This window comes from Marmota flaviventris, chromosome 7 (assembly GCF_047511675.1).
Source record: "Marmota flaviventris isolate mMarFla1 chromosome 7, mMarFla1.hap1, whole genome shotgun sequence".
NCBI lineage: Eukaryota > Metazoa > Chordata > Mammalia > Rodentia > Sciuridae > Marmota > Marmota flaviventris.
Genome location: NC_092504.1, coordinates 93,725,297 through 93,797,385, shown reverse-complemented (window position 1 = coordinate 93,797,385; position 72,089 = coordinate 93,725,297). Strand labels below are relative to the sequence as shown.

At 36.7% G+C, this 72,089-nt stretch overlaps 1 pseudogene; it reads right to left on the bottom strand.

Moving 5' to 3' along the window:
* Nucleotides 1-18,276: 18,276 nt before the first annotated feature.
* LOC114092835 (heat shock protein HSP 90-beta pseudogene) lies at nt 18,277-63,913 on the bottom strand (annotated as a pseudogene).
* Between the last annotated feature and the right edge of the window lie 8,176 nt (nt 63,914-72,089).

The window sequence follows — 72,089 nt, the reverse complement described above, 5'->3', positions numbered from 1 at the left end:
TGTTATTATGCCAGCAACACACCCCGGAGGACTTAGCTCATAGATGTCTGCTGAAATGTGAAAGAACTACTTCTGTGAAAGCTCAGCCAGAGACTGAAGTCTGAAAGAGGGAGGGGAAGAAAGAGGTCGAAGAAGAGAAAAGGGGAGCAGTCAGGCTTCTGCATTCTGGTTTTGTTTTCTGGGTCTTTGCTTTCTAAGGTATGGTGCAGGTCACAGGCATCCTAGATAAATAAGTGGGATGAAGAGAACAGGGCTTTTGAACTTTTTCTCCTATTCGTAGTCTGACAATCCCATTTATTACCTAGAGTGCAACATTTTTGAGAATGAAAGAAATCATACATGGCCAATTGGAAGAATCCAGATTTGCTGGACAAACTGAGGCATGTGATTAACCTTCTCCATCCCAAGAATGTATAAACAAATCACTTTAGAGGACAATGGTGCTGTCTGATGCGGTGAGTGCCTGTTTGGCCCTCCTGTGTGTCATGAGCTCTGAAAAGAGAACCTAATAGCTTGGCATCAGGAAGATGGCAGGGAGGTTAGGTGACCCCGCAGCAGGCAGGTGGAAAATTCCAGGTCAGGAGGCTGGCTGAATGGAGTAAATATTAAGTGCCAGTGACCTATGAAGAAATCATAAGACCCAGAGCCAGCCATGAAGTCTTCAGGAGGCTCCTGGCTTACCAAAAACCGTTAGAACAGTAGTGACCAGAAGGCAAAGGGCATTGCTCCCAGCGACACTGACTGCACTGAATAAGGGAGGTCTTGGGTGTTATTCCCTAAGGATGTGTAAGCCGTTCATTCCTCCCCTTTTATTTCTAGGTGTCAAATTCAAAAAGGGAGATTGGGGATGGAGCGACTATATTGGGGACGAGATATTTTTTATTAATAAAAATATTCATAGAAGTTTCATTTCCTTTCAAATTATTGGATTGGACTGACATTGCATAAAAATGCAGTATAGTTTATATTTCATAAACAAATTAATGATGAACAAAAGGTGCCATATTTCTGCAAATACAAGTTGTACTAAAATTTATGTGACTCTCTGTTGAATTTAAAAGACTATATATATATTTACTGATAGAGGGCAGAGGTCCTTTCCCTCTTAAAGTCATCTTCAAAATTTTAGTAACATCACTATTTTATTGTCATTCCCTGAGATCGATACTTAATATGAACTATCAAATCTGAACAATTCCAAGAAATGTTTAAAATAGGCATTATCATCCTATAATATTGGTAAGTTTCCAAAGCTAGGAGAAATTGGAGGGCGTAAGTTCTTCTAGCTCATAAGTGATAAAACTTGGATCTAGACAAAAGTAAAACATCCATTTGTCTAACATTTTACTTTTCATTCCAAACTGCCTAATTTTATCACTAGTAGATTGAAATGAATGCAATCAGACTGTTAATTTCCAGACTTCTAAACTTAATTACTAAACTGTTTACATGCTTACATTTTTCAGATTCCAGATCCTTTATTGACTTTTTTCTTGATTATACCATGTCTGTGTTTCTTGCATCATTGTCTCTAGATATATCTATTCATTGAATAAGTATTTACTGAGTCCCTGTTCTATGTCAGGAAGTGTTTTAAGTGTCTGAGTTGTTTCAATCAACAAAATCAGTAATAATCCTTACCCCTTTTGGAACTTATCTTCTGTTGGCAGAGACAAAAATAATAATAAAATGAGTATATGTAAGCTATAGCAAAAGGTATTAAGGGCAATGCACAAAAAAGTAAAACAAGATTAAGTGGAATTGGGAATGGACATGGTTGGCTATTTGAAAGAATGTAAGAATAGGTCTACTGGAAAAATTCCATTCTGAGAAAAATCTGAGGTGGGGACCATGCACATACCTAGAAGAGCAATTCATGCATAGGGAAGCAGGCAGAGCAAGGGCCATAAGGTCCATCTGCCCAGGGCAGAATCAGTGAGATAAACTTAGAGAGAACAGGCTCTCTGGGGTCTATGTGAATCAATCTTATAGGAACTTGAAAGTCACTGCAAGAAATTTGACAGGATTACAATAAGATTTTTAAATAATTGTATTCCTTCTACACACTCAGTATGGTTGCAAGCATGTACTTCAAAACTTCCTTCCTGGCAGGCACTGACATCTGAATACATTATGTTGACATTTTTATTGATGTATCACAATCTACTGTACATTCCCCCATGAGAAGGTTATTGGTTTATCTACACACAGAAAGTGATTTTTAGTTACTAAACTACCAGGAGTCATGGTTTATTCCTACCATTTTGTTAATCGGTATGCTTTCTTTTCTTTCTTTTTTAAGTCACCTCCAGATCTGGTAATGCCATGGGCATATTGAATTTCAAGCCTTGTGTTTTTTTTTTTCTCTTTCCTACTCTTAAAATTGTATTATATTACATAATAAGAAGTTAAGAAAGCTTTAATCTCATCAATTAGATCTCAGGGTAAAAAGACTAGTGATATTTTCTTTTCTTTCCTTTTTTTTTTTTTTTTTTTTTTTTTTTTGTGGTGCTGGGGATTGAGCCCAGGGCCTTATGCCTGTGAGGCAAGCACTCTACTAACTGAGCTATATCCCCAACCAAAGACTAGTGATATTTGGTAGTAGGAAAAACCTATCTCTAGAGTGCCCTTGGTCTCATACCCAGGCCAAGCACTTACGGAAGCAAACAAAGCTGCAATTATGCGCTTGGATCCTTTGAAAATGTCTCCCAAATCATGGATTCTTCGGAGTCTCCCCTGAAGACCTCATACATTCTTGGCCAGAAGGGCATGCCTGACCCAGCAAGGAAGGACTTGAGGAGTCACCCTTGATAACCCAGGCATTTCTCTGCTTCTCTGATCTTTTTATTTGATACTATTTAGTAGAGTATGATACTGGCTAAAATCTCTGATTCATGTTAGCCTCATCTGACAATCTAATTCTATGAGCTCAATGACAGGAAGGGGATTTTCAGAAAATATTATTTCTAAGAAAGAATGAAAATTTTCACAGAATCATAGATTCTTTGTAAATGCAGAGACCCAGACATCTTCTGAATAACATTATTTTGAGAAAATTTCACTCTAAATATTTTAAGCAGAGTCTGAAGATGAATGGCATGTTACTAAGCACTAAGAAAATTAAATAAAAACTAAGTATTAGCCAATGGAAAAAAGCATATGTGTTATTTTCAGATTCAATAGTCAGGAAAATTAGTTCATCCAACTAATTCTTCTATTGTTGGAAGCTCCGGAAATTCTTTCCTAAGGTTTGTTTTGGAAAATGCATATTTTAAACATATCTTTGAATATGTCATATCTTTTTTCTTTGGTGATGCATTTCAATTCTGTAAATACTTAGAAGTTACTCAGAAAGAAAAATAAGGTAGATATCTATGGATTTAAACAAATGTGTGAATATATAGCAATGTGACTTTTTCTTGAACAGTTTATGAACTAATTATTAAGATAATACCCAATGAAATATAAAACTATCTGATCAAAAATAGCTTCAGTAGAATAAAATTATACCTTCTCCAAATGATTGCTTTGAAGAAAAAAATTCATTTGCATGTTTCCTGATTACCTATGTTGATCATCTTATTTGTAATACCTATTTTGATCACTCCATTTAAAATATATATTTTTTAATAAAGATCTGTGTTCAATGCATGATTCTCTTATGTCATGCTTAATAATTGTTATTTATGGACAACAGAACATCCTAATGTTTTTTAGTTTTCTCATAACAGGCTTCTCAGAGAACAAAGTACAAATTTCACACCTCGGACCTATGGGAATAAATGTTAGCTTCTTTTATTAGGAGCCTAACGAAAATCTATTGCAATGTGTGTGTGTGTGTGTAGACAAATATTCTTCTACAAATATCTAGTGATTACAAAAAATAACCCTCCAAAGATTTTCTTCTGTGTAAAGAATTTGCTGATTTTGCTATCTTTCTCTATATCTGTGCACTATAATCTAGATTCTGTTGAAGTGATATAATTCTCTCTTACCAAAAATAAAAGAGTAATAAATTTAGGAGCAACTTACGTAAAGGTTAAGATGAGCTATATAGTTCTGAAAACTGAGAAGTACTAATTCTGCATCATGCTGTACATGAGATAACTAAAATTAAATGTGTATGCTATCTGTGTGTGTTTGTGGACATATATATTCTGCAAATGCTATTTTAACTCAAATATTATAGAGGAAAACATAAAATATTGATGTGTGCATCAATTGGAAATCCTCTGAAGAGAAGATACTGAGAGACAATTACCAGTTCAAGAAGTTAGTTACATTAGTCCGTGAAGGATAAATGGAGGAGGAAGCATATTTGACATCTAGAAAAGCAAAGTGCGGAGGGTGAGCCAAAGTGGGTAGGAAGAACCTCAGACTGTGGTGAAGATGTGACTGAATGTTGGACAAACCAACAGGGAGCTCTGTATCAAAGACACCTGATAGTGGAGTGTGGTGGTAGGCACAAAGGACTAGTTCTCAGTGTGCACACTCAGTGTGCAGCACACACGTATGAGGCTGAGAGCTACTCAAAAGTAAGGTGAATGCTGAATCACTAATAGCTGGAGGCTGCCAGTGGCTGCATTCCTGGAGGCTCAGTGATGAATTGAAGATAGATAATGCCTAACACATCTCCGTGGCTGCCACAGTGTGTGTGTGTGTGTGTGTATGTGTGTGTGTGTGTGTACACAATTATGATCAAATTAGAGTTGAAACAAGAAAATGATCTATCATTGAGAGTCTACTGTTTTGTGATATTTGCAACTCATATATACAGATGATATGGCTTTCTTGGAGAAAACTGCATGTAGTTGGCTTGATTTGGACCACTTTGTAGAATTTATATTATTGAAAATTCCTATTGTCCTGACCAATGGCAACAATTCTTGCTGTTAGGACTAAGTAGACTTGATGACCAGAAGACTGTGAATGGGTATCCTGGAGTCAAGTGACACACCACAGAGCAAGTATAATCATGCCTTCTACATTCATTTTCCTCTTCATATTTGGAGTAGAAGACATGAAGAAGGTAAAATGAGAGGGAGTTAGCTGAGGATTTGATGGGCAGGCCCCAAATGGCTATAGTTAGGTTCCCTCATAAAGGCATCTTGGTGAGCTATATTTTCAGTGTGTAGTCAAGGTCAAAAACACTCTGATTCAGCATTTGTTCTCAAGGTCATAAACATTTGCTTGTGAGCATGTGCCCACTGATGTAACCTGTTGGCAGCATGCCTTCGTTTTCTGGCCTGCATATAAAAAAGGCCTATGGAAAGGACTTGGGGCAAAATGGTACTTTCTGGGGGCTTAAATGGAACTGATTGGGGCAAAATAAAGCTGGAACTGGAGGCTGGAGACTGTTACCACATCTGAATGCAGCATGTCTACTGTCCCAACTGCATCTTGCATCTTCTTTCATCTGGAATCAAATGACACAGATACCAAATCTATTTCCCAGGGTCTGAGCTGCCGTACAACAAGGATACTCTGTAACTGACTGTCTATCTTTGTCCAGAAGTAGGAAAATAAAAAGGCCCTGTCTGAAACAAGAACTGGATTGTGATGTTATTTATTTTCCTTTTTATTAACGTAACCTATACCAACTGTGTCTAACAAATGGAATCAACCTATAAGAAAGCCTATATTAATTAGTAAGCTCTCTCCTGTTAGTATTTGTTATTTTAATTTTATTAGTAGTTTATAAAAAAATTTAGCATGTTGTAGACTTTGTGGTACCAAGAACAGTAAAAAGTCTGGGTTGGCATATCAAGTAGGCGGGTGTACTGGTGGAGAGTTTTGTAAGTCAGAAAATATTTTTAGCTGATTTTCATATTCTAGTATTGGATTTGTTTGTGCCCATGAAAAGAAAAAAAACACAGAAACATATTGAATTTACAGATTATTTTTCTTTTAGAAAATTAGCCTGCTGTTTATCATTAAAAGTATGTTGATATAATTTTATGTATAAAATTTTGAAATGAACTGTAAGTATTTAGATAGACAGATATTCCATGCTGTGGTTTATGAAGCTACAATGTTCAAAACATTCTCTCAATTAATTAGCAGATAGATATTTATTTGGTGCCCAATATATGATACAGACCTTAGAATCACTAAGTTGATTGTGTGGCACAATTAAAACAAATAATATGTAGTCTCTAATGAACATCTAATCTATTTGGTCAGATGTAAGTTGGACATTGAAAAATGGGCAGGTTTTGCATAGATGCCAAAGAAGAAATGGCAAAAGTGAGTAAGTACAATTACAGACGTCAATTGGCGTCATCGTAGTATACAGACATTAAGAGACTGATCTCATTTGGTTAGGTATTGAGAGAGGAAAGTGAAAGTAATATGAAATAATTTGATCCTGGGAGTCTAAGTTATGAAAGTATCATTGTGGTAATAAAATGTACTTAGGGGCAGGTTTTACTATTATCAACCCAAGCATAATTGTCCACATTTTCCCTATTATTCTACCTCTTCTCTGAGGGTTCAACTCTTCATTTTGGAAAGATTATAAATGTTCTGAACTGTTGAGAAAGGTTAGTCTTCATCAGAGAGTTCAGATGAGGCCCAGCAAATCCCTAGGTACAGGAGAGCATCCTTTCTGCTGGTGCTTCTGTGGGAGACCGGAAGGTTTCTGTCAATGGAAGACCCCACTAGGAATCTGCACAGGCAAACTTGATAGAACTTCACCTCACAGGATTGTACAGTAGGATTGCCTTGGCTCCTTTCCCCCCGACCCTGTTGCTGGTCTGGATCATGCTGGCTGGCTCTAGGTGCAATTTTACTCTTCTTCCTAAAATCCCCAGGTCCTGTCGTCAGCATTTCGGTTGAGTCTCCACAGATGCCCTACCGAATTAATTCCATGAAATTCTCCTTCCTCCTGGGTCTACCTGATTTTCATTTAGCCTTGCCTGAGTAGGACAGCCAAGACTTCCCTTGTCTCTTTTGAATCTGCTTTTAGGCACAAACTGTGCTTTGTTTCTTTCTAAGTCTTCCTTTCTGATTCTCAAGATTCTTTTTTTCCCTCTATAATCTTGGTTCCTGCAATTAAAAAAAAATAAGCTTTCTGTTTTTTGAGTTTAAGAGCCCATTTTAAGTCAGCATCAACAAGAACAAAAATTGAACACTGAGAGTTTCTTGTGATTCTTATTCCTGCTTCACAGTCTAATCTCAGGCAAGGTAGATTGGAGTATTACATATAGAAAATAATATAAAAGAGTACTATTTCAACCTATTATCTTATTATGTACTAATAATAGTCAGCTTTATGGACACTTAGTCTTATGGCAGAACATGGGACAAAACTTACAAATTAGCTCATTTAACCCATTTCCCCCACATCATCCCAGGTATGGAACACTTAAAAAAACTTAAATTGAGTAACAAATATTCCACTTATGGTAACTTTGAAAAAGCAAATATTTATTATGTATAAAGATTAAAAACTTAGGACTTAACAGGGTAAGCATCTGTACCGTTTTAAGGTAGGGTGTGTCCATTTTTGGCAGGTAGAGATAGATGAACTCTGAGAGGTTAACATCTTGCCAAGTTCACAGAGGTAGTAAGTCAGTGAAGAAGTTCAGACTCAGACACAGGGAGCCACCCCATAGCCTGTGCTCTTGCTGGCTGTGCTCTCCAATATTTTCTTTATCAAGGAATTAACATAATTATAGAAGTGTTTTTGGAAGATTGGTCTGACATCTGCATGAGAACCTAGAGAGAGGATTGTTAATTTGGAGGTTATTTTAGTCTTTCAAAATGTCAAGTGCTGCGGGCCTAAGCTAACGTGGAGATCTAGGTGTTCAGTCTAGCGGACCAGGGTAGGTAGTGTGAGCAACGTGAAGAGACAAAGAAATAGAAAATAGCAATTTAAGACATTAATAGGAAAACATACAGTATACTCTAGAAGTGTTTTCCAAACTTCCTTGACCATGAAATCACCTGCAATACTTGTTAAAAGTATAGAATCCCGAGTCTGACCTAACTAGTCTATTCAGAAATAGGTTTCCTTTTATCTTTTTAAAATAAGCAACATGTCCTTTATTCGGTGTATAAACTGTGGCTTATGTCACTGATAACCCTTCATCATTAGTATTAATATGTAACAACACTTAGCAATAAGAAGAAATGAATATGTCATACTTACAACAACTTGTATGTATTTTTAGGTATCATTGAGTTAAAAAAAGAATTTAAGTTGGTTATATACTGTTTGATTCTATTTACATGGCAATCTGAAAATGAGAAAATTATAGAGATATAAAACAGAGTGGTTTTCTAAAGGCCTCTCCATTTTTAATGAAGGTCCCAGATGATTCTTGTCAGGTGAATTGCAATATATATATATATATTAGAATATCTCTTATTTTTCCTCTATAGAAGCTATACCTTGCTTTATTACAGTGTTTTTTTTTAACTCACTGGCACAACTTACTTTTTTACAATTAATGTCTGATGTGAAGATTGAGGAACATATCAGACCAAGACTATTTAAGGCTTTCAGTCTGACTAGTAAACTGAGTAATTTGAAATTTTATTGTCATTGCATTGTTTTTCAGAGTAGCAACTATATTGATTTTGTGTTATGAGGAACATGGTGCCAAGTCACATGCTATCATTAATACTTTATATTGATGAACAGAAAAATGACATGGGTCTCCTGACTCAGACATTTAATCAGCCAAGTCATCCAATTTTAAAGTAGAGCAGGTAATTACTGAGATAGTTTCTGTTGTTGATCAGTGGAGTTAAGATTTATAAGTTCAGTTTTAGAATTTAAATTGTTAAGTTGTGCTCAGGTTTTAAGCAATAAATATTCTAGGCTGAAAAGGATTTTTTAGTGTTTTGTATGTCCTGGGGAAATAAATGTAATAAGCCAGTTTGATAGTAAATAATAGCAGAATACACTTTTTGCATACTAATTCTTTCACTAAGTTTATAGATAATAGATACTAAGCTCTTGGGAATATAGACTTCAGGTTCAGAATTTGATAAATGAATTATTTGGTGTAGTCAAGGTAGCCCATTAAAAGTGAAGAGTCTTGTTTTCCCATACACTTATAAGCCCAGAGTTAGTGTTTTCTGTTTATTTCTCAGATCTTTTCAGTAATCTTCAATTTCTTAGAGAGTTCTGCAGGGAGGTAACAAGAACTTTTATCCTTTCTGTAAAGAACAAAGTTCTTTCCCCAAAACAGCACATGTTGCTCCTCAAGAAGCTAATACTACATCTAATGCAGGTCTATTTTGAACCACAGATGTCTAATTTCACAAGCTTCTTGGTTGAGATGTTCTCTAACCTTAGTGCCCTGGTCTAATTGTCTGCTATTCTCACTACCGGACCTTGTGGAATTCACCTTATTTTCAAGTTTCTCCTTGTGTTAGTGTTTTAGTTTTTTTTCATTGTTATGACTAAAATGCAAAAACAACTTAGAGGAGGAAAAGTTTATTTTGGCTCACAGTTTCAGACGTGCTAGCCAACTCCATGTTTCTGAGCCCAAGGTGAGGCAGAACATCATAGTGTAAGGGAATGGAAGCAGAGGAAAGCAGCTCCAGACATAACAACAAAGAAGGAGATAGAGATAGAGATAGAGACAGAGATAGAGATAGAGACAGAGATAGAGATAGAGACAGAGAGACAGAGATAGAGATAGAGATAGCTAGATAGGGAGAGAAAGAGAGAGAGAGAAAGAAAGAGAGAGAAAGTGAGCTGCTCATCAGGGACAAAATATATACCCCAAATGCACACCCTTAGTGGCCTACCTCCTCAAACCTACAGTTACACCCAGTTAAGCCATATTAGTGGATTAATCCATTGATTTGGTTACAACTTTCTTACTCTAATAATTTCACCTCTGAAATTTCTTTCATTGTCTCACACATGAACTTTTGAGTGGTACCTGATATCTAAAACATGGTGACCAAAATACCCGACAAGGACAATTTAGAGGATGAAACATTTATTTTGGTCTCAGTTTCAGAAGTTCAGTTCATGGTCAGCTGACTCCATTGCTCTGGGTCTGAGGTGAGGAAGGGAATCATGGCAGAAGGTGTAACAGAGGAAAGTTGCTCAGCTTGTGGCATCTGGTGGGTGGTGGTGGGGTGGAGGGAGTGGAGAGAGAAAGAGAAGAAGGGGCCATGGACTGATATATACAGGCCATGTTCCCAGTATCCTAGTGACCTACTTCTTCTAAGCAAACCTTACTTGCCTACAGTTACCACCCAGTAGGACATTGAAATTAATAATCTATCAAGTGGATTAATCCACTGATAAGTTTATACCTCTTAATTTAATCATTTCACCTCTGAACTTTACTATGTTTTCTAATACATGAACTCTTTGAGGGGCATTTTTAGATTCAAACCATAATATTCATTATTGAACATAATGGATCTCTTTTTTCCAAGAGGACAAATAGGCCAAAATGGACACTGGGAGTTTTAGTTAGCCTTTTGCCACTGTGACCAAAAGACCTGGCAATAACAGTTTTAGAGGAGAAAAAGTTTATTTGATGCTCATGGTTTCAGAATTCTTAAACCAAAGAAGGCCAACTCCATTCCTCAGGCCCAAGGTGAAGCAGAACATCATGGTGGAAGGGTGTGGTGGAAGAAAGAAGCTCAGGACATGGTACCAAGAAGCAGAGAGAAACTCCACTCAACAAGGACAAAATATATGCCCCCGAAGACATGACCCCAATGACCTACCTCCTCTAACCACATATCCTCTGCCTACAGTCACCACCTAGTTAATCCATTCAAGTGGAACAATGTACTGATTAGGTGAAGACTTTCAAAACTCAACTATTTTACCTCTTCCTGCATTGTTTACCCATGAACTTTTGGGGGACACCTCATATCTTAACTATAACACTGAGTGATGTCAAAGACGATACTAAAAGCGAGCTTTATTTGCCAAAGGTAACTAGCTCCTTTTCAGTTTGTGGGTAATAATTAGTAGACTTTTTTTGTACCACAGATACTGTACCAATTATTGGAGGGCAAACTGGGATCTGTTTTTGGCCCAAATACCCACCCAATGAGATCATCTCTTCTTTATTTATTCATTTATTCAGTCATTTACTTAATTCAGCATAGAACTCATGGATAAAACATAGTTTGGGTTATAATCCAGTGTTACATTGTTTATTCCTACAGTTGTTCCAACTTTAGTAATTGGAAGTTCTTTCAGAGTAGCTCCTGTGTTTTTTTGATATGTCTTATCATTTTGGTTTTTGAAAATTGCTTTTTTTCCTGGTGCTACAAGATGCTATAGTTTCATTTTGTATATTCATTGCCCAAACTAACTTTAGATCAGCCATTATGCTTAGAGCCCTAGCTCCTTTTATTAGAGAATTGCCCTTAGAAACCAAGAACTGGGCACCAGATACTTTTTAGATTTTGAAATACTAGTAATGCAGCAATGAGAAGCTGTATTTGTTGCAGATAATCTTTGTATTTGTGCTGATAACATTTATTAGTTAATGTTTGTGATGATAAGAGATATAGTAACATGGAAAAATCTAAATAATAGTCAAAAGAGAAATCATACAAACATTATTTGATGTAAAAAAATTTACTGATAGGTGTTCCTTGGACTATTGAAACATTTATTGCTCAACAAAAGGAAACTGTAAATTTAAGAGCTGGCTTTGGCTATGAGAAGATATAATCCAGTGGGGGTGCATTCTCTTAAAATTAGAAGTCATCAGCAAGTAGGTGTTAATTGAAGCTATGGGAATGTGGGCAGGTGTGAATTATAAAAAGTAGTGTTGAAGATGGAGTCTTGGCTATGTCACAATTTAAAGAATTGTTCCAATAGTGAGACTCAGTGGAGAAATCATGGAAATAATCAATTAAGATGGTGTGATAGAAACAAACATAGATGATGATTTCAAGAAATAAGGGAGAAAATTAATATAAATTAAATGGTCTTTAGTGATTACTTCAGGGAAGCTTTATGAAATTCTAGGAAATACTTTAGTCAGCGATACATAAGTAATTTCATTGTAGTGTAAGAGAATTTTGGTGTCTCACAATATTGTGATTTCATCAGAAGACTCTAAGAAAGAAATTTGACTGGTTTGATGTTAAAGGAGAGATATTAAAGAGTTAACTACTTAAAATTCAGGCTATGAAACAGAAAACAATGATTTCTGCAAGATGCACCATGGTATATGCAACAATTCTTTTTATGATCAAGGAAATGGACTGGGAAGAAGAATATTTCCAAAAGGTTATAGAAGGGTGGGCTGCTGTGAGATGGACAATGCCCCTTGGACTCTGAGTCCATAACTTGTCTTGGGATTTCTCGTGATTACCCACAAATTCTGCCACTTTGCTAGGAGGTACATTTCCACTTTAAAATATGCCCAGGACTGAGGTTGTAGCTCAGTGGTAGAGCATTTTCCTAGCACAGGTGAGGCAGATTGAAGCCTCAGCACCACATAAAACTAACTAAATAAATAAATAATATGCCTAAGTGTAGGAAAATGTTACTTGTTTTAATATATTGGAACACAGAAGTACTTAAGTAGAGGAATACAGAAAATTCTAGGGATCTCAGTAATTTGATCATGAAGATTCTGCTCTGGGATCTTCAAATTCTAGTTGACAAGTTCATGAATTATCACCCTCTCACCACAGGACTGATGCCACTTTGGATACTTCCCCAATGCTTATAGCTCTGTGTTTAAAATATGGTCTGGAGCACAGTAAATATTCAAAATCTATTTGGAAAATAATAAATATTCAAAAACTATTTGTTGAATGATTGAGTGAACTCATGCATTAGTGGATTGTTTCTAATCTTTTGATACTTTGGAAAGATGACATCTAATATGGTTTGCATATGGTTTGTGTGTCACCCAAGGGTCCATGTATTAAAGATTTGGTCCCAGGGGTTGGTGTTGGGAAGCAGTGAAACCTTCAAGAGGTGGAGCCTAGTGGGAAGTCCTTAAGTCATTAGGAGCATGCTCTTGAAAGGGATTAAGATAATTCTATGTAATCCATTTGTAGTTCTCATGAGAAGGTGATTATTAAAGGAATAAGACTGGCCTATCCTTCTCTCTGTGGCCTGGTTTGAGATATAATGCTTCTTCCTGCATGTGGTATGCAATCTGACATCAGGAACTCACTAGAACCTTCACTGTGCTGTTTGAACTTTCCACATCCAGAGCTGTGAGCTGAGTAAACCTCTTCACTTATGAAGTTAGTCTGTGTTAGATATTTCATTACAGTGATGAAAGTCTGACTGATACAACATTCAATATTATTAGCATCCTTGACTTTGTTTACCACATTATATATAGTTCTTGGGGTTTTAGAGTTTTGGTTTTTTATTTTCCTAGCACTTTCTTTTTTTGGTTGGGGGGTACTGGGGGTTGAACTCAGGGGCACTTGACCACTGAGCCACATCTCCAGCCCCATTTTGTATTTTATTTAGAGACAGGGTCTCACTGAGTTGCTTAGTGCCTTGCATTTGCTGAGGCTGGCTTTGAACTTGCGATCCTCCTGCCTCAGCCACCTGGGCTGTTGGGATTACAGGTGTGTGCCACCATGCCTGGCTTCCTAGCACTCTTTCTTTTCCCTTTTGCCCTCCCCTCCCCCATTTTGTATGCCTCTGTTGCTTTTCATGTTGCTCTTCATGTCCTACATTTCTTTTCCTTGTCCTTTCTTTTTTATTACAGCATAATAGTTGTACACAGTAGTTGGGTTCTGTCCTATATTTCTTTGTAAAATATTTGGCAAAAATATTCATGCTTTCTATACATCTCTAACTTTAAAAATTCCCCTTAACTCTTTTTATTTTCTTGCCAGCCTCTTTTTAAACTGGTATTTGTGTGATAAAATTTTAAATTTTGGGGGAAGCAATTCCTTTCCACTATAACAAGGAATACAAAAACTTAAACCTGTTACAATTTTTTTATCATGAATCGTGTTTTGCTTGTTAAATTTAATTTAAAAACCAAGCCATTGTTCTATTAACTTGAAGCGAGTTGTTAATTCAAATGAGGAAATTGACTCTGATTATTGGGAAAATCTATAGTGAATCTTCAATAATTTTTTCTTGTGCTTCGTCTGAGGTTTTCTAGCAAATATTTGTGACTGACTTGACTTCACATGACTTTCCTTGAGTCTCATAAGCATTTTCCTTCCTCTTGAATAGACTTAGATTCCCTAAACACATGGTGAATGTCTACTATAAACCAAATATATATTATATGTTAAGATATTTATTTAATCAGTAAAAAGTAATCCAGTGGCAATGACCTCTGAACTTCTTGGTAATTATATTTCATAGTCAGTGACGGATTAGAATTCATCTCTTTGGACTCCAAGACCAGAGCTTTTCTCATCATATACACAGTGTGCTTTATGTATTAGATAGTTTTCACTGTCCTTGGAAATCCTCCTGGCTTCATGGTTCTTTCCAGCTTTTCTTGTCTCTCAGCTTGAAATCACTAATAGATCTCAAAAGATACATTTTGATAATTATGAATTCCAAACCTGAAATTGTGGTTTTCTGAGAGCAGAGTTTTCAGATAATCATATCTCTATATGTCTAGGGTAAGTTATTTAAAATCCTAATATTTTGAATAAAAATTAAAGGTAAGGAAATTAAGGTCCAATAGCATTTTAAATAAGCTTTAATTTGGATTTCATTATTTAGAAATATTTTAATCATAACCTCCATGAATAAAATGTACATACTGAGCATATTATTAAACCATCAAAAATCAGAGAGCAGCCAGGCACAGTGGCCCATACCTGTAATCCCAGGGGCTCAAGAGGCTGAGACAGGAGGATCACAACTTCATAGCCAGTTTCAGCAACTTAGCAAGGCCTTAAGCAGCTTAGCAAGACCCTGTCTCAAAATAAAAAATAAAAAGGGCTGGGGATGTGTAGGAATGTGACTTAGTGGTTGAGCACTGCTGGGTTTAATTCCCAGTAACTGCCCCACCCCTGTGGCGCCCCCGCCCCCCCCCCCCCCAAAAGCAGAGAACATTGCTTTCATGACAAACTTAGGAGAAACATGAAAAGTTTTATTGAAGTTAAAGATTTCAAATTAAAAAGTGACCAAAATACCTGACAAGAACAACCTAGAGGAGGAAAAGTTTATCTTGGGCTCAAGTTTTCAGAGTTTCAGTCCAGAGTCAGCTGGTTCCAGGTAAGGGACAACATCATGGTGGAAGGCTATGGTGGAAGGTTATGGCAAAGGCAGAGGAAAGCTGCTCTCTCTCCCACCTCATATATATATATATATATATATATATATATATATATATATATATATATATATGATATATGATATATCCCATATATAGGGGATATATGGGAGGGTAAGGGGAGAGGGAGGGTGGGAGGGTAAGGGGAGAGGGAGGGTGGGGGGGAGAGAGAGAGAGAGAGAGCGAGCGAGAGAGAGAGCGCTTTCTCTTTTAGTATGTACTCTTTTTGTAGGATGTATCCTTTTATATGCTAACACAATAATAGTCATTTCTCTTTCAGTTTGGGCATAAGATACCCTCATTCATTTTTGGGAAGCTTGTCTGATGATCATAACATCCCTTAGGGTTTGTTTTTATTAGAAGGTCTTTATTTCTTCTTTGATATGAAGGATAGCCTTGCTGGGTATATTAATCTTGGTTTGCTGTCATTTTCTTTCAGGACTTAAAATATATCATTCCATGCCCTTCTGGCCTATAGGACTTCTTCAGAGAAATCTGCTGGTAGTATAATGTGGTTGCTCTTAAATGCTATTTGTGATTTATTTTCCAGATTTTAAATTTTTTTCTTTGTCTTGTACCTTTGACAGTTTGACTATAATAATGTTGTGGTAAGGATCTTTCTGGCATCTTAATTTGTCATTCCTGTACCTGGATGTCCATGTCTTTCCCAATATTAGGGAAGTTTTTTGATATAATTTCATTGAATATGTATTGTATGGTCTTAAATTGTATTTCTTTTTCTTCATATATGCCAGTGATGTGGATATTTCATCTTTTAATGGTGTTCCAAAGATCTTGTATGCTTTCTTTATTCTTTCTTACTTTGTTTCTGTCTGAATGTGATATGTTCAAACACTTGTTGTCAAGATCTGATATTATTTCTTTTGTTTAGTCTATTATTGAGATTTTAAATTGAATTTTGCATCTGATGTATAGAGCTCTTCATTTCAAATATTTCCTATTGGTTCCTTTTTTTTTTTAGAGAGAGAGAGGATTTTTTTTTTAACATTTATTTTTTAGTTTTCGGTGGACACAACATCTTTGTTTGTATGTGGTGCTGAGGATTGAACCCGGGCCGCATGCATGCCAGGCGAGTGCGATACCGCTTGAGCCACATCCCCAGCCTCCCATTGGTTCCTTTTTAAAGTCTTTCTCTGCTGAATTTTTCCATTAACATTTTGCATTGTCTTTCTAATTTTATTTAACTATCTATCTGTATTCTCTTGGATGTCATTGACTTTAAAAGAAAAATATGTATATATATATGCATATATATATGCATATATATATATATATATATATATATATATTTAGTTGTAGATGGACACAATATCTTTATTTATTCATTTTTTAAGTGGTGTTGAGGCTTGAACCCAGCACACATGTGTGAGGCAGGTGCTCTACCACTGAGCTATAGCCCCAGCCTGGATGTCATTGACTTTTTAAAAAAAAATCATTCTTTTGTATTTTTTTTTTAAATCAGGGATTTCATCTACTTTAGTATCTTTAGAATTTGTTATACAGAGTGATGGACTTTAAGAAATGTAATATTATCTTATTTTTACACATTCATTTGTCCATTTAGTGAAATGGATATTGCAACTACTTTTATATGATGGCTTTCTTCTAAAAATGTGTCTTTGCGTATTGTTTATTATGCAGTGTCGAGTTTATTTTCAGCTTTGTACCATCATGCAATTTCCCTGTAGCTTTTTTGACAGTGGATAGTTAGTTTGGATTGAGTAGGAGTGGGTCATGGCTGGAGGTAGATAAAATTTATCTCAGCTGAAGTGCTCTTAGGAGTGAAGGTGAGTGGAATTCAGCAATCACTATGCAGAGTTTCTCTCTACACCTTCTCTGGCTGTTACCAAAGGGCTACAGCAGCATTATTGGAACTTCCCTGGCATACCTTGTGTGTAGAAATTCAGAGTTCTTTCACTGCCTTGTTAACAACAGGTGCCTGTGCATAGTGCATGCTGGGAGAGAGGTGGCATGAACCACTTGGGCCACCATCCTCATTCCTGGTTCCCATATGAAACCACATATTACAGGCCATACCCCCAATCTCTGAGGGCAGGCTTCCCAATTCCCTAGTTCTTATGGATCCATTTCCCCTCGTATTCCAATACCTGTTCCTCACTATATAGCACTTTCAGCAGGCTTGTGTCTGAGTCACTCCACTGAGCCAAGTCTGGTTAATGGGGCAGCCACTCACATGCCAGAGCAGTGGCATGTCTGTGGGGCTACAGAGGTGGAAATATGCAGAGGAATCAAACTATAAAGTAGTCCAAATTCAGATAATAGTTCCCTGTCAAGATGGCTCCTGGTTATAGCACCCTGGGGGATTTCTGGGAGAAGAAGTCAATTCCTTTTCTAAGGCAGATTTATGTAAAAATTTCAAGCCACTTCTGTAAGCAAGTTCCATGAAACTTTCCAGTAGCTAGGACTGTCAGAATCTGTGCTGATAGAGTTTGTTGAGAGTCTCACTTTCACCTTTACTCCATGCAAAGGGGAGACTCCCTGAGCTATGGGGCCAGGGCAGCAGATGAGGGATATTTTGTTTCTCTTGCTATCCTGCTATCCCAGTTCTCTGGGTTTTGTAGGGTTTCCATTTCTTTACTGTTGAATTCTGGTGTTCCCCTGTGGTCATTCATCTCAATATGCAGTTGTCTACCTGTTGTTTTTGTTTCTTTTTCGTGGAAGAGCAGGTGGTTTCTGGGTGCCTCCATTTAACTGTCTGACCTTTTCCTAAGTGAAAAACCTTTCTAAATAATTTTAATATAATTAAGTGAACTATGAATTTTCTTTTTACAAAAATTTGCATAATTTCAGAACAAAACAAACAACAAAAAACAATACATAATTCAATCTTTCTGTCAAATTATGAGGCTTGAGGCTCTTGTTTCCTGCCTTAAATGCAAGGATAGGAGAGAGAAAACCACTAGACTATCTATCAGTAGAGGAAGCCAGGTGGGAGAGGATCATTCAAGGCTACTGTGAGAGCCATGGAGATGCTATACAGAGGGCACATTTTTCTCCGTGGAAACTCCTAATCTACTTCCATGCAAGATGCATCCTCATAACACTTAAGAGGGGGTTATCTCATCAGGAACAGTAGTGCTGGCTTCTTCCCCTGTCACTTCATCTTCGTCAATGCTTAGGCCTGACTTTATCATGCAGTAGATGCAATTGGAGCAAGTCTGGTGATATTCAAGGGAGAAGCAAGAAGAGAACAAGGGTGGTTTCAAGTAATAGCACCATGGGGTCCTTGACAGTCTTGTCATTTTTGTCTGCCTCAGCCTTCTGCCACAATGTCTCCAACATGGGGTGGTCAGGGTTGATCTCCAGGTGCTTTTTGGCCATGATGTAGCCCATTTTACAGTTATCTCACAGTACTTGGGCCTTCATGATCCGCTTTATGTTGGCTGTTTAATCATTGGTGCTGATAACAATGCAGCAGCATGAAGACACAAGCATATTGAAGATTGTCACTTTCTCAACCTTCCTTTTTTTTTTTTTTGGTACCAGGCACTGAGCTTAGGAGCACTTAACCACGAAGCCACATTCCCAGCCCTTTTTTGGATTTTATTTAGAGATGGGGTCTCACTGAACTGCCTGGAGCTTCACTAAGTTGCTGAGGCTGGCTTTGAACTCATGATCCTCCTGCCTCAGCCTTGAAAACCTCTGGGATTATAGATGTGCACCATCACACCCTGCTTTCTCGACCTTCTTATCCAAAGGTTGCATAGGTTCTTGAACTTTGCCATACTCTCCTCCATTTTGTTTTGCTCCTCCTCATCCTCTGGTATCTCTGATCTTTCCTTGGTTACAAAGAACAGGCTCTTCTCATCAAACTCCTTGAACTGCTGCATGTAGTACTTGTTAATAGGCTCAGTCATATATATTATCTCAAAACACAGCTTCTCTACATGCTCCACGAAAGGAGAGTTGGCCACGTGCTCATTTCTATCAATATAATAGATGGACTTCTGTGTCTCCTTTATGCAAAAGACATACTTGGACATAGGAATCATCAGATCTCAAGATTGAGAGGTGTGATACCACAGAAGCTCAGAAAGGCATTGATGGTCAATGGAATTCTCATGAAATCAAAGCTTAAGATATTTAGAGAATGCCTCATGGATTTTTTTTTTTTTTTGAATTCTCCTTATCTCTACCAACTCAGAGAGAAGCCCAGGGAACTTCTTCACAATATTTTTTTTTTCAGATGAATTTCAAGATTTTACTCTGTTGGAGCATTTCTTGGGAGATGTTCAGGGGCAGGCCCTCAGAGTCAACCACACCACAGTTGAGATTCTGTGGTATCAACTCATCCCAGCTGTTCATAACGAACACATGACAGACATAGAGTTTGATGTTCTTCTTCTTGTTCTCAAAGAGGTCAAAGGGAGCCCACTGAGGGATGAACAGCAGTGCCCTGAATTCCAACTCACCTTCCACAGAGATGTGATCGACTGCCAAGTTGTCCTCCCAGTAATTGGTGAGGCGTTTGTAGAACTGTCCATATTCCTCCTGAGTTATATCATTGAGGTTTCAGGGCCAAATGGATTTGGTCTTGTTCACTTCTTCAGAATCAAATATACTGATTTTGAAGAGTTGATCTCAAATGCTTCTAATGCCTTGGACAAGATTCACTATGAGAGCCTGAAAGACCCTTCCAATTTGGCCATGCAGAGAATTTTAGAGAGCTATCTTGTCAGAGTGGAAACACTGTCTAGATTGAATTCATGTGCCATTTATAAAAGGCAGCTGCTTGCTGTCTTCTTAAATGGCAGTAAGTCAATGTTTAGTATTATCAAGTGATCTGATTTTTTAGAAAAAATTCATCTTTTGTTCTAATTTCTAAATTTTGGAAACTAAATAAAAAAAAAATACCTCCTGAGTTAAATTTAACACGTCAGACATCCAGACTCAGTTAATGAAATTCCACTTTACAAACATGGTAAAATGGGGCAGCTACAATTATATTTCTGTTCCGTGCATTGTCTTTTACCCCCTTTGGATTCACTTGTATATTCAGTCACATTTGTTGCTCAGGTCTGGGTTTCCTGTGTATAAGAAGCCTTCTATGAACTAGCCAGCTTCAATCCTGCTGCTTCCAATGCAGTGGATTCTTTATGATCCACTGAAGAACTTCAGCACCATTTTGCCTCCACTGTTGGTCTCATAAAGTTGCCTCATATGATGTAAAGAGACTGGTTTGGATTTGCACAAGTCTGTGTCCTGATCCTAGCTCAGTTACATACTAAGTACGTTTCTGTAATATGTACTTTACACCCCTGTATCTCAGGGTCCTGATTATCATTTCGAAGTCTCAAAAAATACTATAATGATATACCTGCCATAGTGCTTGCCATATAATAGTGCATGTGATAAAATATGCTACCTCTGTTCATAAATTCAAGTGCTCACTTTATGCATCTTGCTCAAATCCTACCATCATCTCAAAGTCCATATACTTCCCCCTCTCTTCGCTGAACTGGCATAGAATTAATTTTTTAATTAGTTTTTTTCCCTCCATGGTAAAATTGTCATTATCTTGAACAATTTTGTTATAATCTGTACCAACTTTTCACTGCTGTAATCATAATATAAATTTCTGAAAGGCAATAAGTAATTTTGAATTTCTTAGATTGTCTCATAGTCATATATTTTCATCTTCCAAAGAAGATGACAACTAGTTTCCTTGGGCCTGTGAACTTTAGGATGGAAAGAAATCTTAGAGAGTATTACTGTAATTGATCATTTTCTTGATGAAATTAAATTCTTATTCATGTGCCTTGTTAAAGTCCCATGGATGGTTTGGGAGAATTGGGGTCAAACACTAAAATATCTAATTTTTGGAATCTTACAATAATATTTATGTGATGGTTTATATCATTTGCTTTGGAGTGAAGTATTTCATTCTGGCTCCACCCCTTACCAGCTGTGTGCCCTAGGGCATGTTAGTAATGTCTATGAGACTCAATTTTTTAATACCTCAAACAGGGTTTAAAATGTGGGATTGTTTTCGCATAAATGAAGTAAGATAGGTAAAGCTTTTGTGCCTGGCACTCAGTATATTCTATGTTGATGATAAAAAAAGAGAATGGAGCTCATGCCCTCAATCTGCTAACTCTGTCATTTAGATAATGGTTGCTATTATCCTTTTCTTTAAAGACTTTGCATATTTTCAAAATTAATAAATTATTTTTCATCCTTTAGTTCTTCAGAAGGAAAAATTTCCATATATATATATATATGTGTGTGTGTGTGTGTGTGTGTGTGTATCTCCCAAGAGATAAGATTTCTAACCCTATAGTTATTTATATGACTTTCCTACAAATTTTCTTTACATTTTTGAGTCTTTTAGCTTCACAACTACAGCTATACCCATTCTTTAATATGAAGCTGATTCTATTTTAATGTAAAGAAAGAATATTACACTCTGTTATAATTCATTGTTTATAACAATTGTCTTAACTATCCCTTGAATGTGAGTTTTTGATTTGTAATTATTTTGCATATTATGAGTTTTTGGGAGTTGTACTACACCACCTTGCTGAAGAGGTATAAAATAACTATTGGTCTGTATTACTGTTTTAAAATGTTGAAATAGTATGAAGCTTTCTTAATACCCCAAAAGACTGAGGGTGCTTTCAACCAAACATGTAAGAATTTTTAGAATGTGGATTCTGAGCTGAGCAATATAACACAGAAGGTCATTCAGAATAGAGATACACTTAGTTTAGAAGCAGCTTTTATTGCCACATAAATATTATGAAGCAACTAAAAACTCAGTAGCCTTGAGCATGTGCTTCCTATTAAGAACACTGGAAGTCCTAGAAGTTGTGGAGAATAGGTTAGGTTTCTCAGCTTCCTTCTTTCTGCTCTTGTTTCCTAACATTTTTTCCCTACTCTTATTAATAATCCATGGCATATAGCGCAAGTGATCAGAGACTCTAAATAACTGTTGAATAAACAAATGAATGAATGAATGATATCTTTCTAACATGTTTTACTGCTCCATTCTTTTTTTCCATTTTAATTTTTTATTTGTTTTAATTAGTTATACATGACAGTAGAATGCATTTATGCAGTTTGATATATCATACATAGATGGTATATAATTTCTCATTTTTCTGAGTGCACATGTTGTAGAATCATATAGGTCATGCAGCCACGTATATACATAAAGTAATAATGCCTTTTTCATTCTACTATCTTTCCTATCCCCACATCCCCTTCTCTCCCCTCCCTTCACTTTCCTCTACCTAATGTAAGGTTAACACTATTCTTCTCTGGAGCCCCCTGAGTTTTATTGTGAATTATCATTGGCATATTAGAGAAAACATTCAGCCTTTGGTTTTGGGGGATTGGCTTATTTCACTTGACATGATATTCTCCAACTCCATCCATTTACTGGCCAATTCTTTTTGTACACATACATGATATCAGTGCACATTATTAGTGTATGGAATTGTTTACATTTTTCTGGTCTAGACTTTTGTGAGAAATGCTTATTATCTTGATACAGAAAACCTAGAATATTTTGAATAGAAGCATGTGGCTTAAGTGAAGAAGTGCTTCAAATATTCCAAACACAATTTGAAGTACTGTTGTTAATTTATGAATGCAGAAGAAGGAAAAGGAAATAAAAGTCTGGCATACAGAAAATAGAGAGTGGACCATTTTCAGCAGTGAAGTTTAGAGAAGATTGGAAACAAAGTGATCAAGTAGGTGAACATAATTTATGAGCATAAGCTTTGGGATCAGAATGATTGAGTTTCTACTGTCTTTATCACTTGACAGCAATGCACTAGCTATGTGCAGACTTCTTTTTAAACTTCTTAGTCAGTGTGGAAGGACTAACATTATAGACCTCATATACTTGTGAGGATTAAAGGGGAATTTTATAAAATACATACTATAGTATCTGGTACATACTAAGGATAATATTGTTTTTATTGTTACTGAATAAAGCCAGAAGATAATCAGGTTTTATGATTTTTTTTTCTTTTCTGGTGAGCTCACATATATCAGGCAAGATCATTGAAAGCATTTTTGCACATAATACTGTCAAATGAATTTGTTTTTTTATTATGGTTTCTGAGATCATAAAGCTGTCAAGCCTTAGTTAAAATACTTCCTCCCCTTTTACTTCCCATTCTTACTTCACCCTTCTTTCCTTCCCTCCTTTTATACTACCAACATTTACAACTTGACAATGTTCCAGACTATTCCAAGCACTGAGAATACTGACTGCATTTATGTATCTGTCTGTCCATCATCTGCTTATCTATCTTAGTTCAGGTTGCTTTATAACAAAATATCATAGCCAGAGCAGTTTAAACTACAGAAACTTATTTTTACAATTCTGGAGGCCAAAGGTCCCATGTCGGCATCAGGATGCCAGCATCAGGTTCTTGGTGAGGATCTTCTTCCTGGCTTTCAGACTGCTGCCTTCTTGTGCTGTATCCTCACATGGTGGAGAGAGGAAGCCAGGAAGCGCTAGTCTCTTTTCCTCCCATAAGAGTACTAATTCCATTATGGCTGCTCCACCCTCATGGCCTTATGTAAACCTAAGCACCTCTCAAAGTTCTCACTCTTCTAATACATTTGGGATTAGGAATTCAGTATATGAGTTTTGGGAGGACATATTCAGCCCCAAATATTCTCTGTCTAAATGCATTTATGAAAAGAGAGTGTCTAATTCTAATGATGTCATCAAAAAACTCCATGAAAGGAAAGTATTTTTTTTAAGTTGTAGGTGGACACAATACCTTTATTTATTCATCTTTTTGTGGTGCTTAGGATCAAACCCATTGCCTCACATGTGTGAGGCAAGCCCTCTACTACTGAGCCACAACCCCAGCCCCCAAAGCAAACTATTTTAAAGGAAGTCTTGGTAGTGTTCTCCAGGTGGTTGGGCAGAGTGGAGAGCTGAGTGACTGAGAGAGAAAAAGGGTGGAAGTGAAGAATTACAGAAGGACAGGCCTGAAACAATGATAGCATTTAAAGGCATTGTTCAAAATAACAAATGGCTTCTCTGAAATATTTGGACATTACCATGACAACCAGAGTATTTTCAGTTGGGGAGTGAAATGATCCAGTCTACCCTCTAGAAGCAGGATATGGTATGGACTAGAGTTCCTATGAAACATATTCTGGGCAGTCAGGTTGAAGAGTAGACAGAAAGAACTGACACAACTCCATCACAGATAAGCCTTCAGTAGTTATTACAGGGTTTTTTAGGCTATGTTGGCCTGGGGAAAGCCAGGAGATGATTTCCTGGGGCGCATGCTTGCCTCTTCTTGGCTTGGGTATGATTCATAATCTCTGCCCTGCCTCCACAGGATACTAAGCATCCCCTTCTCACACTGTAGTTCCAATCAGCACCACCAGTGCTGCAGGGGTCTCATCTCTGGCTCTAGCTCCCCTTGCCTCCCCTTGGTCTTCTTTTTGTAGCTATTTCTGCTAGTTGTGGTCCAAATCCACTACTACAGTCACAGCTTTTGCTGGCTCCACCCCACCGTGGCCCTGGGTGGTGCAAGACCTTCCAAGACTGCTGACTCTATGATGTTGGAAGGCTCCTACTCCTCTGCACTTGCCTGCCCTAGTCTCATTTTATTATGAGTATGGAGTATAAGAAAAGTCATAAACTCTTAACCAATAAAATCAGGATTTCATTCTTAACTCCGACACTAATTCTGTGACACCTTTGGCAGCCTTAGTTTCTTTATTCTTAAAATTAAGAGAATGTTACCTGCCATAAATGGTTATTCTGAAGATTCAATGATTTCACGTAATTAAAATACCTAATATACAGTGTGGCCTGTGGTAACTTCTTATTATCACCACTTAATCCCCGTGATGGGCCGACTTGAATCCCATTTCCACTTTTATCCTCTTCTACCTTTTAAAGCTGACTGTAGTCTTGCTTCCCCAAAGCTCTTACCTTTGGAAAGTTTTTCTTATGGATCACAGGTTACAGAGATCATTTGTACAATTTCAACTGGAACAATGAGTAGAACATTACTGTTGCTCAATACCTGTTAACTTCTCTCCTGTCCTTGTAACTGTAAACTCCCTTTGCGTTACTGTTTCCTTTGGGCCATTTGCCACAGTTTCCTTCCTTTGGTGCGGTATTGCATTCTTTTGTGGAGGTCTGCATCCTAATGTACCCAAGCATGGAACTCAAATCACCCAACAGGACAAAGAGAGAAAGCAATGGATGCCAACAGGGTAGAACTGTGGTTGCAGAAATTAGTGAGATATAACAACTCAGCCTGAAAACAGTTGAAAGGTTATTGTAGATGTTACTTAGAGGTTGCAAGTTCAGCAGTTCTAACCAGGGGTGTTAATATGCTGATTCTAGCCATAAGAAAAGCAGCTTCATGGCTGATGCCCCAAATCAAATGGGACATACCATTAAAGTTTTGAGTCAACACGTACTTAGAGCAGAACCCTAGCCTGTGGCCAGTGTAGGACCTGCATATAGTACTTCTGTCCCCATCCTAGGCGAATGACAGTTGTCAATGGAGATGTAGCTTCAAATACCCTAAAAACAAGGGTTTAAGGAAATGCTCTATACCCAATGAGGCATACCCTCTTAATTAGAAATATAGTCCCTGCAGCCAAATTGTCTGGGTTCAAATCTCAGCTATTCCACTTATTAAATGTGACTTTGGTCAACTTATTAAAACTCTCTGACCTCTGTATCCTTTTCTTTAAAGTCTCATGAAAATAACTACTTTATAGGGTTGTTAGGAGAATTTCATAGGCTGATAAATGCTACAAAAAATGCTGGGTATATTATTGATACTCAACAAATATTAGCTATATTTTTATTACCTCCAATAGGTAGGGAAACCAGGATGAAGCAGTGTCCCAAAGATGTAGTTCACAGATCGTTAGAGAGGAGGAAGAAGAAAATTCTAGGGAACTTTTCAACCTAAGACTCCTGCTTGGTTCAGCGACAATCACATTAGGTTGATGGGGATGAGGTCATTCTTGTCCTTCTATTCCTGATCAATACTGGCTAAGGAGTAGGGCAGATCTGAGACACCAAATGGATACTCATCGATGCCTGCTGGAAAGGCTGGAGAGGGCAGGAGTTCACCTTTCAAACTTCTTGTTGTCATCCTGCAGGTCTTACAGGGGACTGGGGAAGAGCTTTTCCATGTGTCCTAGGTTGACCTCATGTCACATAACAAATATCATGCAATCTTCTTTAGCTGTACTTGAAGCTGATTTGGATGATTGATTTACTACTTTGGATTAATTTCAGCCTAAATTTAAATGAAGAGCAAACATTTCACATTGATGGAATCACAATGCTTTGTTCCTTAGGAGTACATTTAAACGGGGCAACAAGTACACTTTATGCTCTACATAAAAAAGGTGATGGTAAATAGTCTAAATTAGATAATGTTAGGTAAACACTCTTAGTTCAGTCTCCAGCCCAGAAATAACATGTAAATTCAAATTTTTTTTTATATTGCTGCGAATGCATTTGAGACTTTGATGTTTCTAAACTACCAGTGATATCATTAAAGTACAGAATTACTTTCTTAGCAGTTCTGGTGATTTGACTATTAAAGTGCTTAAGTTAGATTATAAGCTAGCAAATATTATAATATACCTTATTAAAATGTTTTAATTTCAATTGTAATAGGGAAACATGGTTGTGATTTCAAGCATCACACATTTTGGATTTAATTTTGTAGTTTGCTACATTTGCCTAGCTAATCTTTGGTATTAATCTCCTTTTTCAAAACCCTGTTTTGCTCTGGGTAAAAACTTGTAAATTATTTCATTTTTGTATAAAAAATCTATGTTTATCTTTGATACACAGAAATTCTACTTTGGTTTTCCTATTGAGTATGTGTATTTGATCCATGAGCTTTTCAAGCCTGAATTGCAGAAAAAAAAATCTGAAATAAATATATTAGATTAGGTCAGCTGATATGATCCAACAGTGTGGTTTATATTTCAATATATGTGTTATTGTATTTTTAATGGTAATATATTCCCATAATTTTATCTTCTGAATGTTTAATAAAGATGCTTTAATAGAATATAGGAAATTTCAGTGTGTGTTTGTGTTTTAAACTAATGTTATATTTTTGCACTGTGTGTTAACTTTTCAACAAAAGTTGTGCATATTTTTTCAGGTAAGTTAAAACAAACAACTTGAATATTTTATTTTTTTAATTGATTTTATTTTTTTAAATACATGACAGCAGAATTCATTACAATTCTTATTATACATATAGAGCACAATTTTTCATTTCTTTGTATATAAAGTATGTTCATTCCAATTCATGTCTTTATATATGTACTTTGTTTTTTGTTGCATTACAATTCTTATTACACATTTATACCATAATTTTTCATATCTCCGTTTTTATATAAAGTATGTTTACACCCAATTTGTGTCTTCATACATGTACTTTGGATACTGATGTTCATCACATTCCACCATCCTTGCTAATCCCCTGCCCCATTCCCTAATCCCTCCCATTCCTCTTCCCTATCTAGAATTCATCTATTCCTCCCATGCTCCCCCTCCCTACCCCACTATGAGTCAGCCTCCTTATATCAGAGAAAACATTTGGCATTTGTTTTTTGGGGATTGGCTAACTTCACTTAGCATTATTTTCTCCAATGCCATCCATTTATCTGAAAATGCCACGATTTTACTCTCTTTTATTGCTGAGTAAAGTTCCATTGTGTATATATGCAGCATTTTTAAAATCCATTCATCCACTTAAGGGCATCTAGGTTAGCTCCACAGTTTAGCCATTGTGAATTGTACTGCTATAAACATTGATGAGGCTGGGTCCCTGTAGCATGTTGTTTTTAAGTCCTTTGGGTATAGTCTGAGGAGAGGGATAGCTGGGTCAAATGGTGATTTAATTTGGAGATTTCCAAGGAATCTATATACTGCTTTCCATATTGGCTGCACCAATTTGTAGTCCCACCAATAATGTATGAGTGTACCTTTTTCCCCACATCCTCTCCAACACGTATTGCTGTTTGTCTTCATAGTAGCTGCCATTCTGACTGGAGTGAGATGATATCTTAGAGTAGTTTTGATTTTCATTTCTCTATTTGCTAGAGGTGATGAGCATTTTTTCATATATTTGTTGATTGATTGTATGTCCTCTTCTGAGAAGTGTCTGTTCAGGTCCTTGGTCCATCTGTTGATTGGGTTATTTGTTTTTTTGGTGCTTAGCTTTTTGAGTTCTTTATATACCCTAGAGATTAGTGCTCTATCTGATGTGTGAGGGGTAAAAATTTACTTCCAGGATATAGGCTCTCTGTTCACCTCACAGATTGTTTCTTTTGTTGAGAAGAAACTTTTTAGTTTGAATCCATCTCATTTATTGATTCTTGGTTTTAATTCTTGTGCTATAGGAATCTTATTAAGGAAGCTGAGGCCTAATCCTACATGATGAAGATTAGGTCCTACTTTTTCTTCTATTAGACGGAGAGTCTCTGATTCCTAGGTCCTTGGTCCATTTTAAGTTAAGTTTTGTGTATGGTGAGAGATAGGGGTTTAATTTCATTTTGTTGCATAGGATTTCCAGTTTTCCCATCACCATTTGTTGAAGATGCTATCTTTTATCCACTGCATGTTTCTGGCAACTTTGTCTAATATAAGATAACTGTAATTAAACAAACTTGAATATTTTGGATTACAAATTTGATCTGTCCTAGGGAATGCTATCCTCAAGGCCATCTCTAATAGTTTCAAGTTATGACTAGATGTTAATGCATAAATTTAAACAATGATATATTTTCATATGTGTATATTGACCATTCTTTGATACCTATGCAGAAATTTTTCTTAGGAAATATTTTATTAAAAACTTTCTCATTTATAAAATATATATTACCTTATGTTTGCATATTACTACATTTGGAGCCACAGTGCCTATCTTAGAATTTAAGCTCCACCACTGTCGTGATCACTCTTGGGAACGTTAGTTAACCTCTTCTGAGCCTTAGTTTTACTTTATGACATGAGAATAAGAATACTACCTACCTTACAATTAAATTATGAGGAATATATGATTAAATATATACAAGGTGATTAGGAGAGTGCCTCAAACAGGACCATCGAATTGTTTGGTTGTTTCCTTGATAATTTGGGGAATATTAGAAAATATATAAACATGTGGAGGAGATTTTTATATAGAGCAATTTTGATAATATCCCTTTGCAAAAATTACTAAGAGTCTCCCTGTGATTAGATTTTACACTGATTTCCAATGAATAAAAGAAAACTTTGTATTGATCAGCATAAGATCATTCAAAGAATGGTTTAATATCTAAGTAAAAATTGCTATATTGAACTCTAATCCTTAAATAATGGTTAGTGTAGTTGTAATTCTCTGCTACTCTCATTGCTATGTCTTAGATGAAAGACACCAGTGGAAACTAGCTCCCAGTTCTAAGTCAGCAAATGCAGGCTACGGATTACTCAGTAAGGGGGCTCTTCCTGATGGCCATGGGTCAGGGCTGTAGAAGAGCAATGTGAGAAGCTGCTTGGGGCTGGGGATGCTGCAGGTCACAACACCATTGTTCCTAGAGACCTAACTTGCCCCTTTGCACTTCTGTGAAAAACAAATGGGGGTGCAGCAAGAGTCAATCATGGTCCAAAAACAGCATTAACATTATGAATGTATCTCATTTCTATCACAGAGAAAACTGCTCAGATTAAGAACTGTGATCATCTCTTATCTTGGGGTCAAAAATGTAAAAAAAGGTTGTGGGTTTGCCCCACTTTTCTTTTTAAAATACAATGTATCCAATATGCCTGGTTCAAAAAATAGTAACCATACTGACGGGCTGGGTAAAGTCAGACAGCCTACTTTACAATTCATTTCTACATATACTTTTAATTTTCAGTTTACCACTCTTCCAGCTGCAGGTGTGGCTTGTGTGACACACATTTATGTCAAAAATGCATCATTTGGTTTACTCATTATTTTCTCCTGCAAACTATCCTTTATTCTTAGTTAATATTATCACTGTTCATCCACTTTTAAGGTTATAAATCTCTGTTCTATTCAACGTCCCACTTTTTTCCCGCAGTAAATCCATTGATTTAACCTACTGTGTGTCAAATGTTGTTCTGGGAAGTTGGGATACATCAGTGATGTAAGTGGTGGAAGTAATAATCACACGCATGCACACACACAAACACACATCACTTCCTAACTGTTCGATTTCCTAGCTCTCTCAATTTATTTTTCCTTACCCCTTTAATAAGATCATTTCTGTGAATGCACTATTGTGGACTATTTTCCACTATGAATTACTATATCTTAGCTGGTCTCCACTTTGTCATTTCATTTGCTTCTTTAGTTACTTCTAAAACACAGGGTTAATCATGGCATTCCTCTGATTATAAGGGCCATGGGCCTTATCATTTGTCTCCTGATTTCAGTCAGGCTTTAGCCCCTTCTATTATCCAACTCTACTTCCTTCCTGACAACTGTGGTTATATCTTCTCTGAGCTGCTATGCCAGTGTTCAGCAGAACTGCTCATACCTCACTGAGAAAATAGAAGCAACAACACAGGAGAGTTTCCCTCTTCTTATCCTTAAAGCTATTGCCTTCTATAAAAGAATGTTGTATTCATTGTCTTCCTTTAAAGCCAACTAATGGCCAGGACTTCCAATTATGCTTCAGAGCCCAGCTTCTCTCAATCTTTTCCAGCCTTTGTTTTTGAAATAATTATATGATGTTTCTTTTTTTCTAGTGGATCCTTGTTATCTGTATTTGACATACTTTTTCTTCCATTCTAGTAGAGTATTCTCACATATATTTGATATGCTTTCTGTCATTCTGTCATTAAAAAAAAAACTCTATCCCTTGTACATTTTCCTAAAGATGTTATTTCCTGTTACATCAAATTGTTATTTAACTGGCTCTCTCCATTCTTCTCCCACCAATCACTCATCAATAAACTCTAGTCTAGCTTCCCCCCACCTTCAATCCCTCCTTTTTCTCCTCTTTTTCCTTATCATTGTTGTGATGTCAGTAATAACCACATTGCCAAATTGATTGAACCCTTTCTGCCCTCATCTTAATGTAGCACTCTGGAACATCCAGTATGATTCACTATGCCTTCCTTGAAAATCGACTTTCTAGACTACTTGTCTTTATCAGTCTCTTTGTTGCTGATTGGTCCTTCTCCTCTACTTAAAATCATTAGTGTTCATATCTTTTCCCTAGGTGACTTCATCTAGTCAAGGTGATTCAAATGCTAATAATTAAAAAAATTGAACATCTTCATCTCTACCCAAACACTGAGAACCAGGATTATACATCCAGCTGTTTCTTGGATATATCCATTTGAATGCTAATAGGGTTCCCATTCCTCGGGCCTCTTCCTCCAGCAGTATTCCTCATCTCAATAAGTGGTACCATCATCTACCCACTTATGCAAGCTCCAAGCCTAGAAGAAATTTGTGATTTCTTTCTGTTTCCCTCTCATTTCCTTTTCACAGACTCCATCAATGTGATCAAAATGTATTTTTATTTTTTTGCTTTGGCACATGCTCCCATTTTTTTTCTTTATTAAATTATTTATTTATTCTAATTTGTTATACATGATGACAGAATGCAATTCATTTCATATTACACATATAGAGCATAATTTTCAAGTCACTGGTAGTACACAAAGTATTTTCACACCATTCATGTCTTCATACAGGTACTTAGGGTAATGATATCTAACTAATTCCACCATCATTCTTACCCCTTTGCCCCCTCCCTTTCCCTCCCTCCCCTTTGCCCTATCTAAAGTTCCTCCATTCTTCCCATGCTTCCCCCCTCCCATTGCCATTATGAGTCAGCATCCTCATATCAAAGAAAATGTTCAGCCTTTGTTTTTTGGGGATTGGCTTACTTCACTTAGAAATAGAAAAAGCAATCATGAAATACATCTGGAGAAATAAGAGACCTAGAATAGCCAAAGCAATCCTTAGAAAGAAGAAAGAAGCCGGTGGAATTACTATTCCAGACCTTAAACTATACTACAGAGCAATAGTAACAAAAACATCATGGTATTGGCACCAAAATAGACCTGTAGACCAATGGTACAGAACAGAGGACACGGGCACTAACCCACATAACAACAGAAATCTTATATTAGAAAAAGGAGCCAAAAAGTTACCTTGGAGAAAAGATTGCCTTTTCAACAAATAATGCTGGGGAAACTGAAAATGCACATGTAACAAAATGAAATTAAACTTCTATCTCTCATCATTCACAAAACTTAACATAAAGTGGGTGAAGGACCTAGGAATTAAACCAGAGACCTTGCACCTAATGGAAGAAAAAGTAGGCCGAAACCTCTATCATGTCAGATTAGGTGCCAACTTCCTTAATAAGACACCAATATTGCAAGAATTAAAACCAAGAATCAGTAAATAAGATGGATTCAAACGAAAAGTCTTCTTCTCAGCAAAAGAAACAATCATTGAGGTGAAAAGAGAGCCTACAACTTGGGAGCAAATTTTTACCACTTGCATATCAGATGAAGCACTAATCTCTAATCTCTAGGGTATATAAAGAACTCAAAAAGCTAAACATAAAACAACAACAACAGCAACAAATAACCCAATCAATAAATGGGCTAAGAACTGAATAGACACTTCTCAGAAGATGATATACAATCAATCAACAAATATATGAAAAAATGTTCATCATCTCTAGCAATTAAAGAAATGCAAATCAAAACTACTCTAAGATTTTACCTTACTCCAGTCAGAATGGCAGCTGTTAAGAATACAAACAACAATAAGTGTTGGTGAGAATGTGGGGAAAAAGGCACACTCATACACTGCTGGTGGGATTGCAAATTGGTGCAGCCAATCTGGAAAGCAGTATGGAGATTCCTTGGAAAACTGGGAATGGAACCACCATTTGACCCAGCTATCCCACTCCTGGGTCTATACCCAAAGGACTTAAAAACAACCTATTACAGGGATGCAGCCACATCAATGTTTATAGCAGCACAATTCACAATAGCTAAATTGTGGAACCAACCCAAAATGTATTTTTATTAAAATATTAATGTATATTAATTGTGTAACATAGTGGATTGAACTACGACATTTTGATACATGCATATATTATGCTTGATCATGTCCATCCTCCCTTCTCCCCTCTCTCAAAGTGTATTTTAAATTTATATGTTTTCCATCTACATTGCCATTACCTTGTTCTAAACAATGATCTTATTCTGCCAGGACAATTGTGTAGTTTCTGGACTATTATTTTTGTTTTCTCTGTTATTCCTGTCCACATAGTAACCAGAGTGATCGCTGGTAAAATATACATCCAATCATGCTGCCCCTTGAATAAAAACACTTAGATGTTTTCCAACTTCATCTAGAATAAAGTCCAGGACATTTTCTGCAAAGGCTCTGTATAATTTAGCCCCTGAATATCTTTGATATCATCTCCCATTATTTCCCCATCCCAGCTTACTCCTTTCTAGCCATACCGTCTCCCTGAATTTACCAAACTGTTTTTCAGCACAATCATCTGCTATATTCCAGGGATTTTCTGGGTGCTTGAGATACACCAGAAAGTAAAACAGGTACAATTCTCTAACTTCAAAGGCATACTTGGTGAATGAGACACACAGTAAATAAAAACTACAAAGGAAAATAAATTCCATATATAAGGAAGGACACAAGTGCGAGAGAGAGAGAGAGAGAGAGAGAGAGAGAGAGAGAGAGAGAGAGAGAATATGAATGAGCAGAGTAAGAAGTTTTGAGAGTGGTAAGGAATATTCTGAAAATCATACTTTAAGGAAATGAGCATCTCCCAAATGTATTTGATTATAGAATTCTTATTATGATCTTATGGAACTAACCTTGTAGGGAAGGCAATTTAGGACATTATGGTCAACTGACCTTCCCTTCTCCCACCACAAGGCAAGTGCGTCATTTTATAGGGTAGAAACTTGCATCTCACAGAAGTGATTAAGTCACAAATCCTTCCTAGAATTTTAAAAGTTGATTATGAGAATTTTGATGAGATAATCAGTTGAATATCTGGTATATTTGACAGTTGAAGTAGCTTCTCTACATGACACTATTATTTCCAGGAAGAGTCACAGAATAAAACAAATAAAAATAATGTTATAATAATTTTTCTATTGATTTTTGCATGTATAAACATGTCAATAAAAAGTAAATAAATATGTATGACATTACAAATGGAGAAAAGTAATGGGTTAATGCTTTTAAAATTACATTAATGTTTTCTTTTTTTAAAAAAGTAGGTGATCTGTTCATATCCTAATTCTTATGGGCTGAATGTTTATTTCTCTACAAAATTCATATGTTGAAGCCCTAAATCCTATGTGGCTATATTTAGAATAAGGAAGTAATAAGGGTTAAATGAGGTTATACAATGGAGGCCTGATATGATTAAATTAATGTCCTTCTAAGAAGAGACACCAAAGATACCTCTGTCTCTCTATGTCTGTCTTTCTGCCACGGAGAATACACAGGAAAAAGGCCATGTGAGGATATAACTTACTGGTGGCCATCTGCAAGCCAGGAACATGGGTCTCATCAGAAACCAAATTGATTGGAACCTTTATCTTAGACTTCTAGCCTATAGGAACTATACAAAAATAAATTTCTGTAGTTTATCCACACAGCATATTGTATTCTGTTATGACAACCCTGAGAGGACTAGCACGTTGATATGTTATCTATTGTAGTACACATATAAATCGCATCTCCTGTTATTTAGCCTTAACTTTTGCAAATTTGTCAACAGCTTTATCAGTTGATTATTTATATATTCTTATCAAATAGGCTATATAACCAGATTTGTCAGTTTATCTTACTAATAATGACTGAAGAATACTTTTAAAATTTTAATTTCAAAAGTTTTTGTCACACAGAACAACAAATATAAGAGTAGAAACATCATCATAAGTATAAATATTTGGGCTAAATTAATTAAAAAACCCTCTTGTATTATATAGTCCAGAAATTTCAAACACAAATGAAAATTTCAAGTGGTCTTATAGAATGTCAGAATTGAAATAACTCAAGTCCTATATTTCATCCTTTCTATTACTAGGGTCATGATTTTTTTTCGAATCTACTGTTTAAGGAGTATGTGGTTCCACAGGGGCTGGAAACAGCATTCAAAGAGAGCTTGAATGACTCAAAACTATTATGAAGTTACTCTCATAATGAATACATGTAGTTGTGTCTACATGTATTGAAGATGGATTGGAAGTCTGAGGATTCTTTGAATTAATGTTAATGCAAACAACATTTATTAAAGATAAGTAATAACAAATAATATATGTTTTTAAAACTCTACAGTAATCTATACAATCAATTAGAATCTAGAGTAACAAAAGTGTTTTCAAGGAGTGGAGTATTTATTACTGACATTCTTTAGAATTACTGGCAAGCTTTGATTATAAAAAGCATGTTAATTTAATATCAGTTTTATCATTGCTTATAAATTCTCCACAGGCAAAGCACTTTTTTTTTTGTGTACCAGGGATTGAACCCCAGGGAACTTAACCACTGAGTTACATCCCCAACCCATTTTAGATCTTGTTATATTTTATTTAGAGACAGGCTTTCACTAAGTTGCTGAGGCTGGCTTTGAACTCAGAAACTCCTGCCTCAGCCTCCAGAGCTGCTGGGATTACAGGCACGAGTCACTATACCTGACAGCACTTCTTCATTCTACTTCCCTGCCCTCAGTTAATCCTTGGTAACAAGGATATTGGTCAACATTTACTGAAAACCAGTGGGTTAGGGCACACTTAATCATTGTAATGAATACATCAGCTCATAGAGTGTGATTATCCTAATCAACTTTTCCAGCATGTTTTATGGTGGTTTTCTGACTAGAAGACTTGGAGTCGATTGTTCAATTCCATTAACAAGTTGAGCAAATGGTATTGTATGTGATGAAAGAGAACAATCCCTGGAGGTAAAGGTCAGTCTTTCTGGTTTCTTTCTACTTATTGATCCCTAGGACTTGCAAGTCTATTTTACTTTCTTCATAATGGTTTCCCTTGTTGGTTGGTAAAGTCAAAATATGTAACACTGGTAAAAGCAATCATATTGTTTTCCTAAATCTATGTTATTATTACAGAAGGTACACTTGTAGTCTACTTTTTTTTTACACTTGTTTTTTTGGCAGATTTTGCTGTGAAATAGAATAATAAAAATTATTTTACCTTTAATACAGATGCTAGAGGGACATTATTTTTATGTTTTCTTTTCTAGCCTTATTTTTATCATGAAAAGAGAGGCTATTTAATCTCTTTTTCTAATTTTCTGTTATTATTAAATATATAACCTTGGAAAAGATTAGGTAGTTTAATTGTTCCCTATGTTGTATTACTTGAAGAAACCCTGCCTGAGAAACCCTTCTTCTTACTTGAAGAAACACCAATATCAGCCCATATTTTTCAACTTATTAACTTGTCTGCTCCACTCAGCTTTCTCTCTCCTACAGGGCCCCATCTGCAGTTTTAACAATATTGATGGTTAATTCTACGAAGAGTAGTTTAAACTGCAAAACAGAACCCAGAACTGAGCTGCAGAGTGGCCATATGCTCAGAGACATCCCTACAGCATAGAAAGAAATGTTTTCTTGAGATTTTCTATTATTTTGTTGAAAGATAGTCTGGAAGCTTCTGCCCTAAGTGGTTCTGGAGGGCCATAGTAATAAGTTAGATGGTTGTAAACGTGTAATAAAAATGACCCAGTTTAGGCCCTCAGAGTGACTGTATGTTAGGCAGCTGGACAGCGGGGTAGTTCTCAAACTCAAAAGGGATATTGTGCCGTCTTCCATATAGTTTGTTGCTTTTTCATTTGAAACTATTTTTTGGGGGGTCCTGAAGTTTTGCTGCTATATTACTGTGCCTAGCAATGTGAATATTTGCCATATCTTTGCAATATAGAAAAGCACTGGGTTTGGAATTATTTCCATCACTTATGAGTCATGTGACCTGAAAAGTGGCTTATTTTTAGTTATTTATAAAATGCTGCTCAAGATGGTTTTAAAAATCAAAGAGGAAAAAGTATATGAAAATTAACTGGTACAAGGCATCAAATCAGTATGGAATTTAAAAGATAATGTTAGGTTTTAAGAACTTCCTAGGTCAATGGAATATCTGTATTCACAGTTGTCTGATTTTTTATTCTTGAATTATTTGGTATTTTAAGGTCAAAAAGTGACTCTCACCTATGTTTAATAAAACAAGTATCCCAAGTATGGATGAGCATGTATAGTTTAATTTTTTAAATTATTTTTCCTAAGTTAGCTAAAATGAGGTAATTATATTTTAGTGTCTTTAGAACTAATATGGAAAGTTAGTCATTTAATACTGTATTTATTGAAGACATTTAGAAAGAATTTATTTCAGTGTGTGTTTTTATTGCTAACAGACTATTTTAAAAATAAAAGGAAAAGCAAGATTATAGGATTAGATAGAATAATTCAAAATAGGATACAATATCAGTATTAGAGATTATTTTCTTAATTCTCCCCAAATAGAAAGCACCTTTATCCCACTAATGACTGAGACAGTAATTAGATATTAATAATAATAAAAAAAAACCAGTGAATCCATTGGTCTGATTTTCCTGCTGTTGTAGTTTACAATGTTATAGAACTATTTTATGACCATATTCACAGTTACTAGTATATGGTTTACAAAATGTTTATTAAAATATTAATTCCATGGAATTAAAAAGTCATTTTATTAGTGTTATGTTGGGAATATTGGGAATTAAGAAAAAAATTACCAATATTCTTACCCTCTATCATTTAATCAAAGTTTTGTTTTCTGCTTCTTCTAGACATTTTATAGTTCCTATCCCAGTTCTATCATCATCATTTGGTATTTTTATTGACCTCTTACCTTGGCCATTTTAATGATAACTTTGCTATTTTCTCTTTCTGCAGTCTATTCTTCTCCAGTCACTGTTTCTCAATGTAATCATCCATTTAAAATAATCTATTTTTTTTAAATATATCTTATCTATTAGGATCCCATTCTTATGGGATGGTGGGATTCACTGTGGTGTTTTCATGTATGCACATGGGAAAATTATGTCCGATTTCATTCCACTATCTTTCCTTTTCCTGTCCCTCTTCCCTTCCCTCCTTGGATTCTGCTGTCATATATAACTAAAAAGAACAATAAATAAATAAATAAATAAGAAGCTAGAAAAAACAAACAAATCCAATTCTAAATTAGTAGAAGAAAAGAAATAATAGAGATCAGAGTGGAAGTAGATGAAATAGTAACTAGTAAAAAGAGAAAATATCAACAAACCTGAATGTTGGTGCTTGGGAAAGAAAGAAAATTGACAAAACTAGCTAGACTAAGAAGAAGAGGGAAAATGACCAAATGAATAAAATCAGAAATAAAAGAGTAGATATTACAAAAAAATTAGATTGTCCATTTGTCATTGAATATCATTATGTGGTTTTCTAGCACCTAGAAGAAAAAGACTAAACTTATTATATATATAAATATTATATATATATATATATATATATATATATATATATATATAAATATATATATATATTTATACCCTTTTATAATGGTCCCAGCTTTTCATGAGTGATGTGTTCCAAGCACCGAGTGCCTAATGGATGTAAGGCACTCAAAGCATTTTTAAAAATTTATTTCTTACATACATGACAATAGTGAAATTCAAAGCATTTTTGATGAATGAATGAATGAGCCTCCTCTTTCAGAATCCTTCCTTCCTTGCCTTCCTGCCCTCTTCCCCATTTCCACACTCAAATCTTTCTTTGCCTTAAAATTGACATGATTTTTTTTTCTACCAGAGTGCCAAGTGTTTTTATATTTAAACCTGCAGAGAGGGCTTAAATAAAATGGATTAAGGGATTTTGGCTGTGAGACTCAGCAAGGATGAGTTGGGGCCCTAATCAAGCGTGGGAGATGGTTGGCATAGTGACGAATTACAAAACAGGAGACTCATAAAGGCATGATAAAAGTACAATGGTGTTTATCACTGGAGTTTTATTTTAATCCTGACCTTGTTGTTGATTAATGTTATGATTCTAGAAGAGCATATTCTAGTAAATGAAATAATAGTGCTTGATAATGATGAATTGGAATTATTTCTCTCTCAGGAGAAACCCCCCAACATTTTGGAAGAAATTATTTTAGAATAGGAATGTGATGAGCACAGAGCAGTTTTGAGAGAGAAGTGAGTTTTGGGGAGGATGCTTTAAGAACGGAGTGCTGTCCTTTTACTTTTTAGGGATGAGCTACTCATAAATGCAGACCTGGGGATTTCAGGATAACAGGGGAAGGCATGCTGGACCTTACGTATAGAAAGGAAACTTTGATAGTATAAATGGAAGGGTATATAAACTAAGAGTAGAAGAAAGACTAATAACAGGAATATCAACTCAGTGCAGCCAACTGTGTGTGTGACATTTTCTTACACAGCATATAGTTATAGGGTCAAAGTAATTCAATGGAAAAAAAGTAAAGAAAGGATGAGACTAATGAACCCCCAAAGTATTTTCTTTTCTATTTCTCCTCTAAGAAGGAGCTAGATTGGTTTGATTTTCTGAATAATTGTCCAATAGTTTTCCCCTGATTACTAAACTACTAAAGATTAGTATATTATTTTTCTTCTTTAATATCTGTTTTATTCTACAAAAGACCTTAACAAAAGCATTTTTTACCTATTTTTAAGTATTAAATTAAGAAATACTTATTAGATAAATATTTTTATATTATGATAACCACATAAGATCAATATTCATAACAAAATGTTTAGTGTACAGTAAGCAATAGGTACAATGTGGTAAGCAGATCATTAGAACTTATTTATCTTTTAATAGTAATTGATATTTTATATCTGTGTAATAGCAACTTTTCATTTCCTTTTCCCCTCAGCTCAAAGCAGCCACTATTCTCATCTGTATCAGTTTGACTATTTAGATACTCATGTAAATGGAATCGTGAGTATGTGTCTAACTGTGACTGGCTCATTTCACTTAGCATAAAGTTCTCAAGTTTCATCCATGTTTTATATGTCAGGATTCCTTTCTTTTTTTAAAGGCTTGATCTGTCAATTGACATTTAGGTTTTTTCACATCTTTGGTACTTACCATGATTAATGCTGCAACGAATACAATAGTACAAGTAAATCGTTGAGAATCTTATTTCAGTTCTATTTGGATAAATTACTGAGAAATGGTATTTCTGGATCATATGGTAGTTTTAGTTTTAATTTTTTTGAGAACACTCCATACTATTGTCTATAGTGGCTGCACCATTTAACATTTGTACCTGGATTTAATCTACTTTGAGTTGATTTTTTTAGTCTGGTACAAAATAAAGGTTTAATTTAATTTCATTTGTTTTTATGTGAAGATCCTTCCCTCATTGTGTATTCTTGGCATGCTTTCAAAGATCAGTCAGTTGACCGTGCATGCATGGGTTTATTTCTATGCTCTCTATTCTCTTTCATTAGTTTAGATGTCTGTCTTTATGCTAGTATCATATTGTAATCACAGTAGCTTTTTAATATCTGGAAGTCTGATCTCTCTAGTTGCTATTCTTTCTTGTTTTGTCTATTTGGGATTCATTGTAGTCCTTTATAAAAATTAAAGAATTAAAAATATATTTCTGTAAAAATGCTACTGGGATTTTGATATAGATTACAATGATTCTGTATATTGTTTAGGGTAGTATGGACATTTAAAAAATATTTAGTCTTCCAATTCATGAACACAGGGTGTCTTAATTTATTTGCCTTTCCTTTCTTTCCTTCATTAATGATTTTCAGTTTTCAATGTACAGATCTTTCATCTCTTTGTTTGAATATTGTTATGGTTTAGATATAAGGTAGTCCCCAAACTGTGAAACTCCAAATAAATTTTTCCTCTAATTATTCTTGTCAGATCTTTTAGTTACAGAAGAGAAAAAGCTGACTAAAATATATTCTTAGGTATTTAAAGACAGAGAAGAATTTACTATTGCCATTTTTTCAATTGCTTTCTGTTGGGTAGTTTTTTCTGTTCCTCTTTCAGTTTTCTCTTGTGGCTATTTAATTCTATTTATTTATTTGTCTTTGTATTTAAATGCTTTGAGTTATTTTCTCTTTTGTGTATTTTACAGACTGGGGGAATATCCTCACCAGTCAGCTGAGGCAGAGATTTGGGGTCCTCTCAAACCTACTGGTCTAGCGCACTGTCTTTGTTCTCAGTAGCTATCTAATACACATGCCAGGTCTCACCAGTGCTCTGAGACAGGTAAAATAGAAATTAGTACTTCTTGCAGCCCCTAAAATGTTGTAATGTTAGGCAGGTGGTCTGACTCTACAAGGAGAAGTTGGGATCTGTTTTGCATTTTTGTTTTTTGCCCCCTTGCTCTGCTCATAGCCAGGGTGAAGGACCAATGTGAGTGTAATCACATTACTTCAAATCTTAGTCTTTGTTCTTGGTGTTGTTATGCCAGATTCGTGGGACCCCAGTAGACCTCCAGGAGCTGAATCCGATGCAATCACACAAGAGTCTTTATTGCAAGCTCGAGCCTGGATTCACAACGGTTCCTGATGCAGGGGTCCCAGGGAGTGAGTCCCGGTCCTTTTTGCAGTGAGATTTTATAGGTTTTGGGGGGATACTCCATGCGTCACAACATCACACAGCAAGTCATTCCATACCGTGGGAAAATCAAACAACAACTCTTAACATTGATTAGCACATTCAATGACGGGAACAAGTTGGGTAGGGTGATTGGTTAGTACAAGAGGGGGATTCGTTTGAACTGATTGGTTTAGGCCACGAGGGGTGTACGTGCTAAACTACATGGTTTCCCAACATGTTATCAACCACCATAAACTACTGGGGGGTCATCTGGCATTCCAGGTATTTTCCCTGTCTTATGCTGATTGGAGGTTGCTAGGGGTTGCTATGGGTCCTCACCTAGCCTGACTGAGTCAGGGACACCTGGTGCCACAGACCTCTCCTGTTATTTACAGACAAACAACTCAGCAGGGCGGGTATGTGCTTAGGAGTGCTCTGTGGGTTTTTCCAAGGACAAGGGTCATGCCCCCTTCCTTAGGACAGGCCTTGAGGTAGAAGCTGCTATTATTTATTTATTTTTTAAAATGGAGTCACATCAGTTTCTCAGTGTCCCCAGGTATCTAGAGTATGCCATCTCCTATTTGTATTTTGAGACCCATGAGACCAAAACCAGTCCCTTGGTCAGCCCTTAAAAGTTGGAAGGTATGGTTTAATTCTTTTCCTCCCCAGGGAGAAAGTTGCCTCTGGAGGTTTCTTCCTGATCATATGGCCCTGGGTCAACTGTAGGAATTATGATGAGAGTGTATCTCAAATATTTTGCTGGCCTTGATAGGACTGGTTTTATACCTAATCAAGAGGCAGTAATCTCTGGATTCCTCACAAATGGAATTTGTCCTTGTATTGTTGATTCAATGAGTCTGTGGGAGGAAGAAGGGCCCAGAGTTTCCTATTCTTCTATTTTGCTGATGGTACTCCTTCCATTCACCTATTTTAGTCTTCATGAGACATTCTACTTGTTAAAAAAGCATTTAGTGACCTGCATAGAATTTACTGAGGTTATAAATTATCTTCCAACTCTCCATTGTTACTCAGTAATGAAGCCTGGGTGTCTCACTAACCCAATCCAAATGATGTATTCATACTCCTAGCCAGAAATATATCCTTCCTGAGAATTCAGAAGAATATGTTTTTTTTTTCTATTTTATTTCAAAACGATTAAATCTGAAAACCTTATTTTAGTACTTATGTAATAATAGTAAGCAGTATATTAGAAGGCAAACTTTTTGGTTTTTCGCCAAAGATTCATTTTAGTGTTAATAACTGCCTGATTTACAGAAGAATCAAAGCAAAATTGCGTGGGCTCTCTCTCGTCCAGTGAGGGGGTCCACGAAACAGGGTAGAGGAGACTGTGGCTGCGGAGTTGCTAATCAAGACCTCCGGAGACCAAGCAAGAAGGAGGTCTGATTTTATTGTGCAATTACTATATATATATATATATATATATATATATATATATATATATATATAAAATCAGGCAGTAACTAAGCAGATTTTAGGCAGCCACCAATGCAATATCTGCTAACTGTCCTTGCAGCAACCAATCAAGGAGTGGGCCATGGAGCAAATGCAGGAACTGCAACACATGGCCTCACTTCCAGGGCTGTGCCTACGGGGTAAATGGAGTGCCGCTCACATGCCTAGCAAGAAGGGAGTGGCCTGCCACTCAGATGCCCTTAACGTATGCCATGTATGCAGTACTCTATGTACTTGTCCCCACACAAAACAACGTGTACAAAAGCTGATGTGAGCTGCAAAGCTCCACCCAAATGTAAGACAGTGGTAGGATGATTTAGGCATACATCTGGATATAAGTTTTATTTACTTTTAGATATTCATTTATCTAGCCACCATACTGAGGTATGCAACATTTTCTTTTCCTTTCAATTATGTTTATTTAAAGAACACATGAAAAATGATTTTTTGTCTCTTTCTTTTGGTTAGCATTTCCTTTGCTCTCTTCCTTCCCTTCATGCCACTGATCTTTCTTCTTTCCATTTACAACCTACTTTTGTTTTTTTATTACTATCCTGTGGCTGCCAGGACCTCTGTGCCACCCCTACACAAGCACATATGAAAGTTCTGTCAAATTCATCCCACTCTTCTTCCCCTTTCCCACCCCTTCTTCCCCCTCCTCAGTCCTCTTTGTCTACTCTACTTATTTTTTCCCTCTATTTTGGTGAAATTCCCTTTCCCCTTTCCCTCCTTCTGTCTCTCTCTCTCTCTCTCTCTCTCTCTCTCTTTCTCTCTTTTTCTTTTTTAAAAAATGTATTCCCCTAGCTCATTATTTTGGATTAGCTTCCAGATATCAGAAGAAACGCTCAACCTTTGACTTTTTGGGACTGGCTTATTTCACTTAGCATGATGTTCTCCAGTTCCATCCATTTACTGGCCAATGCCATGATTTCATTTGAAGAATGATTTTTAGGATTCTCTTAGAACTCAAAACTGAGGAAACTTAATTTCTAATCAAATTTCAACTAGTAATATTTGTGTAATGAAGGATATAGAAACCATCAATTTTTTTAACTTTTAAAATTTGTCTTCATTAGTTATACATGACAGTAGAATGCATTTATGTAGTTTAATATATCATACATAGAAGGGATATAATTTGTCATTTTTCTGAGTGTACATGTTGCAGAATCATATTGGTCACATAGTCACATATATACATAAAGTAATAATATCTGTTGCATTCTATCATTCCTACCCATATCCCCTCCACTCCCCTCCCATCTCTTCCCTCTACCTAATCTCAGGTAACACTATTTTTCCCTAGTGCCTCCTGCCTTATTGTGAATTAGCTTCTGCATATTGGAGAAAACATTTGGCCTTTAGTTTTATGGGATTGGCCCTTATTTCACTTAGCATGATATTCTCCAACTCCAACCATTTACCGGCAAATGTCATAATTTCACTCTTCTTTAAAGCTGAGTTATATTCCATTAAGTATATATACAACATTTTCTTTATCCATTCATCTATTGAGGGATACTTAGGTTGGTTCTAGAGTCTAACTATTGTGAATTGAGCTGCTATAAACATATCCTCTCTGATAGTGACTACAGAAAAATCAAAAGTAAGTGGCAAAATGTAAATATTTTACTTTTATTTTATTTTGCTTAGTGGGCATTGAACCCAGAGGTGCTTTACCACTGAGCTACATACCTAGCCCCTTTTCTTTTTTATTTTAAGATAACGTCTCATTAAGTTGCTTAGGGCCTCTCTAAGTTGCTGAGTCAGGTCTGGAACTTAGGATCCTTCTGCCTCAGCCTCCCTAGCCTCTGGGATTACAGGTGTATGTCACCCCAACTGGCAAAAACATAAATATATTTAGAAATATGCCTTACTAACAAAACATTCAGGAAAGTAAAATAATTAAAAACTTTTAAAAACATCTTTGCTGTGTGAAGTAGAAAGATGGCTCTTTAAAGATATTCATATACTAGTCGTTAGAATCTATGACTATGTTATGTTCCATGGCAAAGAAGAATTAAGGTTATAGGTAGAATTATAGTTGCCAATCAACCCACCTTCAAGTAAGGAGTTTATTCCCAGGCAGATCCAGTGTATTCATGATAATCCTTTAAGTATAAAAGAGAGAAGAAGAATCAGTGTAAGAATGACATGATGTGAAAGACTCAGCCAGCCTCTCTGGGGTTGAAGAAGGAAGGGAATTGTAAGCCCAGAAGAGAGGAGACACAGGCAACCCTACAAGCTCAGAAAGGTCCGTAAACAGGTTCTCCCTCAGAGCTGCAGAGGAACACATCTCTGCCAACACCTTGAATTTAGCTCATGGAGTCCCATTTTTTATTTTTGACTTGTAAAACTTTAAGATGCTAAATTTTTGTTGTTATAAGCCACTAAGTTTGTGGTAATTTATTATAACAGCAATAGGAAACAAATGCCTTTACCTAAAAGATCGTTTAATTGGCCGAACAACATAAATTATTTATACCTTCTGCCCTGTTATTTATTTATTTGAGAAGAGCGCTTTACTTTCTTCTCAATTCCTTTGAAATTTAGTAGCTGATACTCTGGAGTTCTTATACTTTTTCTTCAGTTTTAAACATAAAGTCTTGCTTTGGGATTGCTCTGTTTTCATCTACCTTTGTACTTTTATTTCCACACAGTAAAGCTTCTGCCATGTTAGCAAAGTCTAATGAAGATGGGCTACCTCTTTTAAAAATATTTTAAAAATTGTGGCAAAATACACATACCATAAAATTTACCCTGTGAATTATTTTAAGTGCACAGTTCACAGAATTAAATACATTCACATTCTCATGCAGCCTATTCCAGAATTCTTTTCGTCTTGCAAAATTGAAACTATACCTTTTAAATAACAACCCCCTTTCCCCCTCCTCCTAGTCCTTGGCACCATTTTGTGTCCCTATAATCCTACCTCCTTTTGTGTCCCTATAATCCTACCTCCTTTTGACATGTTACTTAATCAGCCCAATCCAAAGAGAATTATTCCCCTCTGTGCAACTCCAGCAGTGTGCTTAACTGCACTGTACCCTTATATGCTGCCACATACACTGGGGTTATTTTAATACACCCTGTATGGGTTTCCTTCTGTTCCGTTCTCCAGATTTGTTCTTCTTCCTTCTTCATCCATCCTCCTTCATGCCCCAGACAGCTGACTTGCATGGATGGTTTCTATGGGCTTCCTTGTTCTCTGCTCTCTAATGGAGGCTGTGCATACTAGATTAGAGGTAAAAGAGGAGAAGGAGTGAAGCATTGGCTTGGCACGCTTCTAGTTATAGGTGGACAAAATATCTTTATTTTATTTTTATGTGGTGCTGGGGATCGAACCCAGTGCCTCACGCATGGTAGGTGAGTGCTCTACCTCGGAACCACAATGCCAGCCCCCTGCTCTGCTCTCTTGCCCTTTAGGGCTAAGGGTGTAATGGCTATCAGCCTTTACCACACCTGGAGGTACTGTGCCATCTCTCCTGATTTCTCTACATTCTGTACACACCTTTGTAAATAGCTCTTAATTACCCAATTGCTATAGCTGTTTTATGCTGAGATGATGATAGATTAAGGCTTCAGATAATGTTTTTATTATATTTGTTTTGCTCTAGCTCTTCTCCGTAGTTCACTCCTTCTGTTTTGAGTCAGAAAGACTTACCAATAAAGAAAGCAAAGAGTATTCAAAAAGGCAATAAGTAAATAAGTAAGCAAACAAACTCACTCTTTCCACAGGCAAACGACCAAATTAGAGATAAACAACAATAGATTAAGTCTTAGGAATGGCATTATATTTCACCTCTCAAGATCTTTAGAAGATTAAGTGAATTATTTCTGTTAGAAGACATATAACTTCCTCTTTCACTTTTAAAAAAAATTTTCAGCTGTAGAGGAACACAATACATTTATTTTGTTTATTTAGTTTTTTTATTTGTTTTAATTAGTTACACAAGACAGTAGAATGACCTTGACATATCATACATTTGAATCAGATGGGATATAATATCTCATTTTTCTGAGTATACAGGTTGCAGAATCACATTGGTCATGCAGACACATATATACACACAGTAATAATAATATCTGTTTCATTCTACTATCCTTCCTATCTCCCCATCCCCTCTCCTCCCCTCCCATCACTTCTCTCTACCTAATGTAATGTAACACTATTCTTTTTTTTTCCCTCACATCTTCATACATGTATTTTGTATAATGATGAGGGTTTTTTTTTTTTCTTTCTTTCTTTTTTTTTTTTTTAAATGTGGTGCTGGGGATTGAACCCAATGCCTCACGGCAAGGACTGAGGCCTCTGGAACCATGAGCCCCCAAAGCGTTTCCTCCTCTTTTGTCAGTGTGATAGAAAGTTGACAAAACAAGCTATTTTGCACTATACACTATTGTTAACTGTAGTACCCTGCTGTGCAGTAGACATTAAAACCAATTTATTCTGTCTGAATCTTTGAATTCTTTAATTAATGATTCCACGTTCTTTCCTACCTCTCTGCCTCAGTCTACTTTCTACTCTCTACTTGTGTGAATTCAATTTTTGTAGATACCATATGTGGAATTGTACTTTTTTTTTCTTTTTTACATGTTTTATTTCAATTAGTTTAATGTTTTCTATTATTCATCCATGCTGTCACAATTGACTGGATTTCCCTGTTTTTAAGGCTGAATAGTATTCTACTGTGAACTTACACCACATTTTCTTTATTCATTCATCTACTGATGAACACTTACATTGATTTTATATCTTGGATATTATAAATATTGCTAAAATGATTTTAACTCCTTTGGATATATGCCCAGAAGTGGGATTACTGAATCATATAGGAGTTATATTTTTCTCTTTTTGAGGAAACTCCATATCATTTTCCATAATTGCTGCAGTAATTTAAATTCCCCACCAAAAATGTATAAAAGCTCATTTTTTTCTACACATCCTCCTGAGCTATCATTCTCTTTCATTGTTCTGACAATTCTAACTTGTATGAGATGACATCTCATTATTGATTTCCCTAATGATTTGTGTATTACCCTAATGATTTATAAGGCTGATAAATGTTTTCATGTACCTCCTGGCCGTTTGCCTGTCTTCTTTTGAAAGATATCTGTCTGTTCAGGTCTTTTTCCCATTTTTAGTCATGTTGTTTGTTTTCTCGATGTTGAGGTGTGTGAACTGAATCTATTCCCATTAATATGGTTGTTGTCCTAATAATCTTCTATTATGTTCTTTGTTTCTTATTAATCTTATTCATAATACTTCCTTATATATTTGAGAAACTATTTTTTTATTCTGTATAATCTTACATTTTTGGGTTTCTTTTTTCCAATTTTCAACTTCCAGGTATCTTTTGGAAGTACAGACGTTTTAAAGTTCAGTGACCTTGAATAAATGTACCATTTTCTATATTTTATATAAGAATTTTTCTTGACCTTAAACTGTGAAGTAATAGCCCTGCACTTTATTCTAAACTTTTAAAAGTTTAGTTTTATGTTGTGTTCTTGATTCTCATGGAATTTATTTCTATAAGTTTCTTGAGTTAAGAGACTAGATACACATGAATTTGGCCTTTAGAATACTAGTTGTTCTTGTGTTATATATTTAATGGATTATCCCTTACCTCAGATTTGCAATGCCAAGTCTGCCAAATATCAGTTTTCTGGAAAGGTTTGAGCATGTCTCCATGTTTTATGTTGTCTGTTCCTGCACAAATACAGGGCTAAAAATTACTATAGTTTTATTATAAGATCTTATATCTAGGGAGAAAATCCTTGCTATTTTTGGTACATGTTCTTCCATATAGATTTTAGAACCCATTTTTCAGGACCATCAAATAATAAACATTTTGATTGAAATTATATTGATTCTACTCATTAGTTCAAGGAAAATTGATATTTCTCATTTCCCCCCCCCAAAAATGTATTTATCTCTTTATTTATTTAAGACTTCAAAAATATCTTAAAGTTTTATAATTCCTCCACTGTTATTGCATATATTGTATTAGATTTAATTTCATGTTTTTTTTGTTGCTTTTGTTAATAGGAGCCATTTTAATAATAAGGTAAAATTTTAATATAACTTTTGTGTTTTAGAGAATGTCCAGTAAGAAACTTTACTGCCAAATCTACTAGAAATGAATATGTTAATCTAGGTTAAAATACAGTTTGCTGAAACTTCTGAAATATTATATTAAACTAAAATATTATTAAGATACATATTTTAATAATATTTGAAATTTATTATACAAGGAGTTTCATGACTCCAGTGAAAGTCTTAAAACTAATTTGGAAATTAACCTAAGATAAATTTTGGCAAATTTTTTTTCTTTGGTACATAAGGCGTCAGAGGAAGTTCAAGGTTTCAGAATTATTTCAAAGCAATGTTTTCTTCATTTATATTCCTTCTATTCCTTTTCATTTTCTTTTTTTGGAAATCCACATTTATTAGAACATTCCCAGAGATGTTCAAATTGGCTCTTTAATATTTGTACTAAGTTTTGGTTTCATTGTTGGTTTATATTTATTTGCAATCAATTTTAATAATGCACTTGAGAAATACGTATTTTTTTAAAGAATTTGAAATTCAACCTATTATTAAAGTTCCAGCTTTATTTGTTTCCACCTGACAGTAATAAAAGATCTTGCCAGCAAGATAACTTTATATCATTATTTTTGATTCCTAGTCTTCCCTATATTAAAATTTATTATTTTTTTATTATTAATGAAGTATTTTCACTGAAGAAACTGAACATTTTATTTTTGGCATAATTCAGTGTGATATCAACATTCTAAATATTAAGAAATATTTTAGTGGGATAATAGTTTAGTTAGGAAAGAGTTACATTAGTCAATCATAAAAAAAAGTTGTAATAATGCTTTAGAGTCTGAACTGTTTTCTGTTTATAATACCTTACTTGGCAATTCAAAAATAAAATGGATATGAGTTAAAATTATTATTTCTTATTTTATTTGTACCAAGGACACTTTATTAGGTCATATTTGGAATTTTCAAAAAATACATAAAACCTCTGGATATATTAATAAGTTAACTAAATTAATTTATGGTTAATATAGATTACAAGAACTCTCTAGAATGAGTGCTCAATAGTTTACTAGAAAATGGTGATAGTATGTCCTGGAACAGAGATCCATTTATCATTTTTAATCAGTTTTGAATTAGAATTCACACAACGGTATGGTTTTAGTCATGAAATATTTGGTTCAGTTATAAGAATTTTATTTATTGACTGGATCTATAATGCCAAAGAGTAATAGCCTGTAGGCATTTGACTATTGCTTACCCACCCAATGGTGTGTTGGGATGCATTTGTAATGATAGCTGATGTGACCATGTCTCCTTGCATCTCTGTGCTCAGTGAATTTGAGATCAACCTTGGTGGGAATATTTATACCATAGAAACTGGAAATGCTACAAATCATGTTTTTTAATTCTAGAAAGCTGTTTGCTAAACACTTAGTAGCAAATCACTTGTATTATTTTGTGTTTCATTTCAGTTGATCCTAATAATAAGCTAACAGTGGAGGCTATATTATCATAGTATAAAAGAGGAAATTGGGATTCAGAGAGAATAGATAACTTTATTTACATTTTAATTAGTGCTTTATAGATATAGGTAAAGGTGGAATTCCCCATGGTATATTTACATATGTACATAAAGTAGTTTGATCAGTTTCATTCCACCATTTTTCCCTGTGCTATCCTGTCTCCCTACTCCTCAATCCCCTTCCTCTGCTCCATTAATCTCTCTTCTATTTTCATTAGATCCTCCTTTGTTACCCTTTATTTTAGTCTAAATTCTGCATATGACTTCTGCAAACTTAACTTTCTAAGTTTGGTTTATTCCACTTAGTGTGATGTTCTCCACATTCTCTAGTTCCATCCATTTACCAGAAAATGCCATAACTTCATTCTTTATGGTTGAGTAAAATTCCATTGTGTATACGCCACATTGTGTAAGAAACCAACCTGGATAACAGGCATCTGGGTTGGTTCCATAATGTGGCTATTGTGAATTGTGCTGCTATAAATATTCATGTGTCTAAATCACTATAGTATGCTGTGGTGAGCCGCTTCTGCCGTTTCTGCAGACTATGGTCGCCATTACGAGATGGCGCTGGCTCCGCTGTGGTATGTGACAAACAACTCCTTATCTGAGAGAGTTGGCACATGATTTTTCACCACCCTGTGAGAAAGTTCCACGCGGCAGCTTTGCATTGGGGCTTGGAATGTTTTATTAAGGCTGGGAGGGCATCCGGGAAGGAGAGAAGAAGAAAGAATAAGAAATATCAAGGGACCTGAATAAACTGCTGAGAGAAGATTCCTGAGTTGCGTCTTCCTTGCGGGCAAGGGGTCGCGACAAGTGGTGCCGAAACCCGGGAGTCAGAACTCTTAGTAGTCAGGGGTGGTGCACCGGTTAGTCCCCAGGTAAGTGGGATCCGCGATCAAAGCGGGGTTAGTCCCCAGGTAAGGGGGATCCGCGATCAAAGCGGGGTTAGTCCCCAGGTAAGGGGGATCCGCGATCAAAGCGGGGTTAGTCCCTAGGTAAGTGGGATCCGCGACTAAAGCGGGGCAGCTCCTCTGTAATGAAAGAGGAAGCCTTGCATTTTATTGCAGCTGCGCCGTGTACTTTTGCTTCTACTTTCGCTTTTGTTTTCTGTGTTTTTTCCGCTGCGTCAGTGTGTTTCTGCTGTCTGTATTTTTTTTGTCGTTGTGTCATGGGTGCCGCATCTTCAAGTCCGCTTCTTCTGGCCCTAGATGGCCTGTTACGTTCCAAGGGACTGGAAGTGAAGCATAGTACATTACAGAGATTTTTACAGAAGGTAGATATCGCTGCACCGTGGTTTGCATTTTCGGGCAGCCTTACTGTACCTAGTTGGGATAAACTAGGCAAAGATCTTGACTTTGCATCTGAGCAGGGCATGTTAGAGGGTGGGGTGATACCCCTTTGGAAAATGGTCCGTGGTTGCCTTACGGATGGCAGATGCCAGGAAGCACTTGCTAAAGGACAGGAGGTTTTAGAGCGATTACATGAGGAAAAGTCGGAGACGGCAGAAAGCGAAGTGACTCGGGAAGAAGGGAGTGTGCGGAGCATGACACGGGGGAGGAGACGGTTGTACCCAGATCTCAGTACGCTGCGTACACCCCCATGCGAAAGTGGGTCAGAGGAGGAGGAGGATGAGGAGGAAGAGCTCGGGAGGCTGTCTTGTCAGCTTGGGAGTTTAGCTATAGGAGAAGGGAACAAAAAGAAACAAGGGCTCAGGAAGAACGATCCCCCGGATCCACCGCCGTATGGTGGGGGCACTACGGGGAGAGCTTTCCATGCCCAAACATGGAGGGCTGTTCACGCTGAGATGGGTCTTGCTTATCCAGTTTTTCAGGATGACAACAGGGGAAGAGTCCATGAACCCTTAGATTTTAAAATTGTAAAGACCCTGGCGGAGTCTGTGCGCACTTATGGGGTGGATGCCGCCTTCACGCTGACTCAGGTGGAGAATCTATCTAGATACTGTATGACTCCCTCTGATTGGGCTAGCCTTGTTCGGGCTTGCGTTTCCCCGGGTAAATATCTGGACTGGAGAGCATTCGTGCTAGAGGGCGCAATAGAGCAGGCCGCCCAAAACCATGCGGCGGGACATCCCCATTGGGACAAGGATATGCTCTTGGGGCAGGGTAGATTTGCAAATCAACAGACAGGATTTCCTCTTGAGGCATATGATCAAATTAACAACATTTGCATTCGGGCATGGAAGTCGCTTCCAAATAGAGGAGAGGTGTCTGGTAATTTGACCAAGATTCTACAAAGCCCTACAGAACCTTTTTCAGATTTTGTAGCAAGGATGGTGGATGCCGCTGGAAAGATTTTTGGGGATCCTGATAGAGCCATGCCCCTTATCAAGCAATTGGTCTTTGAGCAGTGCACCAAGGAATGTAAAGCAGCAATCACTCCTTATAAAAATAAGGGCATAGAAGCATGGATGAAAGTGTGTAGAGAGACTGGAGGACCTTTAACTAATGCAGGTCTTGCAGCTGCTGTCCTTCGGATGGCAAAAGGGGGCAGTCCTGGTGCCGGAACATGCTTCCATTGTGGTCAACCTGGTCATTTCAGACGTGAATGTCCTAAAAAAGATAATTTTACTGGACCCCCTCGCGGTGGCCCTTCCAATGGCCTTCGTCAACCGGGGCTGTGTCCAAAATGTAAAAAGGGGAAGCATTGGGCAAAAGAGTGTAGATCAGTGAGGGACATCTATGGACAGCCTGTTTCAGCTGGGCCAAAAAACGGCCGAAGGGGCCCCCGACCCCAGGGCCCACAAATATATGGGGCAATGGAGAATGTCACACCCAAACCCGAGACATGGCCATCTCTACGCCATCCCATGAGACGCGGAGAGCCACTACAGGTGCCGCGGGATTGGACCTCTGTTCCACCTCCAGACTCGTACTAACACCTAAGATGGGAGTCCAATTGGTGGAAACTGAATTCAAAGGGCCTTTACCACCTGGCACTGTAGGTTTGCTAATTGGACGTGCATCCTCTATATTACAAGGTCTTCATGTCTTTCCTGGAGTCATTAGTCCTGATACTGTAGGATCAGTAAAGGTTATGGTGGAAGCTCCAAGGGGTATTGTGTCCATTTCCCCAGGAGACCGGATTGCTCAATTGATAATTCTACCCAGTCTGCATACCCGCTTTCCTGCTGATTCCTTTTCAAGGACAAGTGATGAGATTGGAGTCACTGGAGGGAATTCTGTTTATTTGTCCTTAGATATGAATGACCGTCCTACTTTAAACTTAACCATAGAAGGCAAATCAATTTTGGGATTGCTAGATACTGGAGCAGATCGTAGTATAATAGCACAAAAGGACTGGTCAAAGGGGTGGCCGGTGCAGCTCTCAGATCAATCACTAAGAGGTTTGGGATATGCCAAGGCCCCTCAAATCAGCTGTAGACATCTATCTTGGAAGGACCCAGAAGGACACAATGGCACCTTTCAGCCTTATGTACTTGATTTACCTATCTCTTTATGGGGTCGTGATCTGATGAAAGACATGGGGTTCACTCTTAGTAATGACTATTCTCCGGTGTCTCAACAGATTATGCAAAATATGGGGTATAGGCCAGGTCTAGGACTAGGAAAACACCTACAGGGGTGTAGGCATCCTGTGCAAGGTCATCAAAAGCTTAACAGATTTGGTCTGGGTTTTTCCTAGGGGCCACTGGGGCTCAAATACCCATAACATGGCTCACCGAGGAGCCTGTTTGGGTGCCTCAGTGGCCTCTTCCCTCGGTTAAATTGGCAGCGGCCCATAATTTAATCAAAGAACAACTAAACTTGGGTCACATCCAACCTTCTACTTCTCCATGGAATACTCCCATATTTGTTATTAGGAAAAAATCAGGAAAGTGGCGCCTACTACATGATTTACGAGCAGTTAATGCTCAAATGCAACTTATGGGGCCCATTCAAAGAGGGCTACCTCTGCTCTCCTCTATTCCTCAGGGCTGGCATATTATTGCTATTGACATTAAAGACTGTTTCTTTTCTATTCCTTTGCATCCTAAAGACTCACAACGTTTTGCTTTCACCCTTCCCTCGTGTAACCACGAGGAGCCAGATCTTAGGTTTGAGTGGGTAGTGTTGCCACAGGGAATGGCTAATAGTCCCACGATGTGCCAGATGTATGTGGGAAAGGCACTTGCACCTCTCAGACATAAGTATTCCTCCATCAAGATTATTCATTATATGGATGATGTGTTATTGGCCGCTAAGTTAGAGCAGATAGTTAATGAGGCCTATAAAGACTTAGTAAAGCTGTTAGCTCAATATGGGCTACATATTGCACCTGAAAAAGTTCAAACGGGGAATTCTATTGAGTATTTGGGAGCAATAATTGGGTATGATAAATTAAAACCACAAAAAATCACCATAAGAACTCAAGATCTCCAAACTCTAAATGATTTTCAAAAACTGCTGGGAGATATTAATTGGATAAGGGGATATTTACATATTCCTAATGGTGTGCTCCAGCCTTTGTATGCTACCCTTAAGGGTGATCCAGATCTTGCTTCTCCTCGTAGCCTCACCAAAGAGGCTAGAGCGGCCCTTATAACAGTAGAAGAAGCTATACAACATGCTACTCTATGCAGGCTCCAAAGTGATAAATCTTTCCAGTTATGTGTGCTTGCCACTATGCTGCAGCCTACTGGAGTACTGTGGCAAGATGGGCCTTTACTATGGATCCATCCACATATATCCCCAGGAAAATCTTTAGAATACTATCCTGATGCTGTTGCAGCGTTAGCACTTAAAGGGATTCACCAAAGCATTCAATTTTTCGGACAATCACCTTCTTCTCTTATTATACCCTATACTAAGGCTCAACTTAATGTTTTGTGTGCTACTCTAGACAACTGGGCTATTCTATGTTGCTTGTTTCAAGGGGATATTGATAATCATTACCCTTCCCATCCATTACTCCATTTTGTTAAAGAACATCCCATCATTTTCCCTAAGGTAACTTCACCCAATCCAATTCCGGGGGCTGTTAATATTTTCACTGATGGTTCCAAGTCTGGAATGGGAGCTTATGTAATTAATGATTCTCCCCCTGTTCAGCATCAATTTGCTCCTGGTAATCCACAATGGGTTGAACTGCAAATTGTTATTGAGGTTTTTAAACAGTGTTCTTTTCCTTTTAACCTTATCTCGGACTCCATTTATGTGGTACAAGCACTCAAAGTCCTGGAGGCCGTGGGAGCTATTAGTAATGCCCATAATGTATCTGCTTACTTTAATCAGCTTCAACAACTTATCTGTAGCCGCACTGCTCCTTTTTATCCAATGCACATACGGGCTCATACTTCTCTTCCTGGTCCGTTATCACAGGGTAATGCCTGTGCAGACTCAGCCACTAGAGGCCAGTTGATATGCTTGGCTTCCTCCTTAGAGGGGGCTAAATTATTTCACCAAAATTTCCATGTTAATGCTTTAACGTTGCGCAGGCGTTTTTCCATTTCAAGAGCGGATGCTCGTCAGATAGTATTACAATGTCCCCATTGTGTCACATTTCTTCATCCCCCTACTTATGGAGTGAACCCACGGGGATTAAAACCATTGGTTGTCTGGCAAATGGATGTGACGCACATACCTGACTTTGGTAACCTCAAGTATGTACATGTTTCTGTTGATACGTGCTCTGGAGTTATTCATGCCTCTGCTTTGTCGGGAGAGAAGGCACGTAATGTTATCACTCATTGCCTAGAAGCATGGGCAGCATGGGGTGCTCCTGCATCCCTTAAGACTGATAATGGACCTGCTTATACTGGCAGACAATTTACATCCTTTTGTTCTACCATGGGAGTGCAACTTACTCATGGTCTGCCTTACAATCCTCAAGGACAAGGCATTGTTGAGCGTGCTCATCGCACCTTAAAGGAAACTTTACAAAAACAAAAAGGGGGAATAGGAGCTGAACACACTCCTAAAGAACGCCTGTCCTTAGCTCTCTTTACCATTAATTTTTTAAATTTGGATATTCATGGTCGCTCTGTGGCTGATAGACATGTGTCCCCTCAGCCCTCTGTGATTGGTTATGTTAAGTGGAAGGATGTTCTTACAGGCCAATGGAACGGCCCCGACCCCGTGCTGACATGGGCACGAGGATCTGTATGTGTTTTTCCCCATGATCGCACGGAGCCGTTGTGGGTCCCTGAACGCCTGACAAGAAGAGTCTTGACATCAACCGACCAGCAACAAGAGATACCACAGCAACCCTGTGATGAGGATCTTCACTCTGCTACGTGCTCTGGTTCTGGTGCTGGTGCCGATGGCACAGACGACACCAATGCAGTGGTGGGCAGTGGCACGGGCTTGGCCAATGCCGATGCCGGTTCATGGTAGTTCTAGTGTCCTCCCCACTCTTTTCTCTACCTTATGTGAGATGTCTGCTCCCTGTGCCTCTCCTAGAGGGGACATGGAAAGCATTTTTAATCGATCTCAGGTTAATCTCACAGGAGTTTTTTGTTTCAGCCTTGGAAACGCTAATTGCATTAGCCTTAAGACCAAAAATTTGACTAACTGGGAGGACCCATTGCGGTCCAATCAGGTCTCAGGGAGTATTATTAATGCTGTACTGAGCCAAGTAGTTTCGGGGAAGCAATCAGGTTCAGGGACCCCTGTAAATAGCTCTGCTTTAAACATAACTACCTTGGCTATGATCTCCAAGGTACTAATCCCAGTACCTCCTTCTTTTAATAGTACTTACAATGCCACTCATTTCAAGGCCTCTCCTTACTGTACCCCTAATCTTGGTTTCCCCCCAACATTTACGCCTTGTCAGGATCATTCTTGGGAGAAACTTCAAGTTGCTAAGGGTTTCTCCTTTTCCCCCTCTCTTAAGAGGTATGTTTATAATTTTAACCATAGTGCCAACTCCTCTACAGGAGTAGGTTGGTCCTGGTTTCAATGGCTGATTTCCAATGAGAAGGGGGCTTCAGCTGATATTTCTGCATTGGCTCAATTGCTGGGAGCCAAAAGCTGGCTGGCTAATGTTTCTGGCACTGTTAGGAAAAGTGAACGAGGTAATAGGCTCACATCTGTTTCGCTCAACTCTTTGCTATATAATGCCACATTGCCTCCTGCAATGGTCTGCGTCCAATCCCCGTTCTTGCTCCTTTTGGCTAATAATACCTCATCGGGGATGCTGGATTGTTCTAGTGTTACCTGTCTCTTATCGGAGTGTTGGAATGGTTCTTGGACTGTAGCAGTGGTTATGAAAATTCCAACCTTTGTCCCAATCCCAGTCACTGCGGACCCAGATAAATTCCCCATTGTTGAACTACTTAGAGTCCGCAGAGATTTTGGAATTACGGCAGCTATAGTGACAGCTGTGGCGGTGTCTGCTGCTGCAGCAGTTACAGCTGGAGTAGCCATGGCCAGTCAAGTACAAACTGCTGCCACTATTAATCAAGTTGTTCAACAAACTTCCACCATACTTGAATCCCAAAATTCAATTAATCAACATATTTTGTCAGGGATTTTAGCTGCCAACCAAAGGATAGATTTACTTCAAGCTCAGGTAGAAGAATTGGCTGACTTAGTGCTTTTGGGTTGTGTTGATCAACGTGCACATTTATGCATAACCTCTGTCAGATTTAATGATTCCAGAAATGCCTCCCGCATCATTGGCGAATATTTGGCCGGAAATTGGTCCATGGCAGCGGAAGACATGATCCAGTCTCAACTAACTCAGATTGCTGTTTTGAATAGTACCCGCGTTGAACCAGTGACTTTGGGTCAATTCACCGATTGGATATCTTCTGCTTTTTCCTTCTTCAAAGAGTGGGTGGGAGTAGGCATTTTTGGTGAAATGTGTTGCTTCAGTGTTATACTTTGTTTGTGGTTTCTCTGTCGCCTTAAAACTCGCCATGCACAAGAAAAGGCTATGATCATACAAGCTCTTGCAGCTTTAGAAAATGGCAACTCACCTCAAGTCTGGCTTGCGCATCTTAAACAGTAAACCTTTGTCATGGTCGTTGCACCCCAAGTTATTATAACATTGCACTGGGATCGACATGACTTTCCTTGTTATTCTCTTAGTGTTGGAAAGCCCTTGCACTCTGCCGGTCTTGCTGCCATTGCACGCAGATGGGTTTCCACACTAGTGCTTTACTATCGCTTTAAAGTCCGTGCCTTTCTTTCAGGGTGCTGTCAACTTGTTTGTCATTAATACAGCCACAGTTCAGCCTCAGCTATCTCCCTTCGTCCACCATCGTCACGATACAGGATGCGAGGCAAGGCACTGCACTTGAGTGATCCTTGACGTGGACCTCAAGGAGAGCATGTCCTATTGCATGCGGGTTAGACGCGTCCACGCCCCGCCCCACGAAAAAAGGCGTCGGCTGATATGGCCTCAGATCTGGGGAAGGGCCCTCCTTAGGACTGAGCCATACTATGCAGCCACTTCTGCACAGTGGGATAGGACCTCTACTCTCGCCTGTATTGTTTTAATAAAACAGAAAGGGGGAACTGTGGTGAGCCGCTTCTGCCGTTTCTGCAGACTATGGTCGCCATTACGAGATGGCGCTGGCTCCGCTGTGGTATGTGACAAACAACTCCTTATCTGAGAGAGTTGGCACATGATTTTTCACCACCCTGTGAGAAAGTTCCACGCGGCAGCTTTGCATTGGGGCTTGGAATGCTTTATTAAGGCTGGGAGGGCATCCGGGAAGGAGAGAAGAAGAAAGAATAAGAAATATCAAGGGACCTGAATAAACTGCTGAGAGAAGATTCCTGAGTTGCGTCTTCCTTGCGGGCAAGGGGTCGCGACAGTATGCTGGTTTTAGTTCTTTAGGATGAATAACAGGGAATGCAACAGCTGGATCATATGGTGGTTTTATTCCTAGGTTTCCCCTCCCACACCCATATTGCTTTCCAGAGTGGTTGTATTAATCTGCAGTCCCACCAATAATTATGAGCATACCTTTCTTTTCACATCCTCACCAGCATTTATTATTTTTATTCTTGATAATTGCCATTCTGACATGAGTAAAATGAAATCTCAGTTTAGTTTTGACTTGCATTTCTCTGATTGCTTGGATGTTGAACATTTTCTTTTTTCATATATTTGTTGACCATTTTAATTCCTTCTTTTGAGAAAAATCTGTTTAGTTCTTTTATTCATTTATTAGTTGGGTTATTTGTTTTCCTGTTGTTAAGTTTTTTGAGTTCTTTATATATTCTGGATATTCATCTCCTGTCTGAGGAGTAGGTGGCAAATATCTTCTCCCATTTTGTAGGCTTTCTCTTCATGTTCTTAATTGTTTGCTGTGCAGAAGCTTTTCAATTGATGCCATCCACTTATCAATTCTTGGATTTATCTCTTGTGTTTTAGGGGTCTTGTTAAGGGAGTCTGTGCCTGTGGCAGTATGTTGGAGTGTTGAGCTTATATTTACAAAGAAACCTTTAAGTAAATAGAAGGAAGACTAGTAGAGTAGAGGAACAGGAACAGAAGAGGAAGGAGGGGAGGGAAGAGGAAGTACTGGGGACTGAACTGGAATAAGTTATAATCCATGCTTGTATTATTATATCAAAATGAACCCCAACATTATATAACTGTAATGCAGTAATAAAAAATAATAAATTTCTGAGATTTCCATGTACAGCAGAGTCAGGGTTCAAATCCAAGTCTATCTGACACCATGGCTACTTAATTTTTAAATTATATGGTGTTTCCTTGTTGAGATAGGCATTTAGGGCATATAGACTTTTTCACATTCCTCAAGTGTCTCCTTGAAGTTGTGACCTACTACATAACATCATAGAGCTGACTCTGTACAAGACATCAGGATGTTTAGGGTAGAAACATCTCTCCAACATTTCTCTTGGAGGGGAGAACTTAGTGCCTTACACTATAGTGTTTGCATTGTAAATCTACATACAGAAAAAGACGAAGGAAAGGGAAATCATAGAGCACATCCACAGTGTACAAACCTGAGTGGATTATCATTATTGTTATTCTCAGTACTTGTAAGAATGAATAGCAACCCAATATGAAATAAATCAATATTAATATTATAGTACAACCATCTTTAAGTATTAGGATCACTGTCATGGCCATTATTATGTCTACCACATTTTGAGCACTCACTGTGGTCCTGGGGTTTGTGCAAAATATTTTAAATAATATTATCTTATGTAAATCAGTTATTCAACATGTACCTTACACTTGTTCTGAATAAGGCATAGTTTAAAAAATCTCAAAAATTTATAAAGCAGGTATTACTGTACTATTATAGAATGGGAATCCATTTTATGCATGAGAAAAACTAGCTTTAGAAAAGCTTCCAAATTTGTCTAATGTTGAACTGTCCTGACATTCTTTAAATCTTACTTGTTAATATGTGATTTCCCAGAATTCTCAAAAATTAAGGAAATTTTCTGTAAGCTACAATAACTGTGCATGACTAATATGAAGTATTAATTGATAGTGCTGGAGTGATACTGGGCAGTGCCATCATACCTACACTTTTGAGGGAAGAATTTTTTGAGGGAAGAATTTTTTGAGGGAAGAATTTTTTGAGGGAAGAATTTATCTGAACAAAGGATGACACACGATAACGCAAAACCTACTTTCTTGGCATATGAAGTGAAGAGGTCATTAAAATTTCACACTGTTGAAACCCAAAGATTTAAATCATTGTATTTCTCTAGAGAATTAAAGAGATTAGCATCCCTTGCAGAATGTGATCAAGGATCAACATGGGGAAACAAGTATTAGTATGGAAAAGTTCTAATTATTTTCACAAGTTGTAATAAAAATCAATAGCAAATGTTTTGAGAAGACCCATAGGTTTTTCATTTCTAATTGTGATGGGTTTTTCAATTGGGGCTCTGTCTCTACTCCTTAAAGTGACTTTGTCTAACATTATGGAAAGTATATTTTATTCCACGAAATTACTCCAAATACTAGATTTTGTTGTTTTTCATTGATATTTCATAACAAAATCTCTATATATTTTAGAATAATATGCTGCAGTCTCAGCCAGGACACTTTAAATTTGAAATTTTTAAGTAACACAGGGATAGCAAACCAGGCAGTTTAATGGTCTCATGATTCAGACTTGAAATCATTTAAAATGAATATTATATAATACAACGTCCTTAATCTAAAGATTGAAATTCAGTTTTCAATTGTAGAAATATTTTCTTTCTCTAGGTAAATCACTCAGCAAATTTGCAATTTTGATCTTAATAGAAATTTGGATTGCTTCGTATCTATCTGAAAGCATAAAATCCTATAGCATTTCAGAGCTCCATTAAAGATAAGGGAAAGAATGGAAGGCAATGATTTGAGAACGATATACAAAACCTGATGGGTTTGGTGGCATGCTGTACTTTTATTTTGGAGCATTATAGAAATCATTTAGTCTAACTCCTTCTTTTTAAAGCTTTTAAAAATATTTCTAACAGAACTTTGTAATTAGCCAAAATACTAGAGCATAAAGAAACAAAAGTACACCTTGGGAACTTCCTAGTTTTCTAATATTATTTCTGTTAATATATATTTAAATATATTGAATAATTTTAATTTTCCCAACACTGTTTTAAGTACTCCATGTAGATTTTTTATTTGAAATTTCTGTTGTTATTAGCAGAAACTGTCACAGGTATTTCTATAAGAGTATTCATGCTATGATTACATGTATAACATCTGAGCTGCCCCCATGGAATATATATTTTGAGTAATCATTTACTTATTCAACGAATATTCAGTTCCAGTTCTATAGCATACACTGTCTAAATTTTATATAGAGAAAATCTTTTTCTTTTATGTCCTTATATTCTAGGTGAGACAGGAAATATGTCTATAATTTGATAGATGCAATAAATGCCATAACAGAAAATAAGATAGAGGGTGTATTGAGTGACGAGCATGCTATTTCATGTAAGTTAACAAGGGAAGTTTTTCTGTGATATGCATTTTAAGTAGATATGTAGATGAAGTAAAAGAGGAAGACATGAAAATGTGAGTTGAGGAGGAGGAGGAGGAAGAGGAGGTGGAGGAGGAGGAGGAGGAGGAGGAGGAAGTGGAGGTGGAGGAGGAGGAGGAGAAAGAAATCAGTATAATAAAAGCAGAGAATACAATTTCAGATTTGCATTTGTTCCTATATGAAGACATTATCAATTTCGACAAGAACAATGGAAATAGTTAAGGATTGATGTAGACTATTAAGGATTGATGTAGACTATTAGGCATTAAGGATTAACAGAGGACATAGAACAGTTTGTTGCAGTTTGTTCTTTCAAATAGATTATCAATAAAAATAGTAATGACCTAAGAAAAGGGCAGATCTATACTTTTAAAACATAACACTGATAGATATATCATGTCTAAGAGGGAAGAAGGAATAGTAAGGGCAAATTGGGGATAAGTACACAAAGATAATAAAATTCTTAGTATTTCTGTTTTATATTATTTCATTAGTTTACAAGGAAAGCAATGCTATAATTCATTGTTTATTTAAACACATCTACTAAATATATTTTATTTAAACACATATACTAAAATATATTTAAAATATATAAAATATATTTTACATAAATATGTATATATAATAAATATATGTTTCCCCTTGAGGTACTTAGTAGCTCATTAGAAGAAGAGCACTAAATAATGAGAATATAAACTTGATGCATTAATTCATCCAATAATAGTGATTCCTATCAGCCAAATGTTATGAGAGGTAGGTACCAAACTATAGCAGGGGACATGCCGGACTTAGTTGGACTTTACATTGAGCATTACAATGCTCATTGGCCTTCATGGAAACCTGACAGCCTCTCTGACCTTGTTCTCTACAACTTTCTACCTGCCATTCCTCTCCTGTGACTCTGGACCCCTCTTGCATTTCTGTGTCTGAGTTTTGAACTTGCTGAGAGTTTTTTCTTGAAAACTCAACTCTTCTTCCTCCTCCTCCTCCTCCTCCTCCTCCTCCTCCTCCTCCTCCTCCTCCATTTCCTTCTCCTTCTTTCTCCTCTTCTTCCTCCTCCTAGGAGTTGAATCCAGGGATGCTTAACCACTGAGCAACATCCCCAGCTCTTTTCAAAAACATTTTTTATTTTGAGACAGGGTCTGGCTAAGTTGCTTAGGGCTTCACTAGTTGTTGAGACTCTTTGAACTTTCCATCCTCTTGCTTCAGCCTCCTGAGCTTCTGGGATTACAGATTCCTATGCTTGATTTCTCATCAGCCTTTGACACAGTTGATATTCCCTGAAGTCCTCTCTTCTTTACTTCTGGGACCGCATGTCCTCAGACCTCATCTGATTTTAACAACTTTCAAGTCCTGTTATTTGATTCTTCCACTCTATTTTTTAAAAATTTCTTATCTGATTCTAATTAGTTTCCCTATTTGAATTAATTTCCTTTTTAAAATTTATTTTTAATTGTCAAATAATAACTGTGTATATTTAGAGTACAATGTGATATTTTGATCCATGTCCATAACATTATGAAAAGACTCAATCAAGTTAACGAACATATCCACCTCCTCACTAATTTATTGTTGTGAGAATGTTAACAATCTATTTTGTCAATTGTGGTATATACATTATTATTAACTGTGGTCACCATGCAGTGCAATAGATCACTCAGACTTGTTCTTCCGGGCTAGCTGAAACATTGTACCCTTTGACTAACACATTCCCTTTCCCTATTCCTTGTTCTTCCTAGCCTCTGGTAGCCACCTTTCTACTCTCTTTCTATGAAATCAACTTTTTTTGAGGTTCTGCATGTAAATGAGTTTGTATAGTATTTGTCTCTCTGTGCTTGCCTTATTTCACTCAGCAAAATAGCCTGAGTTTCACTCATGTTTTTTCAAATGACAGAATTTCCTTCCTTAAGGGTATGTAATATTCTGTTGGGTCTGTGTACTACATTTTCTTTATCCATTTTTCCTTTGATAGCTGAATTCTATACCTTGCCTCTTATGGATAATGCTGAAATAAACCCAGGAGTGCAGATATCTCTTCAACACACTAATTTCAATTCCTTTGGATATATACCCAGAAGTGGGAATGCTGGTGAGTACAGTAGTTCTGATTTTAGTTTCTTGAGAAACTTCCATATTATTTTCCAAAATGATATATTAATTTAAATTCCCCTCAAGACTGCAATGCCTTTATTTTCTTCATATTCTTTCCAGCACTTGTTATCATTCTAACAGGCATGAGGTGATATCTCATTGTTTTTAATTTTCATTTCCTTAATGATTACAGACTGAGCATTTTTCATATATCTGTTGGCCCTTTGTATCTCTTTTATTAAGAAACATCTATTTTTTAATTAAGCTATTTGTTTCCTTTCTCTGGAGATACTGAGTTCCTTACATATCTAGGATGTAAGGCCCTTGTCAGATGTATGGTTTGCAAATATTTTCCCTCAGTTGATGGGTTGTTGCTCTACACGGTTGTTTCACTTTTATGTTTTTCAATTGCTCCCTTACATTCTGATTCACAAATAGCATCTCCACCTCCATATTGAAATGGGAAGTTACTGCCATCCCATATATACTGACTCTTACTTCAGGGTCTACCTTGGCATCTGGAGATGCCATCCATCCATTCTTCCTATATGGAGACCTTTCTTCTTTCACACTCAACAATTAATGTGCTGTTACGTATGGTATGTTTGTTAATCTTTTCTTAGAGGTTTCCCTTTCTCTGAATGTTGCTTCCATTCTGTTGTCCAGGTTAACACCATTTCCTGCATTACCTTATAAATAATCTCTACTTCAATTTCTGCCCATGCCAGTGTGCTTCACCTAATCGCCATAATTATCATGTCAAAAAGCAAAACACTTAGTTGCTTCCCTGATTAAATCCTCTGTTTATATCTATTGTGTATAAAATTTGAGCAAAATCTATTCTGGAACATGAAATCTTTTAAGAGTATGCTTTCAAGCTATTCTCTCAGTCCGATGTTCTATGTGTCCTGAGTGACTTGCCTCTAGAAGCCTATGTTCCATGTATATTGAATGTCTACTTTCTCCAGGCTTATTAGACTTTTCTCTTTTTGTATTATTTTATTAATGCATGATAGTTAAACATAATAGTTGGGTTCATTTTGAGATAATTATACAAGCATTGAATTTAATTTGCTCCATTTCAATCTTTGGAAGCTCCCATTTCCCTCCCCTCCTACCTCCCCCTATTATGCTTCCTCTCCTCTAGTGGTTATTTATTTATTTATTCATTGCTGCTTTATAGATATACATAAAGGTGGAAATTAATGTGTTATATTTATATAGGCATATATCACAATTCTGTCAAATTGTTTCCATATTTTCTCCCCATTCCTTTCCTCTTCCTTCCCCACTTAATCTCCTTCTACTCCACTAATCTTCCATTTATGTTTATGATTTATGACACCCACCCTCACCCATTTAATTGGCTCTAGCTTCTGTATATGAGATAAAACATTCAGTTCTTCACTTTTTAAGTCTGACTTATTTCACTTAGCCTGATGTCCTCATGTTCCATACGTTTATAAGCACATGCCACAACTTCATTCTTCTTATGGCCAAGTAATACTCTATTGTGTATATATGCCACATTTTCTTAATTCATTACTCTATTGACAGACATTTGGACTGCTTCTATAACTTGGCCATTGTGAGTTGCATTGCTGTAAATGTTGATGTGCCTGAATCACTGTTAATATGCTGATTTTAGTTCTTTTGGACAAATACCAAGGAGTGGGACAGTTGGGTCATATGGTTGTTCCATTCCTAGTTTTTTGAGGAATCTCCATACAGTTTTCCAGATGGTTGTATTAATTTGTAGTTCCACCAAAAATGTATGAGTGTACCTTTTCTCCCATCTCCTTGCCAGTATTTGTTATTATTTGTATTCTTGATGATTGCCATCTAGCTGGAGTGAGAAGAAATCTCAGTGTAATTTTGGTTTGCATTTCTCTGATTGCTGGAGGTGTCAAACATTTTTTCATGTATTTGTTGGTTACTTGTGTTTCTTCTTTTGAGAAATGTCTGGTTAGTTCTTTTGCCTATTTATTGATTTTTTTTTTTTGCATTAAGCTTTTTGAGGTCTTTTTGTATTTGTATTCTGGATATTAATCCCCTGTCAGATGAGTAGCTATCAAACATTTTCTTCCATTTTGTAGGCTCTCTCTTCAAGCTCTTAATAATTTCTTTTGCTGAGCAGACAGTTTTTAATTTGATGGCTGTCCTACTTACCAATTCTTGGTTTTTATCTCTTATCCTATAGAAGTCTTGGTGAAGCAATTGTTCTTGCACCAATATGTTGAAAGTGTTCACTGTGTTTTTTCTTCTAGCAATTGCAAAGTTTCTAGTCTAATTCTTAAGTCTTGCCAGGAATGGTGGTGTATTACTGTAATCCCAGTAGCTGGGGAGGCTGAAGCAGCAGGATCACAAGTTTAAAACCAGCCTCAGCAACTTAGTGAGGCCTTAAATAACTTAGCAAGACTTGTCTCCAAATAAAAAACAAAAAGGGCTGGGGATGTGCCTTAGTGATTAAGTGCCCTTAGGTTCAATTCCTGGTACCAAAAAGCAGAGCAAAGCAACAAACAAACAAACAATTCCTAAGTCATTAATCTGCTTTGATTTGACATTTGTGCAAGGTGAGATATAGGGATCTAGTTTCATTCTTGTGCAAATGAATATCCAGTTACCCTCAGCACCATTTGTTTAAAAAGCTATCTTTTCTCCAATGTTTATTTTTGGCACCTTTATGAAGTATCAGAGGACTCTAATTATGTGGGTTTGTCTTTTTGTCTTCTATTCCATTCCATTGGTCTTCTATTTTGATGCCAATACCATGCTGTTTTTGTGACTATAGTGCTGTAGTATAATTTTGGATAGGGTATTATAATGCCTCCAGCATTGCTTTTCTTTGGTCTTTGGGGTCAAATTTTAAGACACAATTTTAAGACTTTTTTCTAGTTCTGTGATGAATGTCATTGGCATTTTGATAGAGTATACATTGAATCTGTATATGGCTTTTGGTAATATGGCCATTTTGACAATATTAATTCTGCCTAAAGAACTAAGAACTAAAGAACTAAGAACTTGGGAGGTCTTTCTATTTTCTAAGGTCTTCTTCAATTTCTTTTTTCAGGGTTCTATGATTTTTATTGTAGAGATCTTTCTCCTCCTTCATTAGATTCATTCCCAAGTATTTTATTTTATCTTTGAGTTCTTTTGTGTGTGAATGGAATAGTTTTCCTATTTCTTTCTCAGTAGAATCACTATTGGAGTAAAGGAAAGCTATTGATTTATGAATGTTGATCTCATATCCTGCTGCTGTGCTGATTTCACTTATCAGTTCTAGAAGTCTTCTGGTGAATTTTTTGGGGTCTTAGAGATATAGAGTCATGTCATCATCAAACAGAGATAATTCAACTTTTTTCTATTTGTATCCTTTAATTTCCTTCTCTTGCCTGATTGCACTGGCCAGAGTTTGAAGGACTATATTGAATAGGAGTAGTAAGAGTGGACATCCTTGTCTTTTAAATGGACAGTGTCCTTCCTGAAAATAGTGGCTATGTTTCAATCTTTTTTTTTTTTTATTTTGCTTTCCAACTTTTGAAATCACAAGTGTCATATAATTGATGTTCAACTGAATTGTTTATTGCCTGACTGACAAGGTACATTAAAATTTCCTTGTTTTATTCCTGATTTTAGAGGAAATGCTTTCATTTTTCTTCATTCAGTATGCTGTTGGCTTTTGGTTTGACATTTTTGCCTTTATAAAGTTGAGGTAATTTCTTTCTATCCCTAGTTTCTTCACTGAGATGACTGTGTCACTAAGTGATGTCATCTTATGAGTACATGTAGTCTGTCATTGACTGATATGTCATAGTGCAGCACATGAGTGTACTTAGCATTGCAAGAGAAATTTAAGAACTACAACAAATATATATTTTTTTCGTAGACATATCTGTAGACAGGTTTGCTCCACTTAATCAGAAGATTATTAAATTTGAGCTCTTAGAAACAATATTTTAGTATTGAATGTATTTTTGATAGTTTTGGAAGCCAGTAAATTCTAAAATTCATTTGACTTATTGAAGTTGTCAGAGGGAATGATTAAAAATTGCAAGTTTTTACAGTTCTCTTCAAACTGCTTTTATGTTAACAGCACAAGCAACGTATTTGCAAATATTCTAAAACAGAATATTTTCATTTGTTAGTATTCATTGCACTGGAAAAGAATGTATTTCAAAGTATTAGTAAACTGTATTTGAAGATGCTTTTTTGAACGATTATTATAATTGTAAAAATGATACCTGCAGAGGATTGCAAATTCAAAGTCAGACTCGGCAACTTAGTGAGCAACTTAGCTCAGTGGTAGAGTACCCCTGGGTTAAATCCCAATACTGCAAAAAAGAAAAAGATACCAGCATGCCAATGTTTATTGCAGCACTATTTATAATAGATAAGATGTGGAATCCATTTGGTGCCCATCAACAGAAGCATGCACAAAGAAAATATGAAATATATTTACAATGGAATATCATTTAGCCACAAAGAAGAATGAAACCCTATTATTTGCAGCAAAATGAATGGAACTGGAGGATATTATCTTAAGTAAAAGAAACCAGACACAAAAAAGATGAGTACTTCTTGTTCTTTCTTGTATGTGGAAACTAAAGAAGTTGACTTCAATGTAGGCTAAGGGTTGCTAAAGATTGGAAAAGAGGGATAGTAGATAAAGAGAGGCTGGATTTGATTAGTGCATGCTTGTATGCATGTGTTGAAATGTCACACTGAACTCCATTAATATGCACAATTGATATATGTTAATCAAAACTAAACTAAAATATGAAAAATACATAAAACTAAAACTATGAAAATAAGATGAATAGATATGTTTTAAGATGCTTAATTTTTCAATATCCATTTTCTGTCTCATTGAGTTTTCAAGATAAATGAATTATTTTTCTCTTTTGTACTATTTTTTTCATAGTTGGCCTTTTGTGATGAAATTGCATAATTTTATCTGTTTCCATTTTCTGTAAAAGATGTTATTGAATATATCATGTTAATTCCATTCTTGATTATTTCATATTTAAAATTATGAATTTTATTCAATACAATTAATTGAGTGCCTATTGGGTGCAAGATCCTGTTTCCATGCTTGGAATTCAAATGCTTGGAATCCATAGGAGTAGCAAAGAGAGGTTTCCTTTTGAGTCAGTTATTAGAGCAAAAATGCATGGGAATGTAGAGGAGGGCCAGCTGGCCAACTATTTCCAGGGGGAAATTAGAGAAGAGGTGCCTCATAAAGAGGTAACTCTTGAAATGTCCTGAAGGAGCAGCATGGTTGGGTGCCTGGATCATGAGCTAGTGGGCCCACCTCAGATAATTAGAAAATGTTGTGCATAACAAGAGGATAACGTTGACATGACCTACATTAGAACATAAGGCAGAATATTCTTTGCTTTCCCAATAAAAGGGAAAAAATCATTATTTAATGATACAGTCATACTCCTATTATTCAAAGAATTTATAATAATAACAACAAAGATAGTCTCAATTCTAAACTATTGACCATTAGTCAAATATTCTAACTATGATAAACATATTAGTAAATGTGCATTGGTATTTTTAGAACTATAGATCTAAATGAGAGAAGAAACTAAGAGATGATTCATACCTTCTTAGAACTTAGGTATGGTGATGTACCCCATTGTACCCCACAGAAACCACTGCACAGCTGGGGAGGTAAAGGGTAGGGACCCTGGCACCCACATCCCAACGCAGTCATCTAATACAACATACTAAAGAAGACCATGAGGTAGGAGTGCTGGTCAAGGAGGAAATACAAGCAGCATCATGAATTAAGTCCAACATGAAAGGCTGCCAGTTAAGGAGATTCTCTGAGTTTGAGCGCTGAATACTGAATAGTAAGGTGAGCCATGCCCCAAGGCAGAGAACATTCCTGGTTACTAAACTGGCCTGTAGTTGTGAACGTTTCCGGGCAGCACTTTGCCTGTGCCAAGCTTGTGTGTGCAGAAATAGTCAAACAGATGTCCAGATGGAACAGGCCCTATTTTATTAAAAAATAAAAAATAAGAAAAATAAACAGGAAAGAGCTCACATGGGAGCTATAAATACAGAGGGGAAAGTAAAAACAAAAAAAAAGGAAGGGAACAGAAGTAGAAAGTATATAGAAATCAAAGGTTGTGATTTTACTGTAGGGTTTTAAAAATGTACTGTTAATATTGTAGGTCTGTAACACTGTGTTGGGTGTGTATGTTGAAATTACACCATTGAGTCAGAGAGACTGTTCAGTTGCTCTTCAGATATTAGCCAGTAGAGCTTTCTCTTAAGGCCCTGTCTCTAAATGTTCTCACATGAACATATGAATTTTGCAGAAACACATACTTCAGTCTGTAAAATACAGTAACATTGCTTTCACAGATTTTGAGGACTACAGTGTGGCTATCTTTGGGGTGCCATTATTCTGCCTACCACATAGGAAATTCTAGATTATGAAAATTCTGTTGCAAAGATTACCAATATATAGTCCAGTAAGCATCATTCTGGGATGTGTTAATTTCATTATCTCTGAATTTCTAATTTCAATTTATCCATTTATGTAAATGAATACTTATTGGAGAAGTCATTATTAGGCCCATGACCTTGAAAATTGAATATATTAAAATTATTATACATACTTAATGGTTGTACCTTTTTATGGTTCTAGGAACATTTTCCTTCAGCATATAAAATGTACAACAAGTCTGCTCTAAGTATCCATTAAAAAAAAAAACAAATAACTTCACATGAACATTATCCTTCTCTCTCTCTCTTTTTCTCTCTCTATTGCTCTCTCTCTCTCTCTCTCTCTCTCACACACACACACACACACATACAAACACATAGAAGAGAATCTAATTTAGCAACAGATATGAAAGTTTGCAACTCTTATTAAAACTAAGTTTCAATATGTACTAACCTGCAGAAGAGAGGATATGGAAAGCAGAGTAGGAAAACATTTTCTGCCAATGTAATTAGTAACATTTAAGGAGAAAGATAGTCTGAATATGGTGAATAAGCTTGAGTTTTAATTCACTATATAATTCACTGCTTCCTTGAGATTTGTATTTGGGGTGTAGTGAACAGATGGGGGTAAATAAGAAATTGTGATTC